Raw genomic sequence first — 60,948 nt, 5'->3', positions numbered from 1 at the left:
TGTTGGAGTTTTATTGATTGCTGGATAAAGTTAAATATAACTTTAAGCACATGAGTACTAGAAAAACTAATAAGAGCAGAACTGTGGCAGAGATAGTTTGGTCTTGCTGCACAGAAGAAACTCTACAAACTATTGAACAAGCAGTTCTGTGCCACAGCTGTCATGTTAGTTCAATGTTTCTTCCCTCTGACTTCCATGCAGTCGAGCTTCCACCTGCAAACCCAGCAAGCCCCACGCCATTTAGAGGAGGGCTGGTCATACCCACAGCGGTGGTTGTTTATCTGGCAGCACTCCCTGCAGATGGGGAGTGCTGGCAATATTGCTAGGAATGTGGATAAGCATTGTGGAAGCAAGTCTGATAAAAGTTCTCGTCCTGAGGGCTCTGTTAGATTCACAAAAGTGCTGGAGGGGGAGGCTAGTTCTTTGAATCAAACTATAGAGTAGGGATGTTTTCCTATACTACAAGTATTTCACCATTCTAGGAAACCTGAATTGAAAACGCTTGACTGACATTGGTGTTTTTAAATATGCTTTGGTGATTTACTGGAAATGTGGGAAAAAAAACTTGCATCATAAGGTTACAGCTTCACCAACAAAACTTCATGCCATAGATGCAGCTATTACACAGGGAAAATGATTTGTCAGTTTAGTTTATGTCAGTTGGAGAAGTGGAGAAAATCTCCAGCAGCTGCAGCAACGTGTCTCCAGCAGCAGACTGTTGTGTAACAGACAGTAACTGGAAATCACTCCCTCCCCAGATCCCTTAGGCTCCGGTGTGCCAGCCGGGTGGATCTGTACTTTGAACTCTCTTTGGTATGGCAAAGGAAGGGAGAAGCTGGAGTAAATCATAAAATGAGGGCTCCCATTTGGAGTTTGAGCAACCTCTCCCCTGTCACAGCTGCCTCTGTGCCTGTGGCAGCAGCCAAACAAAACACGCCAGCTCAAATCCCAGCCACATCTGAGTCAGAAAATAAAAAATTGAGGCCACAGTTCTTTTCCACACGTGTGTGAGGCCACGGAGGAGAAAAAGGCACTTTTATATTTCTGAGGCATTTCATGGGAGGAAATCCAGGGAGCAGGAGGATGGAGGCTTCAGGCTGCCTTTGGGGAGCCCTGTCCACCACCCAGGACACACTCCTGTTGTAGCCACTGCCCAGCACCAGCTCTCACACCGAGGAGGGATGTTTCTATTTTTTATTGTGATATGCACAAAGTAGGGAGCTAGGGGGTAACCCACAAAGGGCTGGTTCTCTGATTACCAAAACTTCACAGTGGTTATAAATTTTAACAAACAAAGGCATCAGCCTTCCTTAATTACAGATTATACGACTTTTTCATTAATTGGTGCTCTAACCCCTATTGCTAGTGGTATCATTAGCTATGAGGAGGCTTAGGTTGGACATTAGGAAAGATTTGTTCACGGAAAGGCTCATCAGACATTGGAAGGGGAGGCCCAGGGAGGTGGTGGAGTCACCGTCCCTGGAGGAGTTTAAGGAATGACTGTACTTGGTACCACGGTCTGGTTCACACGGTGCTGTTCGGTAAGGGATCGGATTAGATGATTTCAGAAGTCTTTTCCAACCACGCCGATTCAAAGATTCTGTGATCTCTCCCTTCTCCCGCCCGCGGGCACAGCTCTTCCTTCCGTGAGGCCTGGGTCCGGTCCGAGGGGTGGACAGTGGGTCAGTGGTCCCGATGTCCCACTGCCGGAACGACCTTTCCCCAGTCACTGCCCAGCCCTGCTGCCTTCACTGCCGGCGGCTCCCGTCCGCACAGCCCATTCCTGTGCTCATTGCCTTCCCTTTGCCTTTAAAACGAAACATTAGCCAAGCGCATGATGCTCACGACGCAACTGCGCAACAGCTTAATCATAACTGGTTGCGCTACAGCTACCGGTTAACAACTGAAAAAACAAAATTGCAGCACTGTATTCAAGTCTGTCGGGGCTCTAGCCCCGAGGGGCCGCGCTTCCCTCCGCCAGGGAGGAAGCGGGCGGGCGGGAAGGCAAGGGAAGGCAAGGGGCGGGGGGGCAGGCAGGGGAAGGAAGGGGAAGGCAAGGGAAGGCGGGGCGGGCAGGCAGGGGAAGGAAGAGGAAGGCACGGGAAGGGGCGGGCAGGCAGGGGAAGGAAGAGGAAGGCACGGGAAGGGGCAGGCAGGCAGGCAAGGGAAGGCGGGGCGGGCCTGCGCGGCCGCTCCCCGCGCCTCCGTCCCGGCAGCCCTCGCGGCGCGGCCTGGCGGGTGGCGTGCGGCGCGGGCGGCTCGGCGGCTCCAGAAGTTTCCCGGGGGCGACGGGCGGCATGGAGGAGGAGGCGGGAGCGGCGGCGGGAGCGGCCCTGCCGCGGTGAGCGCGCACCCCGGCCCGGCCTCCCCCGCGGCCCCGCCGCACGCCCGCTGACGGCGTTTGTTTCCTCGGCAGGTTCTCGGACGCGGACGTGGACCGGGACCCGGGGGCGGCGGCGCAGGTGAGGGCCGGGCCGGGCCGGGTCCCCTGGGAGGCTCGCTCCGGGCAGGTCGGGCTGCAGGGGAGCTGGGCGCAGTCCTGGCACAGCACTCGGGCTGCCTGTGTGGCAAAGAAGGAGGAAAAAAAAAAAGAAAACAAACCAACTTTCATGTAGGTAGATGGTAGTTCACGTAACTAAATCAGTTAAGATTTGTGGGTATAAAAGGCCGAAGCTTAGTGAAGAAAAGTATCCCGTCTTCGTTTGTATTCTGTGCTGGTCTGGTTTTTTTCGTCTCCATATATTTTTTGGGTATGAGGACTGATCTTCCTCTCATCTCCTCATAAAACAATTTTCATATAGTGAGAACGATCACTCACTGGAGCATCCTCACTGTGGACGTGGTAGAGTCCCCAGCACTGGGGGTTTGCAAGACACGAATGGACAGGTTGCTAGATACTCTCATCTCGGCTACCTTTCCCATGAAAGGTTACATGAGATGATCTTTCGAGGTCACTTCCAGCCTGATCTGTTCTATGACTTTATCAGTTAATATGTTGTAATGTGATTTCTAAGGTTATTTTTACTTAAAACAGACGGTTGATGAGAAGACAGAATTGGAGGGTGGATAAGTATTTAACTACTTGGGAGGGAAGAAGATGTAAATAGTTCTTGTTGAAGAGAGGGGGTGGTAGAACTGTAAAATTATACTAAATTGCCTTTCCACAAAGAAAATGGTGAAGCTAAGTTTTTCAGTTTTTTGGGGTTTAGGCTATAACTTGTAGAGATTTTTCAAAGGATGAATCTAAAAGCCGGTTTGGAATAACCAAATCTATATGGCATAATAAAAGTAATTCGAGATCTAAAAAAACCGTAAGTTTCACATTGTGTGGTGAAAAAACCCACCAGCAAACAAACCAAAAATCCCTGACACCAGAAGGTCTTCAGAAGTGTTAAGGAATACTGTCAGAATGTGCTTTTTTATTTTTTCCTATATTAATGTAGTTGTTTTGCTTTTCTAGCTTATATTTCAGTTCTCTGTGTGTTCAGTGCTTTAGAACATTATGTAACACATTTTATAGGCATTATTTAATGTCTGACACAGTAATACTGGTGTCAGTTGTTAGACCTTTTGTCAAATTCATGGGTTGAGTAGGCAGATTGTGCTTGGTGGTCTCGGAACTGTTAAGTCCCACAGCTCAGACAGCATTTTGCTGACTTAGGAGCTCAGGTGTCCAGGTGGTACACTCTGCTTGCATGGTCTTAGGTGTGGTTTCTGTGTTCATGTGCTTAATATTTCTAATGTGGGAGACGATTCTGCATAATGGTGCTGTGTAATGCTTCCATACCTGGCTGGACTTCTGTCTAGTTGGCCTGGCATTTCTGCACTGTGTCCTCAGGATTTTTGATTCCTTTAATTCCTGGCGATTATGCTTTGGCTTTCTGCACCTGAATCTGATGCACTTGAAAGATCATCATCATTCTTTTAATACGGTCTGAATGATAAAGCTGTGAACTCATGAATGACTTTTGATTTTAAGTTGAAAAAGTAGGCTACTATGTGGAGACAGAAAGCACCTTCATGTAAACTCTGTATCAAATTTTCCAGTGTATTTAGAAACAGATTTGCAATTTGGTCACATGGCAAGGGCCTTTAGAGTCAAAATATGCAGAAAGTACATGCTTTAGTGTGAGGACAAAGTCTAAGCTGGTTCTAAGTGACTGTTGCTGATGTCCATAATCTGGAGTTCCCAGAGCTAGTCCAGTATTACTTGGCTTCTCACACAACCTGCAGGAGTTACTTACTCCATGTGTGTGTGTGCCTGAATGAGTTGTGGTAACTTTCTGATAAAAAGCACACAAACAGGGAAGTTTCATGCAGTTGACAATGCTTGGCTTTGGTTTGCTTTGCTTTCCCGGTGTGAGGGTTGGTTTTGTAGGAGAATCCATTTGTATGTTACTGACTCCAGGCAGTGCCTCTGTCATCAGCATAAATCAGAGGAAATAATGTTTGGGGGGAGAGATGATCTGTCATAGCAGTGACTTGGCACGTGGATGTGCCTGTAATGTTCAGTGTCAGAGTCAGACCCCACTTGGTTTTGAGTGTCAAAAGTACTTCACCTCTCAGCATAACATGAACCAGTTTTAATATGTGAGTTGCCTCACGTGCCTGCCATGTGGAAAACCTGTAGCCGTGAGTATTTCCATAATGACAACTGCTTTTGAATGACTTTAAATCTCAGGGAGGCCTTGATACGATTAGATCATGTTACAGTTGTCTACTGCTTGCCCCTTTCTTCAGAGACCCCCAAGGATTTAGATTTATGTGCTGTACCTCTATACAGGTGTGTGCACCTTGCACAGCAAGAACTCGTGCTCCTGCTAGAAGCAGCTGCTCTGGCCACATAACTCCTAGTTGGCATAAACACTTTATGTGACATCTGTTAGACAGAAAAAGTCACTAATCTGAATTGGAACTAAGGCAAGCCCTCCTTCTCTTTTTTCTCTGGCTTGGCGGGACAGAGTTTTGGCAATTGTGCTGTACAAATATTTCTCCAGATTTAAAGCTTGTATCTTAGCTACATTCATGCTTGCAGGATTCCAGGTGGAAGTCTGAATAGCAGTCAGGTAACAGAGTTACTCTACTGTAGCAGTGTACTGTAGTGGCTTTTGGAAGACTGTCTTCTAGCAAAGGGAGGGCCTTCTGTCGCCAATAAAGAAAGAATTGGAGATGCTCTTTCCAGATGTGTGCTTCAAGTCATTGTGATTTTATTCTGTGTGCAAAGTCATGAACTTTTCTCAGAGAGAGCAACGTATAATTACTTAAATCTGTGATTCCAGTGGTTCCCCTAACAAAGGACTACTTTACACTTATTTCCATTGTGTAATAATATCTCCTCTGAGCCCTGTGCTCTGTAGATCTTTCATTCTTCTGCTTTTGTGCTTAGCATAAATTGAAACAATCTCTTAGGCTTTCTAATATGTGTTGTGTGGTATTTCATAGCATCTCCACAGAGGTGTTTTGACATACTTTCCATTGACTTCCAAATTCCTAGTACTGCACTGCTCTCTAAAATCCAGCAGACCTGTGTACAAGTATGCTGAGAGTTGTAGAAAGGTGTTTGGAATACAGTGGCTCATCTGTGTTAGACCTCATGTTTAGAGCATTTGAAATCCTGTTTGCTTTGCAGTAAGAAACAGGCTGCTTGAATTTGATGTAATTGGCAGGTTCCTTGTACTTCTAGCTCTGATGTTTAGTTTTGTGCTTGAGAACTAAGCAACAGGTAAACAGAAATGCCAGCTAGGATTTTATCTTCTGAAGAGTCTCTTAGTCGGCAGAATATGGTACTGTGTTTTTATGAGGATTTCTGAAGTACCATTTCATTTTTTTTTTTATGTGTGTTTACAGGAACTGACAACAGCTTTGGAAAGGAATCCAGCTGATGCTGAATATTATTGTCAACGAGCTTATGCTCATATTCTTCTACAGAAATATGCTGGTAACATCTTCAGTCTAAGAGTCCTTTTACAAGTGTATTTTAACACATGTTTTACAGTAGGTGTCTTCAGTCTGAAACCAAATACAGTAATGAGAGGAAGTGTTATCTGTAACTTAATATGCTGCTTTGGTGTTAATACATAATCTTGCAGTTTTCTTAGATTGTCTTGTTTCAGAAAAACTTTCAGTGAAATGGGCTTTCTAGAGTCCCAGCTTTCTATTTAATTCCAGCCTAGTATTATCTTGATAGCTTTTTATAAGGAGACTTCTTAGGCAGATTTTGAGATTTTTGCATTTGTAAATGTCTTCCATTGTTGTGTTCTTGGTAGAGACTGAATCCTGTCATGGTAGGAATATGATAAGTGAATAATGCCTGGAGAAAAGATAAACTGAATAAGATCCGGTTTATTTTTTCTTTCCAGTGAAAACCAAACAAACAGAATCACACTTCAGATCAAAGCAGAGGATTTCACTAAATGGAAGTTATGCTACATATTGCATAAGAGCTCTCTAGCTCCATGAGGGATTCATGTGTGGCAGTTGTGGCTAGTGTTAATTCAAACAGTGTGATTTGTGTGCAAGCCAAGAAAGATAAGAGAGTATACCCTAGAAAAATTTTACTACTTAAAGACTTGACAATTCACTCCCTTTTATAACGTTATAATTATGTTTCTCAACTTTAAACTGACTTTTAACAGATGCAGTTGCAGATGCAAAAAGGTCTCTAGAACTCAACCCAAATAATGCTGTAGCGCTCCTTAGAAAAGGGTATGTATCATTTATGGTACTTTAAGAATATTGTGAAAATCTGTAGGTCAATACTAGAGTCTGGATTACAGTTCTGTGCAAGCTTTTTACAACACTGAAGATGAATAAATTCAATGCCATGCTGGTTGCAGCCTATTTGTAATAAAGCCATTTAGTTTGGGGTTATTATCTTAATGCCTTCGCCATTTCAAAAACACACCTTTTGGGTAATTTAAATTCTTACACATCATTTTAACTAGTATAGCATGCTATCTATAGACTGGATTATGCTGAAAAGTAATTACTGTTTTCTTGTGGTTTTCTTTATTTGTGCCAGGTTAGGTGAATATCATATCAAAAACTATGCATCTGCTTTAGAGTCTTTCAGAGAGGGACAGAAGTTGGACAGTAAGTATTAAAGTTTCTTGTGTGTGCAGTACTCCTTATGTTAAAAAAATGGGTAATGTGTTAGGTTAAAATTAAGACCAAAACTTTGTGTTTAATTTTTTTTTTTTAAAGGGCTAATGTATTGTGTCCCTAACATCAGCTTGTCTGACTTTTGGGAACCTTAGTGCAATCACTGCATAAAAGTGTTCAACTGTTTGAAAATGTGTATCAACATTCTTAGCAATTAATATCTGGTTTATTTTTTCTTTATAAAAGGGGAGTGTTTTCCTGCTTCCTGGAGGTCTTGAAGATAAATAGTGGCAATGTTGTAGTGTTAAGAGTCATAGAAAGGGTTTTCAATAGAGCAGGTTCCCTTATATATAGCTGGAATTTCCTCTTTAAGAGTTTGATAGACCAGTCTTTAGAAAGAATGTGCAACTTGATGGAAATTCAAACTGACAAAATGGATTTTTATCTCACATTACATATTTAATTATAGAAATATATTTATTATATCTCCTTTTTCTTCTTACAGTGTTGGCTTTCCAGCTGGACTTGTGCACTTTTTAGTTTGGGAACACTTAGAGCTTTTTTAAAACCTGACTTTATTCAATAAGCAGGAAAAGTAGTTTAAAACAGAAAGCTTTGTTAGAAGACATGGGGAGGCACAAAACAAAACAATTGCAAGATGGTTCTCACTCCTTTCTCTTCTACCCCCATTGTAAATTAAACCTCCTCTCTTCCAAACAGCAAGAGAAAATGGTAAAAAAAAAGCTCCATGAAAGGTTACACAGAGCAAAGTGCACTAATCTGATAAGAATTGTCATGGTCTCACATCTTTCAGCATGTTGTCTTACCTGTAATAGTAGTGGCTGGTACATGTAGGCTTAGCAAAAATTTAATTACTTTGTTTCTCCCAAATAAACGATCTAATCCTGTTTTAAAAGTGGAGTTTCATGGAAGTGTGAGCTAATTTGTGCTTGATGCCAAGTGATCGTGCTGCTTACTACTGTTGTGCTTGCTTAACGTCTTCTTTCAGTGTGTTAAATCTGCAGAAAGCTACTATTTTTCAAGTCTGTCTCCCTGACTGAATGTGTTGAAATGGCCCAATGAAGGGTCTGAGTGCTGAAAGCATCACAAATGAAGTGGCAGGGCAGTGTTGGGCCAGTGGAATGGTGGTAGAAGGGGAATGTGGTGAAATTGCAGCAACTCACAGCTGTCAGTTTAGGTTGTCCTGGAACAGGAGTTGAAAATAAGAAATTTCATTAAGTTCTTTCTATTTTGCTAGTTTGGATAACAAGGTGGTCTCCACTAGTTTTACAGTAGAGAAACAGGTTTGTCTTTGCACTCTGGTCAAGTTCTCTATTTAGTAACTTTCCATGAAAGGAAGAGATTCCTTCTGCTGACTTACGTAGTTTTCCTTACTTGGTAGGTAGCTTTTTGTACATCGCCAAGCTCATCACTGCTGAATTTAATTGAATGACTAATCTTTGTTTTTCATACTCTTGCCCCACCCCAGACAGCCAGTATCAATTTGAGGATTTTCATGTGTGTGGATAAGCTCGCATACCATTTATGTTGTGGAGTACAACACAGAGCTGCAGATATCTTTTTAGATAAGTCACTGAATATGAGGATCCTCTTGGCTAATTCAGAATCCCTGAAATACAGCACATTTTCCTGTGTTGAATGGCTTCATTTCTACCTGTTTGAATTTAATTTGCTGTTGTTTTGCTGCTTACTCAGTTGAAGTATTTCTGAAACTACCTAGCACTACCTGATTACTCTCTTATCTGAAGGTGCTTTCCGCTGTGCTTCCTCTGTCTCATTACAAAATTCTGTGGCCTGCTGTGAGATGAGTAGTCTCCTGAAGGCCTTTTTAAAATTACAGACTTCGTTGATTCTCTTTCATATATTACCTAATTTGCTCGTGAGTTTGTGTCAGTAGCAGAATTTACCTTTGTGGAATGTTTCATGGATCCCAGGTGAAAACAATTGTGAGCATAGACATTTTGGCAACACAATTAACTTCCAGTTAAATGTAGCTAATGCAAAATGAGCAAAGCACAGAGGGAAAACTTGCCACATACACTAAGCAGGCGATAAAGAGAGACTTCAGCTGTTACTGCTTTGGGGAGAATTGCTGTGGTGGGGAATTTTTTGCTGGCAGAGTGGGTTTCTCTGCCACACAAGTGGCAACTTTTTGTTCCTTGCAGTTTGTAAGGGCTGTTTTAAATCTCAATCTGGAATGCTGACAAAGATGAGCTTCCTACTTGTGCTCATCACTAGTAGGATTGACAGGCCCAGGGTACCACAGCAACCTTCCCATTACCCACCTACAAGGATATCAAAATAGGAGTTGATGTGATGAGCTGTGGAATGTACAGTGTTTCTTTATTCTGTGAAATAACATTAGAAAGCAATGCTCCTTTTGCTCTACTGTGCAATTCATGTGGATTTTTGCAGTTCCTGTTGCCTGGGTTGAAGAACAAGTATAATCTGGTACTCTTCAGTATGCTATGTGGATTTAGGACATCACACTCAAATTTTCTTGGGTTTTTTGCTGTGACCACTGAATAAATTTAGTAAACGTGGAATGTGGCAATTTTTTTAAGAAACCTTCTTAGTGGGTACTTCTCTTGTATTCTAAGAGTTAGTAGAATTTTAGTAAGTGAAGTCCCAGTTAGATTTTCTGAACTATAATGATGAGTAGAAATTGTTCATATGTTCTTTGGGAGGATAATACAATTTTAGAGAAAAAAAAGGTATTTTTCCTCAAATTATGAAATATGCCAGGGTGCAGGGAAAGAGTATGATCTTCTGTGAAAATAGGAATGTTAACACTGAACTTTAAAGTATATAGTATATAGATGCATAGCAATCTGGTCATAGGCCATGGTTAAAAAAAGAATTCCTCATCTGCTGATGAGAGAGGCTGGATCAGTTGGGACTTTGCTTAGACTGCAAATCTTGGAAGTCTTGTTAGGTTACAGTGCTAAATTTTGAAAATACTGATTCATTTAAATTGCAGGAGAGCTCTGGAGCTCAAGTAATTCTGTGCTCTGACCAAAAACAATATTAGTTTTGAGCTTGCATTGTTTTCTTGGGTCTTTTTACTGTTGTTTTCCAAGTATCTCCAAGACTGAAGATTCTAAAGTCTCTTTGGACAGCCTGCTTCAGTGTTTGACCATTCTTTAAGTAAAAGAATTGGTAACTTTAAAGATGTCTGGTCAGATGGTGGAGGAAAAGGGGAGAGGAAATGGCTTGAGGAGCAGGGCAGCAATTTTATGACCCAAGGTGCACCTCAAAATTCACGTGCATTTTGTATTTGGAGGGTTGGGGTACATTGTGTAGCTGCAGTGGAGTCAGATTAAGTGTTTACATGCATGTCTGCTGGGAGCTCTTTCGTTGAGCTTCTTCATGTCCTTTACCTGTTAGTTGACAATGTGAATTCTGTCTTGTAAAATAAGAAAAAGTTCAGCTATTCTTAGTAGTTGGTCAATAATGTTGCCACTTTTTTACTTTTTTCGCTGTGAAAGATTTTTCTGGGAATATTGTTGAAGTAAGATGATGGCTCTGTTGTTACGCTAGCATCTTTTTAGCTATTTTCCAGTGAATTAATTTCTATCTGGGGAGCTTGTTTCCAGGAGAGAATACTTGGTGTTTGTGAAAACTTGCACAGCTTTGGGTTGTCCACACAACAGACAATCTCTTCCAGCATTTCTCTGGAGAGGAAGTGTGTGACTGTTTGAAAAAATAATTTAAAGAAAAATGGAAAAATGTGTAGAACTGTACTTCTTGCTTTCTAAACAATTACATAGGGGTTATAGACTGGAAAGACTGGAGAGCAATAGCCTATTTGTGTCAGTTAGACAGAATCTAGTTTCCTACAGATTAATTAGAATTTAATTAAATGTAATGTATAGTGGAGTTGTATGAAAGTACTTAAAACCTAAGTGGAATGGCAGAGCTTACAGAAAGATAATAGGAAATAACACCTTCTTTAGTAAATTGATACAAGTTTGGGATGGATTTATTCCAATTGGCAACTGAGAGGAATTTTTCTTCATGCAATACATGTAGTACGTGAAGAGTTTTAATATTCCTGTGTTTGATCTCTTCTAGATGTAGATGATACCTTTACTGTTTGGATTAAAAGATGTGAGGAAACACTGAATGGTAAGAAAAACCACATTTACTTCGTAAGGTATTTGATATGCCCTGTTCTTGGAAGCTGTGTCATGTTTTTCAAAGATTCACTACTTTCCTCTTACTTAGAACAAAATAATTTGTTTTTTCTTTTTCAGAAGTCACATTTTTCTCTCTTGTTTCTCTTGGAGTAGTCACCCTTAGCACTTGTATGCTTCATTCATATTTAGAGGAACATTAATACTGGGTTTTTAGTGTAATAATTAGCTGTGCCAGGAGAGTACCTATTTAAAGATCAATCATAATTAATTTTAACTTATTTTCATACACAAGTGCAAACTAATTTTAACTGTAGAAGTGTGTGTCAGCTTGCTATCTAAAACCTACATCAAAATAAGTTTTCAGGTCTCGCAGAATATAAAGTTGGAAAGAGGTAGAAATTTGGAGATTTTACTCCTTGATTCCATGTGGAAAGTACCATAGGTGTTACTGGCTGTTCTGGTGGCTTATCAGTGGTAGTCACTGAGTGTGAGTATCATTTCCTTTCATAGCTTCCTATGGACAGACAACCCTGACAATTAACTCAGCCAAGAGCAGAGTGTCATCAAAGTGCTTAAACTGCCTGGGGATTTTCATGAGACAGAGCAGAATAACTCATGTAGTTTTTTCCTCTGACTGCTGTGACTTTCCCTCTTTGTGCTACACACTGGAGAACAGGACAGTAGAAAAGTTTGTGTCAATGTGTTGACTAAAAACCAAATAGAGTAGAACCCTTTTGTGTTGTATAGGGATGAGCAAATTTCTGCTTTGTGAGACATTTTTTGCTAGGTTTAATTTTATTTGGAAGATTTAGATAAGTGATTGGCATTGTCTTTTTTGCACAGAAAGATTGCTTTGCGTGACAGTTTCCTCTGAAAAGTTATAATACCTTTATAAATTATAATATATCTATAAATTATAATATATATAAAATTACAATTATAATAAATTATGACTTTTTTCTTTAATGTCATAATTATATTTTGCAGTGTTTTATCTGGTCCTCATAGGTTCTCCTGTTTTATTCTGAGTATTCACTGTTTTGTCTTTCTTAAGCTGTTTTCTTAATTCTCTGATACACCAGCCAAACAAAGCAAACAAACCCACCAACAAAGCAGTAACTCTGATTTCTTCATTGCAGCTTAATATTAGGGTTTTTTTTATCTTTGTTTCTTTTTGTCACTGTGCATTCTAAAGAAGCAGAGGGAAATTTTCTTTCTTTCCAAATGTATTTAATCTGAAATATTTTACAAAAAATATTTAGAAGAGGAGATACCAAGCTATAGTTTAGATACAGGTATTACAGTATATTTAGGGTCATATGAGTGAATTTCTCTGCCAAATTTCTATCTCATTCCTCACTGGGGTTTGCCTGGCATGAGATAGAAATGTGAGAGCTTTGTGCTATTCTGATGGATGGATGGATGATAAACCTAGTACAGACTCCCAGAAAGTGGTTTTTAAAAAAAAACTTTTGTTTCCTGTGATGTTGTTTTCATTAAAAAAAAGGCCTGCATCAGTTTCAGGTAAGCAAGGGAATGGAAACTTTGATTCAGTTAATCAGAACATGCTTTATATTAGAGATGTTGGTTTGCACAAGTTGCTGATTGAAGTCTGATTAAAAAGCAGAGTGTCATGAAAGCAAAACAGTAGCGGTAGAATTGATGTGTTTTTACCTCCTCTGCTGTTGAGACTGGAATAAATGCAGGATGTCTAATGTATCTGAAGCAAGCTAGAATAAGATTGTGCCTTGTAAATTCAATATGTCTTTTTCTGAAAATGCAACTCTTTTCTTTTTGCAGCATCACAGACAGATTTGGTAAGACATTTTCCATAACATGTTTACTATTTTGACTTTCTTGTTGAACTAGAGTATACTTTTGTGCTTCAGTGGCTTTGTTTCCAGGCTTTAAAAAGAATCTTTCCTATTATATGCAATTCTGAAGGATTTAACTTTTCTTCTAAACATGAGTGCTTTTATTTGAGACCAAGGTTGCAAAATTTGAACCTTGAAAACTCTTGAGAATGGTATACAAATCTGGCAATTACTGTGCATTCATTGAGGTAAATTTTAACTTTCTGGCTTGCAGTCTGCAGCCTAATTTACAAATTAACCAGCTGTGGTTAATTATGTTGTCAGTAATAAATTGATAGGGGCTGTCAGAAAGTAACTTTTTATATTTTTCCAGAAGCTTGTGAGTAGTTTGCGCAGACTTTTTTTTGTGTTGTAGCCTGCTCAGCTTTCAGTTGTGATTTTGTTGTTTTTTTTTTTTTTGTTAAAGTCTTCATAAGAAATGTTGAAATTGACCTCTACTTTTGGTTTTTTGTTTTCTGGGGGGAGGGGGGAACAAAAAAGGGGGGAAATTTGCATTGGATATTCTTCTCTCTCTTCAATAGTTACTGAAATTTTTTACATTTTAAGAATAGTGTAGAGGAGAAAAATATACAGGAAGCATGGTGATAGTATGTAAAGACAAATTTTAGATTTTAAATGGTTTTATGTTTAAAAGTTAAACCTTGAATTCTCAGACCTATTTCAGGTTTCCTTCATTATTTATAGATTAGCAGCATAGTCACTGGACGTTTTTTAGGTGTGCACATTATCCAGGAAGAAATGAGTTTAAGCTGAATTTAATTGCTATTTTTAAAATATATTGAAGTTACAGACTGACATATTTAATATAAATTGACAGTTTTTAATTTGTAATCTGTCATAAATGACTAAACAGTGAAGAGCTCCACCTGTAAGTTAATGTTCACACAGAAATTAAGGAAATGGGAGCAGTTGGAATGAAGAAAAGGGGGGCAGTCGGTGAAAATTATTTGTACTTGAAAAATACTTCAGTGATATATTTTCACTTACACTGATGTAACTTTCTTTCCAATTGAATGTGCTTCAACTGGAATACACAGCAGCAGCCTCTGCCACCAAAGATCAAGTAAGTTGACTTTAGCTTTACTGTGAAATTTAAAGTAATTGACATAGAGCTGCTCTTTGGCTTGGGGGTTGGAGAAGCAGGATAATGACTGTGGAAGGTTTTTCGGGGGTAACACTAGAAACGTGTCAGTCTTAAGTGAAGTGTTTCTCAGTGCCATCACTTTTGTTCAGACTAAAGGGTACTTTCAGGAGGTCAAATCCAATCAGGAAAGAGGGGAATAGCATCAGCATTCTCGCTTCTGTTTTCTCATTCTCATGCTGGGCTTAATTCAAAGTCTGTTCCATTGTGCCTGGTATAGGTAATGCTTTTGTTAACGATTCTGAACTAAAAAGTGAATGGGTTAAGAAACTGATCTAATTTTTTAAGCTGTGTGATTTAAAAAAAATTTTTCTTACTTTTTTTTTCAAGATATGACTGGTACCAAACAGAATCTCAAGTAATTGTGACCATAATGATCAAGAATGCACAGAAGGATGATGTCAGTGTGCAGTTTTTGGAGAAAAAGGTGATTTGTATTTGTTGTTGATACTCATCCCTAAATTCGCTGAGACGTGGTTCTCAAGACAGTGAACATTGTATGCTACAGTAGCATGAAAAGAAGGGTTTGGGTGCTGTTCTGCCTGAGCATCTCTTATGTACAGTTGTGCTGCACATGTGTAGCCTGTCAAGTGATTTGGGATCAATGGCCACAGTAGTGTCCATAGGATTTAAACACAAGCAGTATGAGGTGTGCATGCTGCAAGGGAACATCTGGCTTTCAGCTGCCAGATGTGTGGAGGGGTGGGGGAAGAAGTGATTTGGACTTTAATGTTAGACTATTACATGCATCTGGAGCAGAATTGGACAGAGACAAGGTATTCTCAAAATAGGTACAAATGAGTAATATTTTGCTCTAGGACCATTATAGAAATAGAATGAATATTGGTGGGTGGGTTTTTCTTCCTTTTGGCATCACTAAAATTGTTTGTAGCAGCAAAATATATTTTTTAAGGAAGTATAGTAATCTCTTTTAAGTACCATATGTTGTACCAATGAATTGCATGTTTGATTTAGCTGGCAGTATTGAAGAGTCAGGTTCTTATTCTCAATTCACTTGATACTTCATGAAATACCAGAAGTACTTGGTTAATACTGTCTGCTTTAGGTTGTTAAAATAGTTTGAGCACTTGCTCTGTAGTTTGCATGTAGTGGAAGAGAAGTTGCCCAGTGTTTTCATGTTCCATTATAAAATGTTGATAATGCATTGGTTGTGTAATTCCTTCCCTAAACACTTCAGATCAAGCTGACAAGAAAATAGGGTTCTTGAGTATGTGTAGTGAGAACTGAAATCTTCTGTTTGTTTTTTAGTATATTTTAGAAAGATCTTGTCTAACAGTGCAGTCGTGTAATGGCATGGTCTGAAATGATACTAATTTAATCACTTAATCTGTGTAAAATGACTGTCCTTTACTTGAAAATGGAGCTGCTGCCAAAGATGACCAGAGATATGTTTTCAACTTTTAACAGATGAATGCATCAGTGAGACTTCCATCAGGTGAAGACTTCAACTTAAAGCTTGATCTTCTTCATTCTATAGTGCCAGAGCAAAGTACGTTTAAAGTGCTTTCAACAAAGGTATGCTTCTTAAAGTGTAAATTGGTTCTTTGACTGTTCCAGTCCTGAGAATGTTTCTGCTCTATTGTCTCTCTGCAACAGTCATAATATCTTGCTTTTCATAAAGAAATGCCTTTTCTTTCTTCAAGGTGTCTTTCAGCTGCTGAGAGGCTTTCTAAACTTCTGCAAATATCAGAAATAGCAATATGATGCTGCTTATTGAAGTGCAAATGACAGACTTATGTTGAGGATTCTTTCACTTGTTGCTAGAGAAAGAAGACTGTGATCTTCACTATTAAAATTCAGGTTTTAGGAAAACATGAACACCCTTTTACAAAGCTTCTAGGAGCCAGTCTTGCCTGGTGAAGCATTGTTATCTTTGTGTGCCTAAGAAATAAAAGTCAGACTTGGAAGACTTCAGTGAAATAGTTCTCTACCCTTTCATGGCTTCTTGCTGGTAAAGATTAACCATGCAGGTAACTGTCCGTGGCTTTTCAAGAGAGTGTATACTGTACTGAAGACAGTACTTGCTTGGAGACACATGAAAATGGCACGGTGTGAGAGAATACTTTTCTCTCAGCATTTTGTTTCTTCTATACTACAAGTATAGGAAAAAAAAAGTGGTCTGGCATTGCATTTCTTGTTGGCGTAGTGGATAGACAGACATTCACTTTGTCCACAGAGCCAAGCATGTATCCCCAGTGCTGGAATATGATGTTGATTCTTCTCTTGTATTTCAGCAGTGGTTTTGCAGAGCTTATGGAAACTCTCTTCTTGTACTCATGTTCTGTTTTACCTGTTCCATTCTCAGAAAGGTACCTGTAGTAGTTCTTGCATCATTTCATGGAAGAGGGACTTCAGGATGGCATGAGAAGATTACCACAGAAAGTTAGTCTTGTTTTTCCACTCATTGTACAAAGAAACCTGGGCAGGTTGTGTGATCAAGCACTTCAATTATCCCCCACAGTGTTTAGCTTATGTGGCTCAAAGCATGTAGAAAAAATAGTAGTCCATTAATATTTGTATACATTTGAGTGGAATGGGGATGGACCTTGTCAGAAAGAGTAGCTGTGAGGTCCTGTTTTCTTTATGTTCTTGCCTGGCTTGTGTTTTATGTTTTTAATGTTGTCTTGAAGTTTGCAATTACTTTCTTAGGAAATAGCTACATGCTACTGAGCACTGTGAAATGTGCTCGACTTTGTCTTTCCACACTGCCATCTCTAGCCTGGGCTTATCTCTGAAATAATCTCTGGTAGTCCAGAGCCTAGTTTACACTGAGGTTCCAGAAGTGGGGTGAAAGCCTGATGTACATTCAGGCAGAGTCTGAACTGTAAATGTTTCGCATTTGTTTTCAAAAATTATTGTTCCTAAATACATATGAGAGTTTATTTTGAGACAAAATGGGATAAGAGGGAACAGAGAAAGTGTTCTAACTGCAGATGTCAGTGCTTCAGCATGTTCTTATCTTTGCAGAAAGGAGTAGTATAAGGCTATCTGTGAAGGCATGGTGAAGGAATACAATTTAAACCATACCCCAGCTGGTTTTTATTCTGACCACCAGGTGGAGTCTGGAAGAAAAAAAAATTAAAAGCAGCTCTATGTTAAGTATGCAAAGACTTCTTTACAGGTTTAGAATCTTTTCCTTAGAAAAATATTTAGCGCTTTAAGGGAATGATGCAGCCTTACTGTTTGATTACTGGAAATTCAGATTTCTTTTCTTAGCTTTGGCTATGTACTTGGCTTTTATGAGCAGCATGGAAAATAGACAGATATTACTTTGAGTAAATTATCTTACTGATTAGAACTTCGGAAGCTATTCACATATTTTGTACTATTTACACGAAGTCCCTTTGTAAGGGCTTGGAAAGAAAGACATAATCACATTATCTTCCTAATTACATGAACTTCTTACTGTGCACTCCTAAAGAAGTTGAGTTTTCATGGGATAAAAACAGATCTATTCCTGTGCATTAATAATTTCAGGTAAGAATAACTTCATTTGTTCATACTGCTTTATGTTGTGCTGCTGCTGCTTTGACTGTGTGAGTCACATTGTCACTAATACATGGTAATCACTAGGCCACCAAGACTCTGGCCTTTCTTTTTCAATTATATGAGCAGATATATGAGGAAACAGAGTGCAATGTATGAGCAGGTCGTGTGGTGGATAATTTGGGTTTTCCACGAGCTTCATACGACTAATAAATGGATAGAGAATGAAACAACAGAACTGACAGAGTAGAAGAATCCTGCATATTTTGGAACTAAGAGAAGCTGTAGAGGGTTTTCTCAATACTGCTTGAAATTTGGCATCACTTGACAAATGCAAAGGAATAAAGGTAAAGATGCAAATTCAGGAGGAGAAAATAGCCTTAGCTGTATTGCAGAACTAAAGTAACTGCAAAGAGCAGACAGAACTCACAGACTCTGGAATTGGTTATTTCAGCAAGTGTTGACAGTGGTGAAAAATACAATTGCTAGCATAAGGATTGTTCCTTTCCAAGCAGTGAAATTAAAATTACACCTTTCTATCAATCCATGCTGTGTCAAGCTCTGAGATACAGAGTCTGGAAAAAACCCAGAACTAGCAAGTGTTGCAGGGGTGGCATAGATAGATGCTTTGAGCTGTTTCAGTGGTTTCTGTTTGTGCAGAAGTAAATTAGTGTTTATCATCTGCAGGCTTCAACTTCAAGCTGTGAACTGGAAGAGGTATAATATTTGATGCCAACTCAAGAACAGCATAATATATGGGTGAAGTCTGGTTTTGAGATAAAATCTTGAGTTTCTGTCTTCATGCATCCTCTAGTATTTTATATTCTCCAATTGTCAACAGTTTTACAGATGATAAAGGCTGCCTTTAATAATGACTGTATCTATTATTGCCAAACTTGAAGCCTTTTTTTAATTTAACCTAATTCAAAAGTTTATTTGCTGTTCAGTAGATAACACTGCTGGCAAATTCATCTTTAAGTTGATTATGGTTCCTGCTCACATTTAGTGGCAAGTTACTTAGAGTTTCCTGTTGTTGTTCAGCATATAATTCTGATGGCCGAAGGCCTCAGGTTAATGTTTGTGTGAGAAAATGCTGAATGCCACGGTATTGAGCTCTTCTCTTAAGGGTACTGCTGTATCTGCATAGTATTTTTACATTAACAGCGTAGTTGATAGATCATAATTGCAGCAATTGACGTTGTTGGTTGTACTCCTCATCTGTCAGGTGTCTGAATGGAGCAGTCTGATCAAGCAAAAAGTAACAGCTGCTCCAAAAAGCAGTGTAGAAATTTGAGATTTGTGTCTTACAAATGGAAACTGAAAACAGTGTTGTGTTCAGCATTTCACAGGGTGGTACCTTTAGTGGTGCTACTTGGTTTTTTACTTTTTTCCAGGAGAGGGAGCCAAAATGTAAAGGCTGGACCAAGCTTGCTCCTTGCGAGTTGCCTGGGTGCAGTTACCCTGTAGCTCAGTGTGCATACTGTCATCATGCTCCCTTCATAGAAGGAAGAAGACATAAAAAATTTAAATGAATGACTAAATGTATGTAAGACAAAACTAGTCAATCTGTGTCTGTCCAGAAAGTATGTCAGGAAAGTAGAAATGCACAAATAGTGTAAGGATTTCTTATGTTATTAAACAGTTCTTTGTGCACAATCGGCCTCACTTTCTTTTCCCTCTTCTGCTTAGTCTATCAGTCAGCATATTTAGGATTCCAGGGGAATATACTGCAATGTTCTCTTGGAAACTTGTGTAACATAAGGAGTTCTCTAGGTCTTCTCATGTGTTCTAGGTGGTGCTTGAGGTTTTCTTCTTCTTAGACTTAGGAGAGTAAAGACGACTCTGCTTTTAGCACATGTGCTTATGACGTTGAAGGAAACTTGAGATAATGGGTAAAAGAGAAAGCAATATCTACAAATAGACAGAGGACAATTACTGTGTGTTTTCAGTTTGTAGTGCCCTGGGCTTTTTGCAAGCCATGCCTTTCAGCAGTGTAGAGCCATTTAAAAAATGTGGTAAAAAGTGGTTTCTTTACCCCAGAACTGTCCTTTAATTAGAGATCAAAGTTGTGCTGCAAACCAGGGAGGTGTTAGAAATTCTCAGCCTCTTTTACAGTTGACATTTGTTGGTTAATAGAAATGTCTGAGGTAGAAGCACACTCTCTGCAGCTTCATGCCAAGAATATGGTTGTGTGCATCAGTGGAATGTTGGTTTTTTCCTTGAACCAATATTTTGCTTTGCAAACTCTGAAATACCCAGTGAAGCTAACTGGAACTGATGCCTGTTGCTGAATATGAGGGAAAAGGCAAAGAGTGGAACTGTTTCACACACTGTTGGACTGTCATCAGAGTCTCTATTCAGAGGCAAATATACACAAATAGATAAACAGTGAGACAGATTTACTGTAACTGAAGTCGAGTCTTACCATTGCAGTCTAATCCTTAAAAGATACCTTCTTGGATATTTTCATTTGATTGCTTGTAGTCACTTGAATGCAGACTTGGCTGCTCTTGTGTACTTGTTTTTCCTGTGAAGCTTTCGTGTAGATTGATATCTCCCATGTATATTCTGGAGCATTTTCTGTAAATTTTAAACTAATATTTAAAATGAACAAATACTTTTCTGAAACTTCTTCCATCTTTTACGTGGGAATAGTTAGAGCAATTTCTTGGATAGACCGTATAGAAACCTTCACTATGATTTGGATGATATTTGCTTATCTAACAATAAATTTGATTTTATTCTTTTCCTTCTGTATGAATGAAGATGGATGTGAGACAGATTTAAACTTGCTAATACGCTGAGCACTATTATTTTATACAAGCATATGAGTCAGTGCCCATGCTTTATATAAATGCATAAAAGAAAACTATGCATGAGGGGTTTTATCTGTCTTGAGAACTATTGGAATAATGATGGTTTACATGGAGGATGCAGTGACAAATAGTTTTAGAATACCAAAATAATCTGTGTTGCCAGCTCCTCTAAAATTCAGAAATTACTGAAGTGTTGGCTATATAATAATATCAGTCAGAGGAACCTTGAACCTTTTTCCTGCAGTTCTCCATAGTACATAGCTGGCAAAGAAACTGAATAAACCCCTTCTTGTTGCAATATACTCCCTATAGAATAAATTTCTTAATTATCATTTATGTGTGATGCCACTGTAGAATTATTTTCTTCTTAATATATTTTGTTTAAAGTTATGGCCCAAAAATCTCAGAATTTAGACTACAAGCAATATATAAAATGTCTTTGAATAATTAGGAGACCAAAACTGTGGGCACATATGCTCTTAGAGGTACATTTGAATAGTTCTTAAATTTTTTAGGAGATTGTTCTATTTTATCCTACAAAATTAATGAGAAAATAAAATGTCAACTCTAAACACTTAAAATTTATGACTCAGAAAAGGCAATCAGTAGTTTGGTAAATAATGAAGTAGTTGATTAGAAGCCCTGAATTCTTGTTTTCATGTGTTTGATACAGCAGAACACCAGAATTGAAAAGGCTGTTTTTGATGTGTCTTAAAATTAATGGCTGAACTGCTGCTTAAGCTTTGCCAGTTCTGGTTTCCATCATCCATCTGATCAGAGCTTGACAGAAATTTGCCAGTGGTAAATGAACCTTTAGCATGCACTGTAAAATATAAAACACAGTAGAAATGGGAAAAAAAAATCTTGCAGCTTGTCACTGTACACCAGAATCTCCTTTTAGGGTGGAAGATAAAAATTCTTTCCTTTTTAATGTGTCTCAGTTAGACTGACAATGCCTGTCCCAGAATGTGTGTTCAAGTGAAATAAAGTTCATTGGAGGTTTGGACTTTTTAACGGTAAGTAACTACCTAGAAAGTAAATGTTGGCTAACTATTGTTGTGTTGAACCTTACCAAAGGGGAGAAGTTATTTCTTAAAACTGGGTTAAATGCTCTTTTATGCCAGTCATCTGAAAATAAGGTATTTTTAAAAAAAATTTATACTATCAATGAAATGGTTCAGAATAGCTTTTGAGAGTAACTCTGTGGTATCTTTTCTGATAGAAAACACTTGGATTAAGCTGCAAACAAGCATGTCCAAATCTCTGATAGGCTTTAAGAAATTGATTACTTTTACGGCTAGAAAACTGAGTAGAAATTTACCTGCATTCTTTCACTGTGGGTGGTGTTCCTTCTAGACAATAAATCCCTCATTTGACCCTCTTCTCAGGGGGTAGGTTTCTCTCAGGATGATATTTCAAAGAAGTAGTGCATTAATTACTCTCAAAATTCCATGTGTCTTTCCCTTTTTGCTTTGCTCTCTTTGAACCCAAAATACAAGGGACTTTAAAGAGAAAGTGTATTATATCTGCATTGGGATTTTTTATAGATCTGGAGTACAGTGTCCCATTTTAGGCTTGCCAGTGGCAAGAAAGGCACTGATGTAGTGAAGTCCTACCAGAGGCCTGCCAAGGTGGTCAGGTGCCTGCATGGCTTGAGCTACAAGGAGAAGCTGAGGAATTAGGCCTGTCCTTAAGTGGCATGCAGAGCATTTAATTTGCAGTTAAATTTTCCTGTCTTATATTCTAAAGTTGGCACAAGGCACACAGGCATACGTTTTATGAAATATAAATGTTGAATCAAAGTAGTTAACAAAGTGTTGATGTATTTCTCTTGCCCAAGTGAATTTTTTTCAAAGGAGGGGGAAAAAGCTAACAGTACTTGTTTGCTGGATATGACACAAATGTCTGTACTGATGTGTTACTTTTCTGTGTGATAGCTATCAGTATCTGTGTTAAAATGTTCATTAAAATGCATTTATTGCCATTTGTGCACGTAATTGGGACTTGCAGAGTTGTTCCTTCTTAGATCAAATACAGCTCTCAAGTTTAAGAAATATGTGCCTTCACAAGCAGAACTTTATAGCTTTATATTTTTGGAAAATGTGGTTGTATAATGGTACGAAGTTAATGATTTCCCTAGTTTTGCTCCTGCCTGCCACTTTGCCTAATGAGTAACTTCAATTGAAGTGGATGTAGTAGACCGAGTAGAAGTTTAATCATGTCAGAAATACATTCTGTCTCAGTTCTTCAGCTGTGTGTACTTCTAACTTGGCAGGGCTGAAATGGTTTAGAGTTAAGAAATCTGCATCTTGCACTGGGAATTAGTTTGTGTCATTTGCTTTTCCTTAGGGATGTTTATCATGTAGTACTATCTTAGGGACAGTTTCAGAGAGGAAAGTGTAAGAGCTAATAGATTAGAAAAGGAGAAGGGGGATTACTGGAGCAGCAAAACCAAAGTTCTTTCTTATTTTCTTCTTTTTATGCATGGGCAGAGTACTCTGATGAATAGCCAAAGGTCTTCCTAAGGAGTCGTTGAGGAGGATTGTGTTCTGAGTAGAAAAAAGTTCATGTTTAGTAGCTCACATCAAGCATTGTATTCCATTAGAGGTCATTTTTGGTGTGGATTAAATGACCTGTATTTGAGATACTGAAAGATACTGGTGGAAAGCCTGAACTGTAAGGGCAAGAGGAGTTAGTGAAAGAAAAAATAAACAGAGAAATTGAAGAGGTAAAGAGTTGAGCAGTTTCAGTACCAAGTATTTGCTGGATTTTTTCCCTCCTCTAAAACATGTTGGGGGATGCACTAATAAGCAGACTATAAAATCTTAACATTAGAGCCTCCTCAACTTAAATGCACAACTCAATTGATAATAGAGTCTCCTCAGGTTGAGAAGAGTTTGTATAATAAAAGGAGGAGAGTTGTTTTAAATTAATACTCATGTTTCACTTGTAACTAATCAGTTCCTTTGTAAGTAGCTAATTAACTTAAATGTTTGGCTCAGGAGATCCAAATCCACTGGGGAAAAAAACCTGCTAGTTCTGCCACTTGTGGAACTACTTGATTGTCTGATATGTAGATATTCAAATATTTTTTGCTTCCTTAAGCTAATTGCAGAGCATTAGATTTATGAGTATAGGTGTTAAAAAATAAACTTAAAGGTTGTAATTTTCAAAATGTTTTTAAAAGAGTCCAGTGGAGATAGCTTGGCTGACTCCTTTTCTTATGTTGAAGAATAATTATTAGCACAGTTTGAATTCTTCTGCATAGTTCAGCAGAAATCTCTGAATCCTTACAGATTGTGGTATTAAACTCTGGAAAAGCTACTCAGGGACAGTAGGTTGGGCCTCTGGACTAATACAGCATTTTAAATTTTTTTGTTATTTTTGGTTCTGTGACTTTATTTTAAAAACATGTGCTGTGATGCTTAATTTGAGACTTGTAAAGTTGCTGAAAACATTGAAAATCCAACAGATGCAGGGAGTGGGAAATCAAATACATGTGGGTGTTGGACTTACAAGCTTACTGAAGCTCTCCTGTGCCTTGAAGGACATTTCATGCCTCTTATCTTAAACTTTTTGTTGTTCTCAGCACACATTAGTGGTGGAAAACAAGTATCTAAACTTATCTGGGGAAATTTTAGCTCCATGAAGGATAATAAGTAAAAAGAAACATTCATAACTGAATATTTCGATTCTTAAAATTCATCCTGATAGCAAACATAAAAGCATTGAAACTTCAATGAGCTAATTTTTATATTTTGCTAACATATCTCAGTTTGTTGCTTACCAGTGATTGATTTGAACAATGGATTAAATAAAGTTCACATTTCAGATCAACATAATGCTGTGCAAGGAGCTTGCTGTTTGAATCTAAGGTTATGTTTTACAGTGGTGCCTTTGTTCTTGGGTCTGCAGGGATCCCCAGGTTGTAGTGGCTTTAGGTAGAACTAAGAACTTGCTTCTGCTGAGCTGTTCATAAATAAGGAAGCACTGAAGTTTAGCAAGCACTGATTTCAGTTAATTAATAGCATCATATGAATTCTATGACATCTCCTTAAGTGAATTGGAGTGACATTAGACAGTCCTTGTTTTGCAGACATTATTTTGCAACTTTTTACCCCTGTAATCAAAGGACAAAGTTAATTATGAAAAAACATTTCAGTATGGTTGTCTAAAGCGATTTTATGAAGTTGTGAATAGGGCATGACATACTTCACTTAATTTTGTTTCTCCTATGATAATTGCAACCGTATCCATTTTTAATTGCCAGTTTTGTCAATGAATACTCGACAGCTTTCTCTGTAGCAGTGTTTGTTCATTGAACCAAATGAATACAGCTTCCGAATTTCTCCAGTGGGAAGATCTGCATGGTCCCAGGGTGTTTCTCTGGTTTGTGTACTACACATCAAACATGCAATTTTTTTGGTAAATGAAATGTAAACTTAGAGTTGGATTCTGTAGTCTTTCAAAACTGCTGTTTATTAGAGCTGACTGGCAAGAAAGCAGTGCTTGAAAGACAGTACCTTGGAGCCTGGCAGTGTAAAGACATTGGGACTGATCATTGCTTTTGGGATGCCGTAATTCTCAAAAAGAATTAAGTGAATAGTAATCAGAAGAAGGTTTAGGACAAAAGGGTAGAAGTCTGATACAAAAGCTGCGCAGGCACTTGGGAGCTTGGTTGATGTGTGACTAGAACTCGAATAACTTCATCTTGTAAGGCAGGTAAGTTTGGCTATGATACAGGTTTCATGTTAGAGGCTGTGTTTCTAAAACCAAGTGTATGTATTTTCTTACAGCTGTGGGATCCAACTGCTTTGGAGCTGCTTGGCAGAACTGTTTGCCATCTGGATTAATTTGTTCTTTGTCTTATGTTTTGTAGGTTGAGATAAAAATGAAGAAGCCAGAGGCTGTAAGATGGGAGAAGCTGGAGGGCCAGGGAGATTCTCCTAAGTTAAAACAATTTACACCAGGTTTGTTCTCTGAATTATTAAGTATTAAATTATATCTTTGCATTGAGTTACTTACAGTTATTAATAATAATTTTCCTTAAAATATTGTTTATAAAATCACAGCTTCCTATTTGCAATGAAAAGCCTAATAGTCTTGTTTTCACTGCCAAGAACTGACAGCAAGTCTGCAAGCCATTACTGAAACAGGTTGTAAATTTAGTCATAACTTCAGTTAATCTGACCAATTGTTAAGGATATATGCTTGTCATTAATTCTGTTTATCTGTTTGGGTCCCTCTTTGGCAGTTCTGTATGTTGTTACATGCATGTGTTGTGGTTTAGGAATGGCACCTCCCAGTTCAGTGCCCCCCGGGACTCTCCCAAAGCACACTGTCACTGTCTCACTCTCCCTTCACCTCCCCCTTTCTTTGCACTGCAGTGGGATGGAATTGAGAATTGGAGGCACAAAAGGTGAAGGGTTGAGATAAGAGGAATTTACTGGAAACAGCAATGAGATTAGAAAATGAACAGTAACAGCAACAACATTAAAAACAAAAATGTACAAAAGAGAATAATTTACATGCAGAATGCTCTAGTGGACCCTGGGTGACAATGAGTAATGATGGATGACTTTCCCCTCCTGCCACCTTTTTCTTGACTGGAAGCCCTGGCCTTCTTCTGGGATACCAGAGAGTCCCTTACTCCTACCCTAGCAGTGAGCTGAGGTGGTGTAGCATATCTTCCTGGCCATGCCCACAGAGCTTCAGGCTCTGCCCCTCACCATGACTGCAAAAAACTAACTCTGTCCTGGCCAGACCCAGGACAGCAGTTATGTTATATGACCTGTTGCTTAAATAATTAGGTATCATTTCCTTAAGTATTGCATTTCTCTTGGAAACTAATACTTCGGAGTTTTTCAATAGAGATAAACATTCTGTCTTTGACAGAATTTGAATTTCCTGATTTATTGATTTCAGTTGTTTTTTTTTTTAATCTAGGTCAACTTTTCCTATTGCTTGAGACTACTGTTTTGGTTTTTTGTTTTCCTGTCAGCCAATGTCTCTTACCTCATTTTGATTTTAATTATCTATATTGCTGTTGGCCAGCTTTTTTTTGTGTGTTGGATAACAAAATTATGTAACTCTGTTTACCTAAAAATAAACTTCTGCATCTCTTGGTTTCCTTTATTTTTGTTACTGCAATGCTTATATCAGTTCAGAGGAATCCATTTGCATTTTCATGTCCCATTATCATCTCTGATTCATCAGGTACATATGTGTCTGTGTTCTCTGCCACTCTCCAAGTCGTGTGAAAATGCTTAGTTAACTAACACTTCTGTTTTCAGATACCCAGCACTTATACCCATCATCCTCTCACTATACGAGGAATTGGGACAAACTGGTAGTTGAAATCAAAGAAGAGGAGAAAAATGAGAAGTTAGAAGGAGATGCTGCTTTAAATAAACTCTTCCAGCAAATCTATTCAGATGGTACAGATGAAGTAAAACGTGCCATGAACAAATCGTTTGTAAGTCTTCATTCTTTTCTCTGAAGAAATATGTGACTTTTGCACACTGACACAATTTACTAAACTTTTCTTAAGTTGGGAAAAGCCTCTGTTACCAAAATTTTGGGCCTATAAATGAATGGCCATGGTTCTGTTGGAGATACTGCTACAGCTACTCACACTGAAAGCTACAGGGCTGTACACTAATAAATGTGACTCGTTAAGTCCAAGGTTGTGCTTTGTCACTGGTCTCTTCATTTCAATCAGTGTTATCAAAGGAAGTAGAGGTTTGGCTCATGTAGAGCTTGAAGGCTTGCCAGGGGGCAAAAGGATCAAATTCCTCTTGATTGCTTGTATCTAGTTTAATTTGTAGTCATCACAGGCAAGAACGTGACTGACCCTTTAAAAGCTTGTTGTTAATGAAGCAGCATCTCATTGTGTCATGTAGTGATAAAAGTACTGTTGGGCTGGAGATTTTGGAATGATGACTCTGTCAAATTTTATTTTATATCTACACAATTTCTGTGTAATCACTGCTCTTTGAAGTTTGCTGTAAGAAATGTGGGTTTTTTATTCCTAGAATTCTCTAGGAAACTAAACAAGCTCTTTCTCATATTGCAGATGGAGTCTGGTGGCACAGTTCTGAGCACCAACTGGTCTGATGTTGGTAAAAGGAAGGTAGAAGTAAATCCTCCTGATGACGTGGAATGGAAAAAATTCTAATCCTATTTCTGATCTTTACCATCTATGTGTTGCCATAGTCATGTACTGACCACTATGTATGGACATAGCATTCTTGGATTCAAAGCACTGAATGTTCCCTTGAAAACAGGAATTGTCTTTACATTTTGTGTGCTTTAGAAATTCCTTCATCTGCAGATGCTAAAGATATACTCAAGAGTGGAACCCTATTTTTATCATCTCTGTCTAATTTCTGGAAATTGAGTCCATCAGTCCAAATTTTCTACCACCTTTATCAGCTCTGCTCTTTGGGATAGGGTGATCTCTAATGGCTGGTCAGGATTATTGCCTTACACCTGGTATTTCTGTTCAATAACTTATTTGATCTTGGCAATTTTGGGTAAAAACACTTTTCACAACAGTGTTAAAATTGTTTGCTCCTTAACTCTGCTAAATAAAACTGTAAATACAACTTTTTCTATACGGAAGCTGCTTTATTTCATTTTTAGTATTCTTGTTTTTTGATAGGGGAATCACTTAAAACATTAAGGTAAGGATGTGAATGTATTGCTTCAAAAGAAAAGCTGGCATGTATGTATAGGAGCAAAATGTGCATTCAGTGAGATTACTATTCTTGATGCAAACTCAAAATACCCACTTTTGGAGTCCTTCCCACCCGCATGATAGGTTCAACTGTAGTCACATGTGATGGAAGATAGAAAATTTGTTGTGACTGGAAATTTTTACAGAAAAGTAGGTCCTCTGTCTACCTGCTGTATTCAAAATGAAGGATCTTTTGCAATTGCCTGGAATCAAAGCCAGCAAGCAGTTGCTTTAAGTGCTGTAGTTTCTGAATACTAGAAACTAGTTTAAAGAAGAACTTGTATGTCCTTAATTGTTTCCATCACTGCAGCTTTATTGTCATGATAAAATTATAAATAACAATAGGGAAAAAGAACTGATAATATAAGTACTTGTCTGTGCTTATTCTTCCTGGATACAAGTCTGCAGGGACTTATAAGATGCTCAAAAGTGATCTGGATATGCTCATGGGCACCTGGTTCGAGGTGCCCCTTCTTGAGCAAAGGAGTTAGACAAGGGCACTTCCAACCTCAGCCTTTCTGTCATTCCATGAGAGATGAACTCAGAAAGTTGCCCTAAACATGCCTTGTCCATGTGCCACTGTCTCTTGGGAATTCAGGGGCCGCTAAATCTTCTGTGATCATAGGAAACAGCATGATTTGCAAATGTTGACAGCACCATGAAAGCTACTTCATTCCTTGCTAACCATTGGATGCTGTTTTAACGTCCCTACTTTCCCTTGAATTCAGAATCCTGTGGGTTTTCCTGATCATTTGTTACTCTGCCTGTTTTCTTTGTATTGGACATATTTTCCTACAGTGTCAATTGGATGAGCTTGGTAAAATAGAAAGGCTGTTAGAACAGGTGTTTTTAATGTGGCAAGTGATTTCTGCAGCTGTTAAGTATTAAATGATGATTGAAAATTAAAGAGGAGGAAGGAACAATATATCCTGTTCCTCCTGAGGAATAGGAATCTAGATTTTGCAGTGATGCTGGAAAAGTGCAGTGGCTTTTTTCCCCACAATTGTTACTATGCATGTGCAGTAGAGAGATACCAAGATTTTAAAATCTCACAAATGTTAAAAAGTGGGTTTTTTTTGATATATGCCACAGATAGGGATTTCAGATTGTCTTAGTGGGCAGCTGTAGACTATGACTTCAGTCTTGACGTAATTGCAGTTTCTTGATGCACTGAGATAATGATTCTTATAGTGCAGGCTAGGAAGTAGTTTCTTTTGCCATCATTTTTGGCTTCAGAATTGATTCATGTTTTCCAAAGCTCCAATTTGATAACCTTCAGAACTGACTGTTAGCCTGCTCTTTGAATGCAATGAACTGAGGTGGATTGGATTTAGGAAGGGTTTTGTGTGCCTTACCTCTTGACATTTGCTGAGCGGTGTCTGCTTCTTGGAAGAGTTTCTCAAAGCATATATTTGGGACATGTTTCAGTGAAGATTTGTTAGCTTCAGTGTGAGGCTTTTCTTGACCTTCAGAGAATTCTGAGTAGCTGGTTGCTCGATATGTAGAGCATTTGCCCATCCATATGGGATGCTAACATTGCAGTTGATTTGATTTGGAATAGGTACTTGAACTCCATTCTCCTGGATAAGTGCTTTGCTGCTTTTTATTTATGTGCAAAAGCATTTCTTCCTTTTTAATGTAGAAAGAAGACAAATGTCTGAGTGTTTCACTTTGTCACAAAATTGGGTTCTTGTCTCTTGGCCAGCCTTGCTTTATAAATGTCATTCAGAGTACTTAACAGAGCTTAGCAAGGGCTTGCTGTGGGGAAAAGCCTAGGTAAAAATCACTTAAATAGAAATTAAAAAGTAATTTGAAGATGTTTTCTGCCAATCAAGTTGCTCTTACTGAAGGGAACATAGCAGAGGTTCCTGTGTCTTTCACTTACTGAAAGACCATGGGAGTATTATGTCAGATAAACACAATATATTCTTGTATTAAGTGGGTACTGTTTCAGTGCTTTGAGATTCAATTCACTTAGCTTGAGGCAAAAAGTAAAATAAAATGCATTGCTACTTACGTACTCTTGAGGCATACGTAATGCAAATATAATGCTTTAGCTTCAGGCTAAAACTTGTAGGCAATCAAGTGGTAGAGCTCCCTGTCCATCCCAATCCTGCAAGCCACGTTTTGTGGGTCTAGACACAATTCCAGCATGTTGCCGAGCAAAGGCAGATCATCTGTGTATGCTCCTCCTCTGAGTTTAAATTAATCAGTAATGGCAGGTCGTCTTGCCTTATGGGGGAGGGAAATGTGGGGATGTGTTGAGTTTTTTGTTTGGAGGGGATTGGATTAAAGCAGGAAGCAAAATTACGTTAGAAAGTTTGGGAAAAGGTTCTTCGTGAACTTTGTGAACAGTGTATTTTGTTCTTGACAAAACACACACAAAATGGTACCAGAAGCTGTAGATTAAGAGAAAGCTAGCAGTAGCTTGGGGTTGAATAAAGGCTCTGAAAAAAAAACCAGAACGAAAAACCTGTGACAAAGGGAGTTTCCTTTGGGACTGGAGAGGGTGAGTGGAATATGTAGCAGCACTGGTAATGAGTTGGCTGGAGGAAGAGAACTGCCTGCAACGACAGAGAGGATGATGTTTTGTGTTCAGACTGCTTGAGGGCTTTTTTCCCAAGCCTTTTGGCCATCTGTAGAAAGTACTGTCTGGAAGACCAAAGCAATTTCATCTCAGTGCTGATTTATACTGATGAAAATATGAGAACAGAACAGGAAGAGGTAACAGTAGCTGTCCCATTTAATACCATAGATGGGATTGCTCTTTGCTGCTGTTCTCAGGGAAGATGCCTGTTGCAGTTAAAAGCTGCCTCTCATCTTTGGTGTGTTTGTAAAAGCCCAGCTGAGCCTCTCAGAAGCAGAAGATGGTGCTCCTGGTTCAGTCCCTCTTTTGCCCCTTTCTGAGCAGAGATTCTGTCCACCCAGACATGTCAATCAGCAATCAGTTCTTTGCCAACTGCAGTTTTATGCTTCACTACTTTTTTTTTTTTTTTCCCTGCACTGCATGGAACAAATGATTAGTCTGTTCTTCACTGAAACTTTCTTAAGATTTTTTTTGTGGTGGAGTAGGGATGAAGTGTTACATGGGAGGTAGAAGCCAGATTGCCCCCCTTCCATGCCTCCCAGCTACTTTCTGCCTTATCAATGTAGATAAAAGTGGAGGGCGATTCCTGTTTCAAAAAGGACAAAGGGTTCATTTATTTTAAGTGGGGAGAAAGGGAACTGTAGATTCAGAAAGAAGACTCCTCTTGCCTTCCCATCACTGGCTTTCAGTCTTTTTAACCATATGATATTGCTCCTTGTTTTCCATATCTTTTTCACCAGCCTGAATTTATCCCCTTTTTCTGCTCTAATCTGCTCTGCCTTTCTAATCCTCCTAGTGAAATCACATGGGTAATTAAGTTTTAAGGGCAGTGGAACTGCAGTGCTGTGACAAACATCCACCCACCTGTGGTGGGAAAAAACTGTTGATGAAAGATCATTCCTCTTTCTTTCCTCCTTTCCTAAACTTAAGCCAAAGGAAGGCTTTCAGCTGGTTTCTGCTAGCACAGGGTCAGATTCAAGGAACATCCCCCTCCCTACTTCCCCAAATGCTGACATGTTGTAACCTCTTTAGTGTGCCCAGGTATTACATCTGTGGTGGCAGTGAAAAGTGTCAATCTTGGTAGAAAATGCTGTATAGCAGTGAAAGGATCACTGTGAATAGTTAGAGCTGGAGTCTGAGCCACAGCTGCAGGGAATATCACATCATCTTTCACACTGTTGGCTTTTTGGTTTTATTTGTTCCTGCATTGCCTCAGAACTTTTCCTTCAAAATCAGATGTTATGCTGGTTAGATTTTTTTTTTCCAGCCTTGCTGCAGCACAAGAGCTTTACTTTTCTCTCTTTGAATGCAATATGTAGGTAAATAGCAATTTGCTTGCTTGAAGCTTGAGTTGGGGAAGGCATTTTGTTGCCTATCTTTTGGAAATGGATAAATGTTATGGTCACTGGGGCTTTGGTGGCATGGTGTGCACAGACATGTTCTTGAGACAGCTGTATATGGGACAGCTGTATATCCATGAGCTGGATGCTTTTTTTCACTTCTTAACATGCTTTGTGACTGCCCACAGAAAGCAAATAATTGCAAGCTTTTGTTTAGGAAGAATTAATTTTGTTAAGACTGTGTAGACATGGAAATTGCCTACAAGAAAGTTGTTTCTGTGTCTTCAGAAGGAGACTGTTTGTTTGTCTTATTGGGGGGACCAGGGAGAAGATCACTGGTTGCCTCAAGATGCAAAAGAGAGCAACAGTCTCAGACATACACAGAGTCACATTTCTCCCTCTTTTGCCTTGAGTGTTTCGCTTGCTGATGCCCTTCTTTTCTTCTCCAGACAGCTCTTGAACGAGTATGTAAAAGAATTGTTACACCTTCTACACCGAAAAAGGCACAGAAAGCAGTTGGGATTTTTTAATGTATTTGTTTAATCTGCAGTAAAAAAAAAAAAGGAAAACTGACTTTTCTAAGCATATGAATGACGTACTTCTAAAACAACATAATGATCAAGGTCATTTTCAGTATAAAAAGCAGAAACTCAAATTTAACAGGCCTTGAAATCCCACTTTAAGAAGTTTATAATTTAAACATTTCAAAGCAAGTCTGTCCTTCAGATTAGGGGAAGGTGAAGCTTATATTAAAAAGCTACAATAGGACAAAATACTGAATTCTATTCTCATCTTATTCTCATTTAACACTTTGCTTTTTAGATATGCAGTTTAGCATTCCACATGAGGTTGTCTTTATTTTCTTTAAGCCATGATTATGTCAAATTAATTCCTCTTTTCTGTGTGTCACGCAGTGTTAATAACATTACTGGGCTTGCAACATCTCAAGAGCTGTTTAGTCACAAAAATGAATACTCCAGAAAGTGAACTTTAAAAAAAATTGAACCATTTTGTTAATAAAGACCATGTAAATGGCTCCATAAACTCGGTGGTAGGGTTCAAGATGCATAGTGTGAATAAAGGCAGTCTAATACCTTTATCTTTGTTTTTCAAGGCTAGAAATACTAAGTTGTTCCACCTTTGAGTGTTTCAGTTTAGTACCTTCCTTAGAGATTTAATATGTAAGGCGATCAATCCCAGTAATTGCAGAGTTTGCCTTAGCAAAAAGGGTGAGGTGAGAAAGGAGAAAAAAAAAAGGGCTTTTTTTTTTTTTTTTCCTTCCCCTCTCTTCTGGTAAGCAGTTTCTCTTGTAGTGAAGGGATGTTAGCTTCAGCAAAGCTAAAGGAACTGGTGTGAATGGCTGCTATCCATGTTAAATAAAGAGGGGTTGTAATCTTGTGTCAAAAGTGTCCAGTTCAAGGATTTATAAATAACAGTGGCTGTTGTAGATTCTGAAGGGTCTTGAGACTCCTTGGTCTGCAACTGCATGTAAATACTTTTGCTGTAGTAGCTGGATAGCAGATACTTGTTAGACACTACAGTGGTATCATGGATACAGGATTCTTGATGCTGGGGCTTCTTTGATGTTGGGATGTGCGAAGGGTTTTGATTCTGCAGCCACGCACATTCCCCTCCACAGCCCCTTTTCCTGCTGTTTGTTTCCGATTTAGCACAATGTGCGCTTTCCCATGTCCCTTGGAGCAGCTTTGTGGGAAAGGTATGCTGTAATTGGTTTATAACCATTCATAATGACCTGGCAACTCTGAATAGCAACGGGGAGCAACTTAACTTGTGATTTATTTAAGTAAGCTACATGGATTAAAGGCACTCCCAAGTGTATGAGTTGAGCTAGTTGCTTAATTGGATGTAAATTTTCACATATAGCTTGGAAAGAGAGCGGTTTGTTACGAAAGGCTGGATGTATGGGCAAGCTTCTGGACTGCTAAACCAGTTTGTGAGGGAAGTTTAATACTGTCTTTTTTTGGGATGTCTCAGGTTTTTAATTCAGCAAGTGCTACTATACCCTTGTCACTTGTAAAGCTAATGGAATATTAACTCGAGAGTTTCATTTGCAGTTGGAGTATCTGACCTTTGTTTTTGGTGCAGTAAAAACACTGTGATTTTGTAAAGCACGGTCAGTACTGCTGCTTTGGTTTTAGTCTTTTACCAGTTCATTGTCATTGCATTCCTGCTTATTTTGTCAAGGCTCCAATTTTTTTTTTTTTTTTTTTTTTTGGTCAGGGGATTTTCTCACACAACGCCCATGATGCGAGCAACCCACCAGCTGCAGGGCATGATGATTCGGCAGGCAGTGCGGCAGCCCTGGTAGTTGTAAGGCCAGGGCTGGTAGCCCATGAGGGGCTCGCAGATCCGCTGGCACTGCGTGTAACTTCGCCGGCACTCGATGCAGCACACGCCCAGGTGATCCAGCATGGGGTCAAAAGCCATCCCTTCACCTTCCAGCTGCTGGAATGTAAAATATTAAATGTAAGCCCCGTGCTCTCATTCTTACAGAATAGCAGAATACATCCATGCTCCTGTTAACCTCACGAAGGCTAAAAACTGCAATCTTGGGCCTGTGGAAGTTGACGAAATTCCCACTAGGTGACCTGTGCATCCTGCTTTATTACTTATTTCGTCTTTCTCTTTTTGGCAGAAGTGTAGAATTGGTGCAATCAACCTTGTAAAATGGAAAAAACAACAGGCAGCTCTAACTTCATTGTTTTTATTCTACAGTCCTTTCAAAAGCTCCATCAACAGTAAGCTCCCAAGCTTTAAATATTAGTGATGGAAAAGGATTCAAGACAGTTACCTGAGTCTTTCATGTAGGTGACAATGCCTGAAGTATATGGTGTGGTTTTTATGATTAGTTTTAGTTTTTGTATTTTAATGCATTTTACAGCATTTTTTGGAAACTATTTCCATGGTCCCCTGCAGTTTTCTGAGGATTTTGCTTGTCTCTCAGTCTGCTTCCTTCCCTCTCCCCCTGCCACACAGAGGTGTGTTGTGGACAGTGAGAATTCTGCATGTTCTGTAGCTGACAGTAAGGAGTTAAATGGAGCAAAGTATGCACAAAATACTTAAAAGCCTTTACCCTCCAAAATTCTTTTCCTCCTTTCTAGAGAAACAAAAAGTAACCTGGATATTCTGCTTTTTGAAACTTGGTTGTTCTTTGCCCATTGGCATTACTGCAAGAAAAGCAGCAGTGATGCACAAATGCTGAAGTACCAGACAGCTTTTTACCTGGGTATTTTTCATTCAGAAAAGTAGAAGCACAACAAAAAAAGTGACACAGAAAGGTGCCATCTCTGGTCTGGGCTTTTGCAGGACACTAGTGACAGCTGGGTGTTGTTAGGGACCCAGCAACTCCTTCCCAGTCCTGAGAGCAGGGAAGATGTTTCCTGGTCAGGAATTACCATCCTTGAATTCAGATACCTGTGCTATGAATGTCACCTGAGCTCATCATCCAGGCTCCACTTACAGTGAACAGAGAAATAGCTCTAGGGAGGACTCATTTAATCCTGTAGGAAAGATCTACAGCATAATTAATGGTCTTTTTAATTCGGTCTCTAAGCCAGCTTGGCCATAGGCATCGATGCAACAGTTGTCGGTGAAGGTGAATCCTGCCCTGCAGGCTAAGGCAAGTCTGATGGCTACATCTGTCTGGCTGTTCTCCATTTGGCTTGGCTGCCCTCTGGCTGGAAGAGCAGACCTGTGGCAGTTGTTCTGCCGCCACCCTCCAGATGCAGGGCAGCTCAGACCTCATGGACATGGTTACATTAGTAGCTGTGAGGAGAAGCTACATTCCACTGCCACTGCTGTTTTAGTGACCTCATGAGAGAGTCGATTTAGATCCACTTTATTTGGAGTGATTAATTTAAGTTTAATTAAGGGATGTCAACTCGGCAGAATGCTGTCACAGTATAATGATCTCCTGCTGTTGCATAAATGTCAAGTCAAAGCTGGGACTTACTTCCAAAGCAGGAGGCATTTATCTTGTGACAGTGTTGTATTAAAATGACTTACTCCTGCTGCACCAAATGGTGGGTGTAAATTGTCTGGCGCTGGTGCAGCAGACTGGAAGGTGCCTCCTGCACAGCCAGTTTTCCTGCAGCGCGGCAGAGGTGTTGGAGCACAGTGGGGTGGCTCCTCTGCTCTTTCTGGGGGCTGCTGCTTCTTGAAGGGTGAGAACAAGTTTTACGACAGTCATCCTCCACCCACTGCTGCTGTCTCAAAACAGGTTCTTCTTTGTCAGCTGCTTGCTAGTCTAGGGATGCTTACCCTCATAGAGAAGAAGCTGAGAACAGAAATTGATTTGGATGGACCTTAATCTCTTTGCACCCAGACACTTCTGCTGCATTCCTCGGTAGTAAACACATCTGGTACTCATTTCTGTGTGACAGCAAAGCATGCTTCTAGCTGCTGGGCTCCCTCTTCACAAAGTAAGTGATGGGGGCTCAGCTGTCTGATCAAGACCAGCTTTAGTTTGTCTGTAGAAAGTGCTACTCTTGTCAGCTCTCCAGTGCTGTTTTCATATGGACCTGGAGACCTCAAAAAGCAATTCAGCATCAGCTCACCTCAACCTTGAGACCTCAAGTGCTTATGCTTGTTTCAGACTGAAGTCTAAAGAAAACTGGGAGAAGGGGACAGAGGGAAGATGTTTTTGAACTTCTTAGGTGTTTTACCAGTTTGTTATTTAACAGAAAAGCTGAACAAGCAAAGACTATGCAGATTAAAAAAAAAAAAAAGACAAACCCCACATTACCAGTGTTACCTGTCCAACACAGTCCCTGGCTCTGGAAGATTACAATGCAAATACTTACATTATATGGGTTGTCTGGATTAAGTGTTTGATCGGCTTCTTGTTCCATTGGCCTGGTTTCATTAGACTGGTGACCAAGCTCCTGAGTCAGCTGCACAGTGTGGGACCTGGGGTTTACTTCTTCAGAAGCAGCTTCCAAGTCTTCCTCATCAAAGTTTGATTCTGATTGGCGCCTGTTTCTTTTCATATCTCTCCTCCAGTTATCTGAAAAAATAATCACCAGAGGACAATCTTATCTTGAGCATGTCCTGGTAGTTACCTACTATTTCAGTGATTTCTTTAAATATTAAAAAAAGGAGAGGATAGAGGGCAGAGAGAAAACCAAACTGTGTCAAGGCAAACTTGATGAGCGTCCCCATGGGATCTGCTTGCCTTTCTATGACGTGTCTGCAGCCAATGCCAGTCCAAAGCAGCATGATTGCCTTTCCCGGCCTCCTTTCCCTCCTTGAGGCAAAATGTGTGTGAGGAGATTTGTTGGGGTTTTTTTGACCTAGCCTGTCGTCAGTTATACTAACTCAGCAGCAGTTGCCAGCACTAGTAAGACCAGTTGTACACATCTCACTTGTTTAAAATGCTTTCATGGCAGGATGGTGCCCTGCTCTCAACGACATCTGGTTCTGGACAGCTTTGATACTGTTGTTTTGTTGCCCAGTGGCACATGCACAGTCATGAGGAAAGTGGAAAATACTGGTAGCTTGGATCTACAGGTTCTTTAAAATGTGGTGATTTTTTTTTTGCATGTGTCGTCCCACCCAAGTGTTCTGATATTAACTGGTCCAAGGAGGAATAAATGTTTCAGAGCCTTCTCTCCTCCTCGGCATGGAAGTCACCTGGATGAGTTGCCATCTCCCTGATAACTCCTGAACACCTTTGCTAAGCTTGGCTCTGGGTGACAAGAACTTCAGAGCTGGGACTGCCCCCAGGATCTCATAAACCATCCACCAGTTGGCTGGCTTAAAGCATCTCCCACTGAATTCCTCTGGGGCAGCAGGGTAGAAAGCAGGACAGGCTATGCGTGGTCCCCAGTTCCTGGCTAGTGTTCCTGCTACCAGGTGTCAGCTGCTTACAGATTTGGGGGTGTTAGTTTAAGCTGTTGTCTTGTCCTTCTGTAGAGGGAGGCTGACCTCTCTGGAAATGTTTCATCTCCATTGCAAGTCACCCACTTGGGCTATACAAATTGTCTGAAGTAAATACTAGTATGGAGAGTATCTAGGGGATAAACGCCAAACCCACAATCTTGGCACAATCCCAGGAAGGTGTGGGCAAGGGACGAAAGGAGTCTGGTTTCCCAGATGTGCTAGTTTCGGTAGCAAACCTGGTGTAGGGAAGGCATTGAGATGAAGGGAGGGATAACATACTTTCCAAATAAAAGAAATATTACCTTTGGGATATGTTGGTCGCAGCCAGAAAATTGGAAGATCCCTGCAAAGCTCTAAAATTTTGGGGCTTAGGAAGCTGTTATGCTTGATAGGCTCATCTGCAGCCACCCAGATAAGGGAGTTTTTGTCAAATCTCACAGGCATGATTTCATCTTCCTGCAAATAGAAGAGCATAAATCCTTTGCTGCTCAGTAAGCAGTCATGTGCCTGCTTGCTGTTAATTCTTGAGCACCAAACTGTATAATTATCCACTGCAACTAATACCCAGCATCCTTCTGTGTCATGAATGTGAACAGATTGTGCTGAGCCAAAGCCTGGGGAAAGGATGCCACCACTGAAATGAAGGGCAAAGCCACTGTCAGCTTTGCTGGGGCTATGATTTCACTCATCTCACTCCTGGAAGGCTTCTGCCCCATGCATGAGGGCTGAGTGTCAGAGATCTTTTGGCCCAAAGCACCAGAATTTCAAGTGGTAGAAACTGAAGATTTACCACCTTCAGCAAAGCAGCAGTGAAACACACCAGCAAAACCCAAGCCTCTCATCTTTTCTTATGCCCCGTTCTCATTTGACATACTCCCCATATATAACTATTTACAATGTGTGTAGGGGGGTTGAGGGGTGGAATCTTGTTCAAAAGTTTTAGAGAGGATTATAGCTTGAGAACTGCTTCAGCTTCCAGTTTTAAGTCAATGTGATCGCTCTGATTAAAGGTCTTGTTTGGTAAAAGCAATTCAATTGACCAAAAGCTTGAAGTGCAAGTTAAAGGAGCCTGCCTTTTTGAAGTGTACCCTGCAGGTTTTTGGTTCATATCTTCAAAGTAATGTAGGAAAATGCCAGTGATTGATTCTTTAAAGTTGTTAGTTCAAAGTATTATTTTACATAAAATGTGTAAGTATTTTATAGCAATGGTGAAATATTAAAAGAAAACTAACTTTTGAATCATGAAAACCAGCATGATTTCAAAGTTAAAATTCTAAATTGCTTTCATAAAAGTCATCAAACTTGTTATATAACTGACTAGATCAATTTATTCCCTTGAGTTGTTGTTTCTTTAGTGTGTTTATTGATTTCTTTTGTAGGTCTCAAGTCATTTAAGTTTGCTATCCAATCTGTCTACTGATCTTTATTTATATTCTCCCACTTAAGCTTTTATCAACATCAGAAATATCTGAATCTAATTTTCAGGAATAAAAATATCCCTTGTTTCTGTTTGAGATGATCCTGACTTGTGAGCAGCCATAACCTGGGTATCTATCAAAGCTCACTTTACTCAACAATTTTTGCAGGTAGTGCTGTTATGATGCCTACTGTGGGAAAAGAGCATAGGCACACTTTCTGCTAAATACTTCCGTATCAGAGAGAGGACTTGGCCCAGAAAAATAAATACTACTTTGCCATTCCTGTTGAACATCCAGCCTGGAAAGTTGAGTGACAGGGAAAAGTTAATGTTGTAGAGGTAGCACTAAGTCAGCTGCTTGGTGCATGCGATTCATCGCAGCAGTCACGTAGGTGATGGATCTTTGGAGAAGATGCACAAAAACAGGACATGGAAATAGTTTTGCTGTCACCAGGCAGAAGATTAGAAATAACTTTTTAATTATTTTAGGATAATGTCTTCAGGTTTGTGACTTTGTTCTTCCAAAAAGATGAAAAATTCGAACTTTGACTTCAAGCCATAGTGCTAATTAAGTCAAGGCCAGCTGCCTTTAAAATAAGGCAAGGCAGGAAAAATGGAGCTTTTTGTCTGGAATTTGTACAAGTTCTCTTTCCCATCATGGGGAAAATCCTACCAGCTTCAGGAGGCTTTGTAACATTTGTCAGCCTGACTCTACTTGTAGAGACCTTTTCCCCCTTCTTTTTAGAGCACATGTTCAGCAGTCACAGCACCACTGCAGGGACGTGTAGCCTTAACAGCACCTCTCTCCCAGCTAATTCTATCTGCTTTTATTCTCTCAGAAGCAAAGCAAACCCAGGAAAAGGGGCTGTGGATCTCCTGTGCTCTCCTGCTGGTGGCTGAGCCTCCAGCAGTGTCCAGGCTCAGCTGGACTCAAGTCACTGGAGCCACTCCTGGGTGAGCAATTGGGTTGGGGGGTCTCAGCTCTGGGAAACTTGGGCTTTGAGAGCATAAAGCAATCAGCTTTTTGTGCAAATGTGAGGAGATCTGGAAGTATCTGGGTGAGAATTGCAGCTTCTGTGCTGGTTGTGATGCAAATTCTATGCAATTTAGTTAATGTTGTAAAATTAAGTTTTATGCTAAGAAGGAAAAGTCATATTTTTCAAAAAAATTATTATTTCTCCTGAGTTATCTGAATTTTTGCCCTATTTTTCCACAATTCTCTTCTACCAACTGTTTCAGAGGGCTAGAGGGATGGAGTCCATGTTTCTGCTCTAGAGCATTGACAGAACTCTCCTGGGATCTGCCAGGGTCCCTCTTTGCATTGACTAAAGCAGCTGCTTCTTCCATGTTCTCCCTTCCAGCCTTGTGCACAGCCTGGTCTCAGGCAGATGCTCTTCTCACAGAGGTCTCCTGTGGATCTGGTAAAAATTAATCCATGGTTTCCCCACTCACTGATCTGCAACCTCTCACGATGTCCCTGGACACAGTGACATGTCTCACACCAGTCTTGCTTTTCTTAGCTTTCAGGGACTCCTTGCAAGCAGTCAATGAATCCTCATCTGTCCTACCCTACCTTCAACAACCCTACCATGAGCCACAGTAGCTTTCAAATGCCATTTTAATTTGTATTTAAATACCTCATTAAGGCTCTCTCTTTACCAAGATCAGTTAAGAAAAAAACAAACTACCCCTTACCAGCTCAGATGAGAGGCTCGCTTTAGCCATAACATCAACTTCGGGGACGTGAGCTTTTGGCTGAGCTTTGATGTAACACTTTTCTCCTTCAGCAAAACGGATCCCAGTTATGCCCTGCAAAAGCAGAAGGCAGGGGGTTGTGCACAGCCCTCCAGAGCTCCTCACACCCCCAAGAAAGTGCCTCAGCTCTGCTAAAATTGCCACTGAATTTTGAGTCTGAAGGTTAATCTTATTTAAAACCAGAAGCAATAAAACACTCTTCCCTCATCATTTTAGTTTCACAATTTTGGTTAAATGGATCTAGAAGTTTTTGCTTGGTTTCTAAAAGTGGGGGGGTGTTTTATGTAAGTGCTTCCATGAAGGCTGTAGGCTACTTGGAGCAGCTCTGTTAAGGAATTAGTTGACATGATTTGAACTGTAACTTAGCACCTAACGTAGGCAGTCTGGAAATTGTGTTAGCTGGTGGTGTGGTACCCTTGTGACACAGTTTTACAAAACTGCGGGGGCAGCTTGGTTCAGTTTGTGCAAATAAATGACTGTGACAGCAAGGGGAAGTTTGTGATGGACAATTTGGTGCAGAAATCTGTGTGTGGGACTTTGTCTGGCCTACTAGGGTGAAATGCAATTGCATAAACCATGGATGTCTAGTTTTAAACAAGAGGAGCAAGTCTACTCTCAGTCCTGGAACACACCTTCCAGCCAGAACCTTGGACATCACCATTTTGCCATGGGAACCTTGTCTGTAGTTTCTGTTGGAGGTTTTTGGGTACCCATAAAAGATCTCTCTTCTATGTTATAAATTTAGATACCTTTTTTTGGCTAGTAAATGGCAAAACTTCTGTGTTTTTCATATGGTTACACAAGCTCCAGTCAAACACCTAAATACCTAATGCCTTTTGAAGAATGTTGGTTTTCTGCATGGCCTCTAGCTGCCGGGAGAAAGGAGAATGGGTGTCAGCATGACCCCTCTCATCAGCCCTCAAGGGGCATCATGAGTGCCTTCGTGTGCAGTGTTGAGTACCACAATATGAGAAAGACATTAAACTATTGGAGAGTGTCCAAAGGAGGGCCATGAGGATGGTGAAGGGCCTTGAGGGGAAGCTGTATGAGGAGTGGCTGAGGTCACTTGCTCTGTTCAGCCTGGAGGAGACTGAGGGGAGACCTCACCTTCCTTGTGAGAGGGAGAGGCAGGCACTGACCTCTTCTCTGTGGTGACAGTGAAAGGACCCAAGGGGATGGCCTGAAGTTGTGCAAGGGGAGGTTTAGGTTGGATATTAGGAAGAGGTTCTTCACCCAAAGGGTGGCTTGGGCACTGGAACAGGCTCCTGAGAGAAGTGGTCACAGCACCAGCCTGACAGAGCTCAAGGAGGGTTTGCACAATGCTCTCAGACACGTGGTGTGACTCTGAGGGATGATCCTGTGCAGCACCAGGAGCTGCACTCAGTGGTCCTGATGGGTTCCTTCCAACTCAGCATGTTCAGTTATCTAGTGCAGCATGAGATGGACAGTACTGGAACACCTGAGCCTGTCCTGTGTGTCTGCAGGTCCTGTGTAGCCAGACACACCCCCATCAAAACCAAATGAGAACCTGTAAAGCAGTGAGAGAGGGGATGGCTATGCAAGGATGGGTGTACTAGGACATAAGGCTTTGTAGTGCAGTAGGTGTGCTAGGAATACCCTAATATTGGCAAATCCAAGCCTTCTCTGACCCTGCAGTCATTCCAGCTCTGCCAGCCAATCTAAAGTTGCTAATGTAAATACTAGTCTGTCGGAACCACACCTCTTCAATCGACTTCTCCTCTGTGTGCATTCTTGGCTGAAAACCCAAGTGGCATCATCCCTTTGCTCTCACTATGCTTGTCCCTGGAGCTCTGCAATAACAAGCAGGCACCATCCCGGGGAGGTGCCTTTAGCTGGTTGGTGTTAGGAGCCAATTTCTGACCTGGTTGTCACAAGCAGTTGCTCACCAGCAACGTATGTGGAGGCAAAATGAGCTCAGCATCTCTTCAGTGGACTGGTGCTTTTGTGCAGATGTGAAATGGCAAAGGCAAGTGAGAAGAGCTTGCTGTAGATGCTCTTACTCAGCTGCTAATAATGTTGCTATGGTGATGCTAATGAGAGTTTCATAAAGGCAGAACCACGGCTGGTGGGAAAGTTGGGGTCCACTGTCTCCTGGCATGGATTCATTTGTTCTTGCTGAGAAGCCAAGGAGCTGAATTTCCTTGCTTTTCTGGATCCAGCAAGGGGAAGGTGGCTGCTCCAGAAGCAGAGATGCTTCCTAGCAGCAGCAGCATCTTTATTTTAAGTGCTGCTTTGACTTACAGAGGGCTTAACTCTGAAGTTGAGTGTTTTGCACCTGAGAACATTAGCTGCAGGGTCTGTAAATGGGTTTCTGCAACACCATAGATGTGCCTTTAGTAGCTCAGGGTGGTACAGCTCAGGCAACTGCTCTACCCGAGCTGCTGTGCTCTGCTGAGGTTTGGCATATGTTAGTCCAGGCTCTCTGCTGAGCAGCCACGAGCTGCTGGAGTACCCAAATGCGTTTGCTGTCAGCCCAAGTGGCCTGGCATCTTGCATTTGGTGCACAGATGCATAAACTATGCTAAATGCCTCCATCCTCTGCCAAGGGGATGAACCCTGGCCAAGCCATGGGCAGCAGCTCCCATCCTGGATCTCAGGGCACAGGAAGCTCCCCAAGTCAAGCACTGTAGAGTGGTCTCTCTTTGGTGTCTACTTGGCTTACTGTGCTGACCCTCTGCTCCTCAAAGAGGGATGTTTGGGGGAGGTGTTTTTTCCAGTTCAAAGCACATGAAATCATGCAAGGGTTATGTTGCAGCCTGACAGAATGTTCTTCCAGTAAGACCCCAAGGTCACATGTCATACTTCTGCTCAGTGGTTTGAAAATGCAAAGTGTTCAGATGGAGCCAAACCTGCTGCAGCCTCACCCACACCACTTTCCGGAGTGGTACCTGGCATGGCTTATCTCCAAAAAGCACTTAGATTTTTGTTTTGGAGGAAAACTGCCAGTCTCCCTGTGAAAGCAAGCCAGGAGAGCAAAAATGTTTGTGTGGATGGTTGGAGGCTGGAACCTGAGACTGACTGGAGCAGAAAAGTCAGGGCAGAGCAAGGTGTCCTTAAGAGTCCAGTGCTGGAGTGTGTGACATGAAGGACAAGGGTAGCACTACTTACAATCTGAAAATCATGGACTTCAACAGCCTCTTCACTCCCACTTCCTGTTTTGAATGTCTCTAAGTTGTTTCCAGCATCTATTTCCATTGATCCATCTTGTACTTTTCCATTAATGCTCATAGTATAGTGAACGTTGTACACCTGGAATCAATAAAAGAGCGGTAGCACATGCCAGTAATTACTTATTGCCTTCCTCCTACACTAGGCAATGGGTCAATCTGTCATATCCCTATTTAGCTCCTAAATTTTGCTTCTGCAGGCATTTGATAACCCTCCAACAACCAACACTGCACTACTTCACCATTGGGACAGGCTGGCAGTGGGGCAGCTGGCCCTGAGAGGTTGTTCAGTCTCCACCCTTTGAGGTTTTCAAGGCCTGAGTGGATAAAGCCCTGAGCAACCATCTCTGACCCCTCAGCTGTCCCTGCTCTGAGCACCAGGTAGGACTAGAGACCTCCTGAGGTTCCCCTTCCAGGGAGTGCTTATAGTTTTACTTCAAAAACTACGTGGGGTGAGTCTACACCCGTGTTCACTCTGACCTAAAAACCTTCTTCTAGGACATTTTAGGAATTGCTTGTTATGCTGGCATGATTCCCAAAGGACAGCAGGCGTGAATATCCTACTCTGAAGAAGGCCAGCCCCTATTTATCTCTTAGGATGTTCTGCTGAGGCACAGGAAAACAGGTTCCCCTTGAATACGAAGATACTTCCCAGCTTGTAATGGATGTGAACTTTGTTTAAATTGGATGTGAAGTTGTATAGACTCATATTTTCCTTGTCAGCGTATTTGCCCTTATCCTATTTTCAACGAGGAGAGCTACAGCATGGTTTGTATTTGCTGGAGGACCACAATCTGTGGAGCGGTTTTGTGATTCTCTTGTGCAGCTCTGCTAAAAGTGCTGCACAAGCAGTTTATTTTGGGTCTTAAAAAAGCCTTTACAGCATTTTAATGAAAAATTTACACTGACAGCTAGAGACAAATTTCTTCTTCTCTCACCTTCACTCAGGAAAGTCTAAGGTGCTAAAGATTTATGGTTCCTCAGTTATACAGAACCACTCCCATATTCTCTGCTTTCTGGGACTCCTGTTGAACATGATTCATATAACCAGACCAGTGTGTGTGGTCTCCCCTCATAGGGGCTGAGCTTGAGTTGAGCCTTTGATACCCCTGTCAGTTAGGGAAGAATTTAAAGATATAAAATAAAACCAAAAATTTAAAAATTGCCTTAGTTTTTTAATGAATGACTCTGAACATACTTTTTACAGTTGCTTCCTAAACATTTGCAAGTCAAGTGCAGCTTTCTGAGGCTGAAGGCAGATTGGAAAAATAACTCAGCTTTCCCAGTGTCTTCACCTAGAGATCAACTCTGAAGCTTAATGAAAACTGTGAATGTGACATATTTTGTGTGGCTGAATTTAGATGATGGGAGCATTAAAAAAGGGAAACACTGTCCTATACTCCACAAATGCACCCCCATGCTCCGAGCTGAAAGCACTGTCCCCTATGTCACCATCTGCATCTCTCTCCCTTTACAAAAGCCTAGAGAAGCATATGGCTCTTGTAGCACATCTTGGAGGTCAGCAATGTGTCCTGTCTTTTTACTGTAAAACCTTGTACTTTTCTTTCTGATTATCTGAATTATCCCTACGTGTACGGGTGTATCTCACAGGGGCACCTTTGCTCTGGCTGCTGGAATTCACACAAGGCTCTCCTTGATGAGGGCTGGCGTGTGGCTGGAGGCAGTACAAAACTTCTTCCAAAGTAAATTCAGGGGTACTAATTTACTTTATGGAGAAAGTTACATTCATGTGTGTACCATCACGTTTCAGATATGTTTTAAACACAAACTTTATGTAAACAGAAAGAAAAGTTCATCTGTAAACATGTTCTAATGCTCTGAAGTTTGGTTCTTAAACTGATCACCAGCTTTTCAGTTTCATTCTTTGCATACAGTGTATTTCATGTACCCAAGAAACTGTAAATAATAAAACTTAACCAAGACTTTAAAAACTGCTCCACAGCTGTGCACCATAAGTGCCTAAGTGTATGCACAGTTATACAAAGCACCGGAGGGAAATAATGGTGCCTGTTAATGGGTTAATTATAGTATTACATCCTTGAGGGTCCAGGTAGAATCTCGACCAAGAATGCAGATGCTGTGAAAAAAGAATTTACACATATCAATGCTTTTTTTGTCCTGAGAGCTGGAGTTTGCTCAGGATGTGAATCCCTGGGGACTTGTTGGGGTTTGAGTTCACTGAGGATTTGCGAGCAGAAATCAATGTAGAGTCTGTGCTCTCAAAGATGTGTTTCGTGTTCACTAACAAATGTGCTTCCAGGAAGCTCCTTACACACAGCCACCAAAAATAGTGATTATGGGTTTGGGTTTTTAGGTGTTTGGGATTTTTGAAAGCATGAAAAAAACCACTACAGGTCTGCTTAAAGACCTCTTTATAGACCTCGCAAGAAGCGCTTCCAGCCCGTGCCTCTCCGTCCGTGGGAGAGCTCCCAGCCCACCCGGGCCCGCCGCGCTCACCTGCCGCTCCGTGGCTTTCCAGAAGTAGAAGGCGCCGATGGCCCCGGCCAGCAGCAGGAGAGCCCCGGCGATCAGCACGGCGGCCCCAGCCTTCAGCAGCCGCCCCGGCCCGGGGGGCGCGGCCGCCGCGTATGCCTGCGGAGAGCGCGGGTGGGAGCGGGCAGGGACGCCAGCCCCGGCATGGAGAGCAGTCCTGTCCTCACTCCCGGGCCTGACCCAACCCGACCTGGCCTGACCCGACCCGTTTTGTCCCGATCCGGCCCGTTACACTGCCACCTGGCCCGACCCTACCCGTTCCCTACCGTCCCGTCCCGACCCGCTCGGTCCCGTTGTATCCCAACTCATGCCCACACGTTCGCTCACGATCCCACCCTGTCCCGCCCGGCGCCCGCCGGCAGCACTCACGGGGGGCAGGCACAGCTCCACATCGTCGGGCCCCGCTCGGGCGATGGGCACCTTCTCGGAGCCCTCTGCCATGGCTGCCGCGGGAGGGAGACCTGCCCGGGCTCGGCCCCAACCCCGGCCCGGCGGGGCTGCACCGCCCCGGCCCGCCCCGCTCCCAGCCCCGGCCCCGCGGAGGGCAGCACCGCCCAGTCCCGGCACAATGAGCCCCTTCAGCTGCCCGGCAGCCGCCGGAGTTCCGCGGGGCTGTGACCTCCTGGCCCAGCCCCGTCCCCTCCAGCCCACTCCTGGCTCTCGTCCGGGCAGGGGGTCGGGGCTGGAGGGGACAAGCAACCCCCGGACGCCACGGCGGAGAGAAGGGGTCCCCCGTCAGACAGACGGCCGTCATAAAAACCAGCTTTTAAAATAGAACAACGTGTTAACTGGCTTTTTACACTTGCCACAGGAATTCACAGGCGCTGGAGCTGACAAGCTGCTGGTCGGTGGCTGCTCCGCAAAACACCTCTCTGACTGGCACAAGGCAGCAGCCTCCGGCTGAGCTCGTGTCCAGGCTGGGCACAGCCTCGGAAAGGGAGCAGCGAGCCCAGCCCTGCTGCAGGCTGAGTGGGGGCGAAGTGAGGCGGGTAATTGAATATTTTTATTTAATAAGGATACCTCGTGCCTTTACACCTGAAGTGGATGTATCCCTAGGATTTCTTCTGTTTTCTGTCACTCACCATGCTCAGCTGGGCTTTTTATTTTTTTTTTGGTAGCTGAGGTATGGTAGGATCATAACAAATTTTGGGTGGAATGATCATCTGCATCTGTTTGCTCATTCTAATATGGTACATGGCAAGCTTTTAAGCGGTACAGCTGGCTGTGTGTGTCTGTCCATGTGTCTGTCCGTGTCTGTGTTTCCTTCATACCCCTAATGGATGTCCTGCCTGTACATACATGCACATGCATATGTCTGTGTGTGCACTCTTTGATGCTGGAAAATGAACTGTGCTGGACCCCTTTGGGGCTCATGGTGTCAAACAAAAGCACAGCATCCTTTGTAAGGCTGGAAACAGAGACACAAACACCAGCTGCAAATAGAGTGTGAAGGGGGGGTCTGAATTGTGACCTGCCCTGCCCTTCTTGCTCAGTGGCCCAGCTCCAGTTACCCAGACAGGCAGCAGTGAGGGGGGACTGTTAATTTGGGGAGACCCTGCCACATGAGGCCCCATCTCACTCCAGAGCAGTGCCTACACTAACCAGCTCTGCTGTAGCAATTTTTTTTCCAAAGTAGGTGTCTCCACTTATATTTGTCTTCCCATTTCTTCTCTGTTTTCCTTGTCAGGCAGGTTGTTCAGTTGTTGCACACTACTGATGTGTCCCCCCCATCTTAAAATTCCTGGGATCTTGGTAGCAGGTGCCACCTTGTCCCACCTTGGCTCATCCCACAAGAGGCAGTTTGGCTCCCACAGTTGATCTCCTACGCCTTCTCCTCTGTGCCCCACTCCGTAACTGCAAAAATCTTTGTTTTTCCACATCTGAATCCCCTTAACTGACTTAACCAGTAGTTGAAAACCCATCATCAAGCATTACAAAAGCAGAGAAAGCTCAGGCCTTCCTGACCACCTTGTGTCTGCTTGCTTGGGGACTGAATCCCAGAGACATACAATTCCTGTTTTCTTCCCCTTCAACCTAAATTCATTCTTCCCGTCGATTACTGTCGTTAACGATCAGACCTTCAACCAAAATTTAACAGGCATAGTTGCTGCTGAAAATAAACACAATCACAGCTCATTAAATCAAAAGCAAAGCCCACTGTGCAACTTCCTAAACTAGGACATATTCCAGCCCGCTCTTGAATGACATACTGTGGTAGGTTGGGGCTAATAATAAGATTATGATCCTCTTCATTAGCAAGTATTTTGTTACACCAAAAATCTCGTGAATGGATATGTCTATCTTGGCAAAATGTGAGAATCCCAGCCTTTGATCTCAAACCTTCATTTAGCATCGCTGCTTTAAAAAGACAGATTTATTTTAAGGCCCCTGTGCTTGTCTCCCATGGGAAAATGTGCCAGGGAAGGAGCGTTTGCCCAGGAAGAGCTGCTGCTCACTGGGGTTCAGCTGGTTTGAGCTGCTTCCCTGAGATTGAGGAGAAGAACTGCTGTCCCTCCCATCCTGGCATGAATCTGAATGCCCAGTAGCTCCTTTCTTGGGAGGTCACGGGAAGGACAGAGGGAGGCCAAGCTGTTTTGGCTTGCAAGTGTGGCTGAGGCTGACCTGACAAGGAGGCGTGTTAGCAAAGACACTAGCAGTGGAAGAATGAATAGGTGGAATTCTGTGCTGGATATTCATGGAGGGACCTCCACTCCAGTGCTGTGTGGTGAAGTGCAGTATCCTCCCTGGAGCAAAAAGGATGGGGTTGGAAGTTTCACCCCCACCCTAGTGATGGGGCAGCAGTGGCACTGGCAGGTTTTGGCATGGGCAGATTCGAGCAATTCCAAGCAGTGGGGCCAGCTGTGAGCTGATCTGCAGGGATTGGTGACTGGCTGCTGGTCCTTGGCAGGCTGGGGTGTGACATGGATCCACACTGGGTGGGTGTGGGTGGGAGAACCAGTCCTTTGGGAGGGAGCTGTTCTGCCTAAACCCTGGGAGAGAAGCTGAGCAGCGTTTTCTCCTCAAGTCAAGGTGCAAATTCCCCAAGTAATCCTCCAAATATATTTTTCTCATGCAGGGAACAATCCCAGATATTTTTTCCCAACTCAGAGCCTCACTGCCTCTTCTTCTTTTGTTCCACAGCCAGAGGAAGAGCAGCATGAAATTTCAAGCAGACAGTAAAAAAAAAAAAAAAAATGCTCTTGTTACAGGGTTCACAGCTTATCACCTCTAGTTAACCCCTACGCTCATGCTTTGCCTTTTGTGTGGGCACAGAGCTGTTTTCCTTGGAGGGTGCAGGGAGTGCATCTTTTGCCATTTGATTGATTAGGTGACAAGAGAGAAAACAGGATTTTTTAGACAGATGCAAATCTGTGCAAACAGCTCCGCATTCAGCAGCTCCAGACTCTTGCTGCAGAGTGCAAAGATGAGTGCAACAGCCAGTGTTTGCAGAGCTTAGGACAAAAAAAAAACGTGACTTGCCTTTCACTGGCTGAACCCTTCATTTGCAGTAAAGATGACGATGATACCAGTGTCTGAGCTCAGTCTCCTCTCTAAATAACATGTGTGTGCTCAGCTGGATTAAGCCAACTTCTGAGACTGGAAATCATAATAACAGTCTTTTACAGGACAGCCTTTCTGGTCGTCTAATACTATTATCCTCTGGGCTGAAAAGCATTCCAGAGCACTTGGAGTGCTACAATGAATGTGAGGTTGTTTAGCTGATAGTACCGGCTTGTCTCAAGGAAGCACATTTTCTCATTATTTTCAAGTTTAAAGCAAAAGTTTAGAAGGAGAAATAGAAATATTAAAAATGAGAAGGATTTGGTCATGCTGTGTGCCTTTCTGTAAGTCTCTTGTGGTGCCTTATGCATTTCATCTTCATTTTCTAAGTGTTCCAAATAGTTGTTTGAACTCCATTATGGCCTGAATGAAAATCCGTGAGGGTTACTGAGACTGGGCACCTGATTCACTGCTCTGATTCACATGCATTTTCCATGGCTTTACACCACCATACCATGGTGCCAACTCAGGTTCCACATACTTGATGTCTCTTCAATAATCACCAAAGTCCTTAGGGGGCAAAAAGTCCTACAGAAAAAGAAAGTGTTGGCTTTGGTGTTGTGGTGGGCTGACCCTGGCTGGATGCCAGGTGCCTGCCAAAGCTCCATCACGCCTCTCCCTGGCTGGACAGGGGAGACAAAATATAACAAAAGGCTCATGGGTCAAAATAAGGACAGGACGAAATTAGTTTAATTTACTACCAATCAAATCAAAGTAGGATAATGAGAAATTAAACCAAATCCTAAAACATTTCCCCCCTGCCTAATCTTTCTTCCCAGGCTCAACCTTACTCCTTATGTTCTCTCCCTTCTCCCCCGCAGAAGCGCAGGGGGACAGGGAATGGGGTCTGTGGTCAGTTCATCACATGTTGTCTCTGCTGCTCCTTCCTCCTCAGGGAAAGGACTCCTCAGACTCTGCCCCTGCTCCAGCATGGGGTCCCTCCCAACAGGAGACAGTCCTCCATGAACTTCTCCAGTGTGAGAACTTCCCATGGCTGCAGTTCTGCACAAACTGCTCCAGCTTGGGTCCCTTCTCTGGGGTGCAGTTCTTCAGGAACAGGCTGGGTCCCCCACAGGGTCACAAGTCCTGCCGGCAAACCTGCTCCAGCTGGGCTTCTTTCTCCATAAGGCCACAGGTCCTGCCAAGAGCCTGCTCCAGCATGAGCTTCCCACATGGTCACAGCCTCCTTTTGGCATCCATCTGCTCCTGGAGCTCCCCCTCCCACTCCTTCATTGACCTTGGTGTCTGCAAGGCTGTTTCTCTCACATATTCTCACTCCTGTCTCCATTTGCTGTTTTTCCAGATTTTCCTCCCCCTTCTTTACACTGTTATCCCAGAGGTGCTACTGCTGTCTCTGATGGGCTTGGACAAGGCCAGTGGCACATCTATCTTGGAACTGGCTGGCATTGGCACTGTTGGACACTGGGGAAGCTTCTGGCAGCTTCTCACAGAAGCCACCCCCACAGGTCCTCTGCTACTAAAACCAGTTATTTAACTTGTGACAGCCTAAGAATTTTGACAAACTCTAAAGATTCTTGCTGGCAGTGAGGCCAAAGGATGAAAACCCATGTATGTTTGTCATCACTAAAACTCTCATCTCTGTGGTGTCCCTGGACACTGTGGTGCTCCTGGGACACTCACTTTCCCTCCTCTCCTTCCCTGCTGACACAGTCCTCCCTTCTCTGACCAGCAGCTCATGCAATTTCAAACATCAAAACCATTGTTTTCCCGGTAGGCTCTGAAATTCTCCCTGGAAAGCCCTGCAAGGCCCATGCTCTAATGCTACTCTCTGGAGAAGACGAACATCCCTGTTTGCCCTGCTTGGGACTCATCCCCAGCAGGACACCCAAGTGCAGCTGAGCTGGCCCCAGGATGGCCTTAAGTGTGCTTGGTGCAGGATGCTGCTCATCCTGATCCTCCCTCTTCTCTCCTGTGGTCGAGTGAGGACATATGGCCCATCACGGTTTGCTCTTCCTCACCCCAGGACACTAAAGGCTGATTTGTTTTCCTCAGGGCTGGCTCCCATCTATCCATATGTCTTCATCTTATTCTTCTTAATTTAGCTAGTGGCTGTGCCTTCTGTTTTCCTTGAATTAGAGAAATAAAATAAAATAACTAACTGTCATTACATGCTTTCATTCCTACCTTTAACGATGCGGTCTCTTTTGTAGCTGTTCTGTGCAAATTGCTCATAGGCTACTTCCTTTCTTAACCTCCAACCACAGCTTTGTGCTTTGGAGGTAATTATTATCTCAAACAACTTGGTAGCATCAATCTGTTTCTTTCCCAGACGCTTCTTTTACACTTTGATGAGAAATCTGCTAAGTCTCTTTTTGCTTTTTGGCAAAGGCTGAACCCTAGCTTTCTATTTTCTTTTCCCCTCACCCAAAAGCACCCATGAATCAACTATATTTCTCTTTTTCTATGGACTGCTCTCCTAGTAATTTCATGACCCTACTTTAGAGAATATTTCCAATGAGATTGTCCTACAGGCATCTGCAGTACCAGAATGGTTTTTACAAATCCAATCTCTTGAACTGTGTGTTTTACTCACCCTTCTGACAACACTTTAAGGAATTTTTTTTTTGTTTTCATCACCTCTGGGAGACTTTTACAGGAGTTCATTCCATCAGATTTAATCCTTATTCACCTATTGTCTGTTCTATTATTTCCCCTCTTACATCAGGCTTTTTTTGTTTTAGCCAATCTACAATACTTCTTCCCCCAGATTAGATCTTTTTACTTAAAAGAAAAAAGAAATCCAAAATACTCTCACTCACATCAGATTTCAGAAATATAACCTAGGAGGGTGAAAGAACTAATAAACAACCATGAGAAATTTTAGTGTTGTGGGGCTTTTTGTCTTCACAACCCTTTCCTTGAGCTTGCTGTCCCTCAGAAATGACCGTGGGGACTGTGGAATGTCCATCAAGGTGTACCAGAGCCACTGTTCCCCACTGAAGGCTGTGAGAGCTGCATTGCCACTAAGAACCTCTGTGCTTAAGTTGGAATATGGATGAGGAACGGGGTGAGTTTTTGCTGAGAGGTCCATCAGACAGTGCTATGACTCCACTTTCCTTATAAAATCAAGCTCTAGGAACAATGACAATAATAATTTTGGCCTGGCTGGGGCCAAATCTCCTATTTCAAAGGAGTGCTATTTGTTAAGCCTGGGGCAGCAGGGTTGTCACGTGTGTCCAGTGTGGACTGCTGAGGGGAAAAAAATGCTTGACAAATAGCATGGAAAAAACTGTAGACCTTTCACCTTGGACAGCTTGGAAGAGCAAGGGATGCAGAGAGGAATGGCAGCATGTGGCCCTGGAGGCCAGGTGAGTTTGGAGCAGGAATTGTGAGCTCCTGGGAAGAGCTGGCTGCTCTGGGTCTCACAGCTGCAGCTGCACCCAGGACTCCCAGCACAGCCTTGTTTCTCAGGGCTTGCTCCACAGTGCCACGAGCAGCCATTCCCATGGTGTTCCCAAATCCCAAAAGGAGAACTGTCAAAGAATTTAAACTCCATATGTTATAGCCCATCTGCTCTGGGCCATGCACAGCATGGGGGCAAGATGAGGGTGGCAAACACCTCCACAGGAAAGCTGTCTTAATTGGAGAAGGGGTGGCAGTGCCCTTTGCCCACCAGTTTGTCCTCCATGGGATCCTGTGAGTGCATGGGCAATGCCCAGCACACCTGGCTGAGGGGACACTGGGGAGGGCTCAGGATGGGCATGGACTTTCCCTGCTCCTCACCAGCAAGGCTTTCTCATCGCTGACTGACCTTCTGGTTGCTGCCTCAAGCTGTTCACCTGTCCTTGCACAGTGTGTCAGGGACAGAAAGGACTTATCATCAGCAGTTTCGGGGCTGGTTTGGGGGGATAAGAACTATTAGCTTGCAGAGAGCCAGATAAATATGTTCTGTAGCATCCCACTTGGTGGACAGAACCATCTTGCAGCTCTCCTCTGATTTCCTGTCTTCTTTCTACTGCAAATGTCTTTCCACCATTCATGGCCTTGGTGGCCATGATGGCCTTGAGAAGATGCTCAAAGTAGCTGATTTCCTGGCCTCTACCCATGGAAAGCCAACCTTGGGGTCCTTACCACACGTGACTTCCTTTTCCTGCAAGGAGGTGTTGTGGCTGCCCCAGAGCATCTCATGGCTGCAAGGGAAACCTGCCCTTCCATCTGGGATCAGCAAGAGGCTTTGTGGGAGAAATGTCCTCCGTGCAAACTTGGCCTGATGAAAAGAGCTTTGTTGCCTCACTGCCTCTGCTTGTCGGTGCTGAAGAAACCTGGCCTCCAGCTGTGGCAACACAGTTTTAAAGGCGGGGGTGACTGGCACAGCATTTGCTCCGTGGTCGAGATGCAGCTGGGTGGTCCCTTGTGTGATGAATTAGTTAATGTGTGAAGAGCTCTGAGGAGGGTGTAAAGCACTGAGCCTTCCTAGTGCCTTCTGAGGATAATGCATTTTAAAGATCAACTTGGGTTTGCCTGCAATGTGATTTGTTTAATTATTTAAAGCCTGTTAGCATATTTTCCTCAAGGGATGGAAAATCCTCAGCAAAAGGATCCTTACACCAGAACAGAGATCTCCATTGTGCACTGAAGGTCTGCGCTCACAGCCAGCCACCAGCACTGATCCCGTCGTGTTGTGCAAATACCCCCCTTCCCAACTCCACAGGATGCTTCATTCCAGCCTCTTCTCCACACCTGCAAGTCACCAGTCATTAAAGAGCACTTTGTGGGGCAGATAGAGTTATAAGGGGTAGGTACCTGATATGGAGAAAACTTTGAAAGACAGTTCTCAACCTCAGCATTTTCCAAGCCTGTGCTTGTCTGGGTATATCTGCATGATGCAAGGTGGGATAGTGTTAAGATAGAGAAGTACACCTGGGATTCTTGTTGATGCCCAAGGAAGAGGTTTCTGGTTCAGGAGTCTCATCTCCACATGGCTGCACAATGCAGGGCTGCATGAGAAGCTGCAGAGCAGGTGAGAATCCACAGGACTGGACTGACTGGATCCCAGGTGCTCTTGCTGTCTGGAAACAGTTTCTGGCTCAGTTTTTCTAAGCCTGCAGTGACAAACAGCACATGCAAAACTGACTCCACACTGCTGAAATCCCAAGGGATGGTGCTTCTCTCTTCCTCATTGCTCCCCACCCTTAAATACCAGCATGGCAACTCTAGTTTCTCCATGCCACCTAGAAGTCTGACCTGCAACCTCCCCCTTAAAAAGGAAAAAGCTCTCAACTGTTCTCAACTTTGACAGAAATCACTGTGTTTCATGTGAGTAGATGTGTGTGTACTGGACAGGCTGAGGTGGTGAGGCAGGGCTTCTCTTCAGCATCACCATCACACCTGGAAGGTGTTGCACAGCAAACAAGCTGTACCAGCACCTCCTTTCACCTCCTTCTGTTGCACCGAGCAGTGGGTGCCAACAGAGGTGCCATCCTGCCCTCAGGACAGTTTGGAAATGTTTTGGACATGGTGTGAGAGAGCACTAAGGCGTCCCTGTCCTTGGCATGGTTCATGTCAATTTCTCCATGACGAGCCCTCCAGGGTAAGGGAAGAGATGTTGGCTGTCTGACAGCTCAGAGATTTAGAGAGTAAGGGGCACCTTGCTTCCCTCAGCTGGGGCCACATGTGGCACCCAAAGTTTTCTCAGCACTGCTTGGTGCTGCAGGCACTGCTGTACCTGGATACCAGAGCTAGCATCATGCTGCCTTGTCTGTGCTGGAGGCTGCAGCACTGCTTTCTTTCACTGCAGCACAAACTGCAGGGATAGCTCTTAGATTTGTTCTGACATTGTAATGGGAGACCCCAGAGACTGAGCACTGTTTACACTGGCAAGGCCTGACGTCCTCGTGGCACTTGAGCTGGGTCACTGCAGATTCAAATTGTTGTTGATTTTTATTTTGTATTTACCCACGAAATCTGGACTCAAGGCTCAACTGGGGCACGGTGAATGGTTTCCACGAGGTCCATCCTTCAGCCAGTTTTGCAGCTGAGTTGGCTGAGGTGCAAAGAGGTCAAGAGCCCCGAGTGAAACACACCGAACAGGCGGCTCATTAAGGGTTGAACTCCAGACCCATGTTCCCAGTCCTCTGCTCTAATCACCAGGCGAGACATGGGAGAGCCTCATGGGGCTGATGCTGATGAAAGAAGAGTCAACAGCTTTATTTTGCAGCTTTATTAGCAAAACGATGTAAAGCCAACGTGCCTGACTCTATTATTGAACCAGTAATCTCCGTGTGCTTACATCCAGAGCTTCCCAGCCGTTTAACTAGGAGTCTGAACAATAAAATATGTTCGGTCCGAAATGGCTAAAGCAGAGGCAAAGCAGGAGGTAAGCTGTCTAATTGGAGAAGTTGCAGCAGGATTCTCACCCCAGGGGTCTGTCCCTTGGGATTAACGGTTTGCTGACATCTGGGTTGCGTGGCACTGCTGCCTTGCCCTGGGTCCCACAAGGGCTGATGGCAGGGAGCCAGAAAACAAAAAAAATAACTCCCCAAACTCTTATAACAGGGAAGATGAAGATTTTTATGCTGTCAATGTGGACGCTGTTGGGAGAAAGAAACTGGCAGCTTCTACCCTGAGACATACGGTTGTGACTTCTCTTGGCTTGCAAAGCCACCTAAGGAAAGAGAGGGAACAGGGAAATACAGTCGCTTCTCTTGACGCCAGGGGCTGTCCCAACAGACAACCCCACTGTCTTGTCCCATCCAGTTTTAAAGGCCTGAGGGTCTTATGTCTTAGGGTCTTGCAGAGGGATCTGGACAGGCTGGATCAATGGGCCAAAGCCATTTGTATGAAGTACAAGACCAAGCACTGCGTCCTGCCCGTGGGTTACAACAACCCAAGGCAGCGCTACAGGCTGGGGACAGAGTGGCTGGGAAGCTGCCCAGCGGAAAAGGCCCTGGGGGTGCTGGTCAACAGCAGCTGAACATAAGTCAGCTGTGCCCTGGTGGCCAATGGCATCCTGGTCTGTATCAGCAATAGTGTGACCAGCAAGACCAGGGCAGTGATTGTCCCCTGTACTTGGCACTGGTGAGGCCACACCTCAAATCCTGTGGTCAGATTTGCGCTCTTCTCTACAAGAAAGACATTGAGGTGCTGCAGCAAGTCCAGAGGAGGGCAAAGGAGCTGGGAAGGGGTCTGGAGCACAAGTCCTATGAGAAAGGGCTGAGGGAGCTGGGGGTGTTTAGCCTGGAGAAAAGGAGGCTCAGGGGAGACCTTATCACTTTCTATAACTACCTGAAAGGAGGTTACAGCAAGGGGAGGGATGATCTCCTTTCCCAAATAACAAGAAATAGGACAAGGGGAAATGGCTCCAAGTTGTGCCAGGAGAGATTAAGATGGGGTAATAGGAAAAATGTCTTCATGGAAAAGGCTGTCAAACATTGGAAAAAGTTTCCCAGGGAAGTGGGCAGCGTGGAGGTATTTAAAGACATATATATGTGGCACTTAGGGACATGGTTTAATGGTGTTTAGCACTTGGGATTGCTGGGTTAAGAGTTGGACTTGATGATCTTAAAGGTCTTTTTCAACCTAAATGATTCTATGATTCTATGTCAACTACTCAGGATGATGACTTCATGGCAAACACACAGGTGCCTGTTGCACATGGCATCCTCTTCTGGTTTGGCAAATTCGTCCCAAGTCCATTTCTACACCTGTTTGGGGCATGCCAGGGCCTCAATGCAGGACTTGGACTTCTGTCTCCAGCCTTTTTCAGCTGCAGGCAGTACTGAGCCTTCAGCCACTACCAAGGACAGATTCCTTTTCCCTAGATAAGGAGCCTGAACTAGTTATGAGAAGGAGGTAGCAGCTGGAAGTTGGAGGAATCACCATTTAGAGACACCCATTTCTTTCACTCCTCCTGTGAATGACATGCTGCTGGTTACTAGCTCAGATGCAGACCTTTGGGTGCTCTCCCTCTGCGTCTTTCCAGATGAAACCAAGTCACCACCCTAGCTCCCTGCTTCTCTTTCCCCTGTGTTCCCATTGGAACCATTTACTGACGCTGATGAAAAACTGAATATGGAAAAATGAAAAAAAATTAAAAGAGTATCCAACATATAGCCAACTGTATGCAGCTGAGGGACTGAATCAGACACATAAGCTGTGGACACCTTGGGAAGGCCATCACCCCAGGTCAGCTACTCCACAGCAACATGCAGAGTTTCACACAGGCTCAGAGCTCACCGTAAATCCAACTAAAGTACTCAGCCTGTTTTGAAATCCACCCACATCCCTGCTTTTTACAACCTCGGGAAGAAAATGGCAAATTAATCCTTTTTTTAAAAGGATGAGTCGGTTCCTTGTCATTCTCTGCATGGCTCAGGATATGATAGTTTCTGCTGCATAAATACAGATTGTTTCTTTTCACAACTTCCCTTTCATCAGACTGCTTAGGAAGGCCTGGAGGTTGTTAAAAAATGTGAAAGAAACTTGCTTCCCAATTAAGGTCAATCTCTTTTATCAGAGAGTCTTTGCATATAAACCTCACTTTCATAAGGATTTCTATAAACTCCTTCCCCAGCTCTGACAAACTGGGAGATGCCCAAATCTCCGAAGGAGCTGGAGAAGCGGCTGCCTTCTTTCCCAGCTCACAGTGCAAAGCAGGGATCTGATCTGTCATGATGACTGAGAACATGTCACAACAATCTGTTTGCGTTCTTCAGGAAAGAAAAACATCTTTCTCTCCCCAAGCTGTAAGCTAATTTGGAGATTTTGCAAGCTGACATGCAACCTGATTAAAATGACCTCAGGCCAACAATTCTTCTTAGGCAGCTCGACAATTAAAGTCTAGACCTATCTGTAGCTGAGGGAGTTTTTTCCTTCAAATCCCTTTTAGGGAGGAGAGAGTTCTGTGTTTTTATTTTTAAATCTACATATTTGGAATTTTTCTTTTACACTTTGCTCCTACTGTAGCAGAATGTGCTAAGGGGATCTATATTTTTTCACATTTTGAGCAGATGAAACTTGTACGCAGAAGCCCCAGTTTCTTGCCTGCTGGAAAAATATACTGAATTTCCAAGGAAATAATACATGAATAAACTTGAGGACTCTAAGAAATACCCAAGGCACTTTGTGGCCTACATAAATCTGCCCTCTGAGGTAAAAATGTTATGCCCTCAATTTTCCAAAGTCAGTGGATATTTTTGTAATGACCACTGCACTACTACTTGAATAACTTTTTTGCTTTTTGCAATTAGTTAAGCAGTGGGATCAGTTTATTAATCTGCTGAATTTTTGTGAACACAGCGATTTGTCAATAAGCAATGAAAAATAAATGGGCACCTTCTGGCTGGACGTTTTTCAGACCGTGAGGAACCCCTAAACTTAATTCAATGGTCTGGAGAGATTTGATGATTTGTCCATGTTTTAATGCCAATTTCTTTAAAAAAATCACTGGTCATTTGTCACTGGTCATTCGTCGGAGGTGAATCCAGGAGAGATTTTTCTTTCCCTTTGCTGATTTGGCTCAGCCTGGATCATCATCTGGTTTCCAGCTTGTCAGCTGGCTAAAGTGATTGACAACTTGTGTTTTGCTAATGCTCTTCACAGAGTAATGAGATCCCCTAAAGGGCTTTATTTATGAATTCAAATTATATACTTTTGAATTACGAAGTAAACTAGAGTGACTAACTTTTTAGCATCACTGAAATACCCTGTACAGCTACAGTTAATTGACACTGGTTCCAAGCTCCCAAGCTGGGGTGGGAGCTGTCCTGGGTGCAAGGGCGGGATGGTGACAGGGGATGCCGGTGGCTTTACACTGGGGACCCATGGTGGGTCCTTGCGTGCTTATCCCCAGCCCAGGCAGCTCCCTGCCTTGTGTTTCTCCGGCTGCTGGGGGGGTTGAACACATGGGCTTTTCTCACCTGATTGCACGACCCTGCCTTGGCTTTACCTCTTGCAAGACTTTTCTTCTCGGATTACTTCAAGAGGAATTTGCCTCCTGGCCCATTTCTTTCTGCAGACACTGCTCCAGCTTAGAGGTGGAAATTTCCCCTGAGGAGGTGAAGGAGATGTCTCCTGGGAGCACAAACAGTAGGAAAGTCAGATGGAGGCTGTCTCACTGCTCCCAGCCAAGCTGAGCAACCCCTCCTGCTCCTTCCCATGCCCCTGGAGAGTCCCTGTTCTGCCCTGCCATGGTCTGCTTTCCCTGCTTCCCACAGGGCCTCATGACCCAGTCCTGGTTTGGGTGGGAGCTGATGGAGCCCACTCAGCTGGCATCTGTTTGGGGAAAAATGCTGTCTTTGGTGAATTTGCACCGAGGGGAGAAGGACATGTTCCCTGACCCAGCTTGCTCCCAGGACCCTGGCCATGCAGTAGCTGGGTCAGAAGCTTT

General features: G+C 42.3%; 2 protein-coding genes across 3 annotated transcripts; one reads left to right on the top strand and one right to left on the bottom strand.

Moving 5' to 3' along the window:
- Positions 1-2,165: 2,165 nt before the first annotated feature.
- SUGT1 (SGT1 assembly cochaperone of MIS12 kinetochore complex) lies at positions 2,166-28,206 on the top strand. Of its 2 annotated transcripts, none has more exons than XM_085058946.1 (13): positions 2,166-2,341; positions 2,417-2,462; positions 5,848-5,938; positions 6,636-6,705; positions 7,022-7,092; positions 11,197-11,250; positions 13,062-13,078; positions 14,176-14,198; positions 14,607-14,703; positions 15,705-15,812; positions 25,479-25,569; positions 26,893-27,074; positions 27,675-28,206. In XM_085058946.1, exons 1-13 carry the CDS (start codon positions 2,298-2,300, stop codon positions 27,774-27,776), a joined length of 996 nt encoding a protein of 331 aa, XP_084915072.1. In that variant the 5' UTR covers positions 2,166-2,297; the 3' UTR covers positions 27,777-28,206. The 2 variants fall into 2 exon arrangements, with proteins under 2 accessions (XP_084915072.1, XP_084915062.1); XM_085058936.1 differs by having other exon boundaries at positions 2,167-2,341; positions 14,173-14,198.
- Positions 28,207-34,182: 5,976 nt separating this feature from the next.
- CNMD (chondromodulin) lies at positions 34,183-47,535 on the bottom strand. The gene is made up of 7 exons (XM_085058922.1): positions 47,409-47,535; positions 47,004-47,138; positions 44,467-44,607; positions 41,278-41,391; positions 38,468-38,621; positions 37,088-37,290; positions 34,183-34,730 (listed from the first exon to the last, which is right to left on the bottom strand). The coding sequence occupies exons 1-7, from the start codon at positions 47,478-47,480 to the stop codon at positions 34,515-34,517; spliced, it is 1,035 nt and encodes a 344-aa protein (XP_084915048.1). The 5' UTR covers positions 47,481-47,535; the 3' UTR covers positions 34,183-34,514.
- Between the last annotated feature and the right edge of the window lie 13,413 nt (positions 47,536-60,948).

Source organism: Lichenostomus cassidix, chromosome 1, assembly GCF_008360975.1.
Source record: "Lichenostomus cassidix isolate B80296 chromosome 1, HeHo_3.0, whole genome shotgun sequence".
In the NCBI taxonomy this organism is placed as follows: domain Eukaryota; kingdom Metazoa; phylum Chordata; class Aves; order Passeriformes; family Meliphagidae; genus Lichenostomus; species Lichenostomus cassidix.
The sequence above is the reverse complement of the archived record's forward strand: the minus strand, read 5'-3'. Positions and strand labels throughout refer to the sequence as shown.

What these genes read in the sequence shown, in the direction of transcription:
- CNMD (XM_085058922.1), bottom strand. Translation starts at nt 47,480, where the DNA reads ATGGCAGAGGGCTCCGAGAAGGTGCCCATCGCCCGAGCGGGGCCCGAC. An exon ending in TGGAGCTGTGCCTGCCCCCC is followed by an intron (nt 47,139 to 47,408) that starts GTGAGTGCTGCC and finishes CGCTCTCCGCAG; the next exon opens with GCATACGCGGCGGCCGCGCC. An exon ending in GGAAAGCCACGGAGCGGCAG is followed by an intron (nt 44,608 to 47,003) that starts GTGAGCGCGGCG and finishes TATTGATTCCAG; the next exon opens with GTGTACAACGTTCACTATAC.
- SUGT1 (XM_085058936.1), top strand. Translation starts at nt 2,298, where the DNA reads ATGGAGGAGGAGGCGGGAGCGGCGGCGGGAGCGGCCCTGCCGCG. An exon ending in CCTCTGCCACCAAAGATCAA is followed by an intron (nt 14,199 to 14,606) that starts GTAAGTTGACTT and finishes TTTTTTTTCAAG; the next exon opens with ATATGACTGGTACCAAACAG. An exon ending in TGCAGTTTTTGGAGAAAAAG is followed by an intron (nt 14,704 to 15,704) that starts GTGATTTGTATT and finishes AACTTTTAACAG; the next exon opens with ATGAATGCATCAGTGAGACT.